General features: G+C 38.2%; 2 protein-coding genes across 4 annotated transcripts; one reads left to right on the top strand and one right to left on the bottom strand.

Moving 5' to 3' along the window:
• The first annotated feature begins 11,293 nt into the window (after window positions 1-11,293).
• Window positions 11,294-14,101, top strand: LOC18423680 (uncharacterized). Of its 2 annotated transcripts, none has more exons than XM_088873510.1 (3): window positions 11,294-11,783; window positions 11,931-12,116; window positions 12,414-14,101. In XM_088873510.1, exons 1-3 carry the CDS (start codon window positions 11,466-11,468, stop codon window positions 13,959-13,961), a joined length of 2,052 nt encoding a protein of 683 aa, XP_088729636.1. In that variant the 5' UTR covers window positions 11,294-11,465; the 3' UTR covers window positions 13,962-14,101. The 2 variants fall into 2 exon arrangements, with proteins under 2 accessions (XP_088729636.1, XP_006828341.3); XM_006828278.4 differs by having other exon boundaries at window positions 11,304-11,783; window positions 11,958-12,116.
• A 14,514-nt stretch (window positions 14,102-28,615) lies between these two features.
• Window positions 28,616-59,310, bottom strand: LOC18423679 (protein RETARDED ROOT GROWTH-LIKE). Of its 2 annotated transcripts, none has more exons than XM_006828277.4 (7): window positions 58,819-59,310; window positions 58,390-58,501; window positions 51,414-51,576; window positions 48,553-48,701; window positions 48,303-48,454; window positions 29,182-29,296; window positions 28,616-29,077 (listed from the first exon to the last, which is right to left on the bottom strand). In XM_006828277.4, exons 1-7 carry the CDS (start codon window positions 59,292-59,294, stop codon window positions 28,937-28,939), a joined length of 1,308 nt encoding a protein of 435 aa, XP_006828340.3. In that variant the 5' UTR covers window positions 59,295-59,310; the 3' UTR covers window positions 28,616-28,936. The 2 variants fall into 2 exon arrangements, with proteins under 2 accessions (XP_006828340.3, XP_088729637.1); XM_088873511.1 differs by having other exon boundaries at window positions 58,390-58,509.
• Window positions 59,311-72,089: the final 12,779 nt, after the last annotated feature.

Below are 72,089 nucleotides of genomic sequence, written 5' to 3' on the forward strand. Positions count from 1 at the left end.
TGGGAACAAAAAAATAAGATATCAAGTATATTTATGAAAATAATACTAATCTTCTTGGATTTTCTGATAGTGATTGAACATGCTCTATTGATGATCGAAAAAGCACTTTTGGCTATATGTTCTATCTAGGTACAAAGGTGATATCATGACAAAATCCAGTATTTCACAACCGATCGAAGCATATAGAAATACGACATCATTTCATCCAGGAGCTGACAAAAAAAAGATAAATCGAGCCAAAATTTATCAACACAAATGACCAGCTTGTAGACACCTTCACGAAGACAATTACAACAGATAAATTTATCCAGTTCAAAGATATCATGAGAGTGGAAAATTAAGGGGGGATGTTAAAAAATAATTTCCCCCTCTCTCTACCATCACCGCCTCTCTTCTCTCTCTCTAGAATATTCTCAAGATGGCGGTTAAATCTACCGCCCCTTTTTACTTGGTGGAAATGGGTAACTCATGTGGATCACTGTGAGCCTTATAGAATGGCGGTTCACAAGTCAATAGAGTTTGGGTGCCTTATTTTGGTAGCGTAAAAAAAAAAAAAAAACAAAGAGTGAAGAAAAGGTGTGCCAAAAGAGGTGTCAAATGTGAGTGTGGTCCTCAAGACTACACTATATCATTGTAACCTGTCATATATTTCAAATATAATAGTGAAATTTTTTGTGAGTGAATATTGCCTCCTTTCTCACCCCTATTATCCTTCTTTGCTATTTTTCGATCAAATTATTATATCAACACTTTTGTAAATTTCCAACACTAAAGCCCATCTAAAAAAAAAGAGAAAAAATCCTGTGAGACTTAGGATTCAATATACATCTTAACAACTCTCCAATTTGACTTGAATTGACCGTCTTTTTCACACGCTCCCCATGGGCGGTCATTATGGCAATACATTAATCAAATCCAAGGCTCCAAGCACAACTTAAGCTTCTATAATGAAACCGACTTTATTAGCATATTTTCTCTATTCATATTAGTGTCAATCTTTAATAGAAATGCATTACCCTTGGCTATAATATCATAGATAAAATGGTACCTAACATCAATATGCCTCGTCCTTACGTGATACACCGAGTTATTCTTCTTCTTCCTTTTTTGTTGGTAGATCAGTGGCGATTACATGCCCCTACCCATTTTGGACATAGCCATATTTTTTAATGCGTTAGTGAAAATGGAGGCCATGACCTTCAACTAGGGTACGGCAATATACCAGGCTCTTCAAGAGTGAGATATTACCTTAGGTTTTGGTTGTCACAACAGACAATAGTCCCATGCCAACGTGCCCTCTATGATAAATAACTTCTTTCATTACTTCGGTAATGGTCATGTATTATGCTTCAATCATAGACAAGGCAACTGTAGTTGTAGCATCAACCTTCAACTAATCAAAGTTCCTACAAGTACAAACAGAGCCTATAGTAAATCTAATGCAGTTCAAATCATCTACAAAATCAGCATCAATAAAACCAACAACTTTACTACCAAACGTGCAACTACTGTCAAACACCAAACCTACATCTAATGTACCGCTCAGGTAATGTAATATCTATTTCAACTCACACAAATGTTCCTTTCCTATATTAGCCATATACTTGCTAACAACGCTAATATCCTGAGTACGAGTACGAACTATTAAGTACATAAGATTTCAAACTACATCCACATAGAGAATTCAAGACATATATTCTTTTTTGGCATTTGTACTCAAAGATAATATGTTACCGACAATCTGAAATGTGCAACAAGAGGAGTACCTTTGGGTTTGAATTCTACATTTTGAATCTGGTAAGGACATTCTCAATGTACTCCTTTTGAGGTAGCCACAATTCGCCCAACTTTCTATCTCTGTGTATCTTCATATCCAAAATTTTCTTTGCTGAATCTAAATCTTTCATCTCAAATTCTCTGATAAGCGAAGTCTTCAATTTACTGATATCTGAATAATTCTTCATAGCAATAAACATATCATCCGCATAGATTAACAAATACATGAACAGATCATCAGTAAGGAGACCATTTTAGGTTGCACAATGGCTTCTTCAACTTCTAGATATGGTCATCTTTGCCTTTAATTATAAACCCTTTAAACTGAGTCATATAAATATGTTATTCCAACTCTCCATGCAAAAACACAATCTTTATTTCAAGTTTCTTGAATTCCAAATCAAACAATGTAACCATGGTTAGTAATACTTGAATAGGTGTGTTCTTCACAACCAAAAAGAAGATCTCATCATAGTCAACACCTTACCTCTGCACAAAGCCTTTTGCAAGCAATTGTACCTTAAACTGATCACCACCAAACAAATGGGATCTTTCTTTCTTCTTATAAAATTATTTATATTCAATGGCTATGGGCAACTTCATTAGATCCCAAGTAAGACTCTTCTGAAGAAACTTCATCTCTTCATTGATGCCACTGCTTTATCGATTACTGGCAATGCCTTGTATTACTTCTGTAAGTGAGTGGCTCTTAGCTTGTGGTCGCCAATGCATAATCCACCATGGATTGTTTTTAAATGTGATCACATCAATCAGTTGCATTACAAGTAGGACTATGCGATCCGGCAAGTATAAACCGATAAATTTTTTTTTTCCATTTCCTTATTTTACAACCCGGATCACTTACAAGTATCCAATTACAATATATAAACTAATAAAACCACAAAGAATGCCAATGACTCTCACTTTGTTGACATCAAAACAAAATCTCATTCAATACATAAATCTGAAAATTATATAACACTTTGAATGAATTCAAGAAATAAAACAATATCGCATATCTTGCCTGATGTTACACCCAAAGACTTCGCACACCCCACATCGGGTCTCCTCCACTAATAACACACGGGATCTCAGTCTAACCTCATCTCATAACTCGAGAAGCCTAGGCAAAGTCTCTTAAGAGCATAACATGGGATAAAGCTTTGACCAATGCTCAACATAAGTTCAAAAATCAAAACACATAGGCTTGGGGTGTGCCACCCGTGTGGCATGGGCATGCCCCATAGGGTTTCTAGCTCCTACAAAATCTAAAACCCTAACTAAAGAGAGAGAAATAAGGTATACCTGCTTTTAGTGCTTAGAGACGGAAGCCAATCCAAAACCAAAGAGTAGAGAATAGATCCCCCCATATGGAGTATTTATAAGATAGAGGCTAGGATTTTTGGGTTTAGGATTTTACAATTATTATGAGATTCAATATTGACATTTGATCATGGAGCCCTAGAGATTAAGAGATCTCAACTCTTCATGGTTTATATCAGCCATCATGATAAAAAGGAATGAGGTAGAGCCATTATCCCTCAATTTTCGTAACTTTATTCCCATCAAATAACTGTGTAGAAAAATTACTATGTTTTTACAAATCTAATTTTAGTCAATTTCTACATTTGCTTATTTGAAATCCAGCGAATCTATTTGATAGCACTTTCCTTATATTTTAAAAAAATTAGATGGCTTCCATCACAAGCCATATTATCAAAAAGGGAAGAAGAGGGAGGGAGCAGGGCATCCCACATATGGAGGACCATGTGGGCACTATCCCCCCATTTGTGGGCTTATATGTGGTTGGCTCAAAAGTCCCATTGGGCCTGCATAGTCTGAATTATATTTTAGAATAATACAAAAAATTATAAAACTATTAAATATTTTTTCTGATTAAAATAAATCTAGAAAATTGATTTTTCCTTATTTAAAAATCATTTTTCAAATAAAATGAAATATCCAAAGAGGTCTAAAAAATCATTTTAATTATTTAAAATATAATTAAATATATTTAAGAAGATTTTATAGGAATTGGATCCAAAGAGTTAAGAGTATAACAAATATATTGAGGACTTTATCCCTTCTAGAAACCACATCTTCTCAAAATAGTTCCCATAACCCACAACCCTTCGTAGGAGTTCATGACTGGATAATCAAAGTCAGTTAATAATGAAAGAGACACGATCTTAGCATATAGATTACAAGTCCCTCCCTGAGGATAAATCCAGTCCCCATTCTAGCATAATATCCTTCCCACATAGTATAGTGTTGTTGGGAGTCATTCCTTCGGCATATGTACACAACACACACCGTCATCCATAGGGCTGCCTCTCAGACGGCTATTTAGTGTATGTGTCGTTTGATAGTAATGATGAGGATTTTGGCACTTGTCCTCTTCGGTCAACCATCACATACATGAGTCATATCTAGTCCCTGGTTAATCGCCCCTGGGCATAACTTCGATCTCATCAAGGGATAACCCCACATCGAAACGCTTATAAGTTGTGCACAAATGCCCAGAATTACGGATTTTAGACATCAACTTGAATCATAGCCAGTCAAAACTTAGGTGCGTCAATGCATTTGCACTGCCTAATAGTCTAAACTGGATCACACTCCCACTAGAGCCAACATATCACTATAAATAATTTTAGTACATGCTCTCATAAAGCTGTTAAACCCCAACCTGAATCAGGTGCTATACAGCTTGAGGTGCATCGCATCACGCCACATATGAATATGAGTTGGGGTGATGCCTCCTCATATGTGGTGCATTACTCGCATAAGGATGCACATAGCGTAATGGGCTATGTGCCCACATGTGCATGTGGTAAAAAACGTTCGTCCGTGTGTGAGAAAAGGGTAATTCCCGGCCCACTTCCAGCATCATTAGGTGGTTTTTTGTGATAAAAAAAAAGTTATACTTCATTTTTTCTTGAATCTAAAGTTAAATATTATTTTGATTATCCATTGAGCTTATTTTGGGCATTGTTTTGAAGTTGTTTGGTAAAAGATTCACCAACTAATTGAGGGTTTCTAAATAGAAAACTAGGAATTGAAAATTCTTTCGATTATTTGGTGAATTTTTATTTCCTACTTTTGTTTTTTTGGGGGTAGTGTCTTCATCATTTCCAAGCCATAAGCATCTGGCCTAGAAATATGTGACACTAAAAAACCCAAAGGATTGAAATTGTGTTATTGTTTTTAGAGGAATATGTGCTGCAAATTTTCCCTGACAATGGTGACAATTACTTTGTAGCTGGGTATATTTCGACTTTTGAGAGGAGGCATTTATTTTGGACTCTTTGCATAGCTCACTACGTTGATCTCACACTTGAGGAAATAGGTAAGACGTCCAAAATTAGTGGGACACTTTTAAAAGCTAAGTTTGTCATTAGTTTAATCGATAGTCATACAATAGTCCTAAGTATGATGAGGGAGTTTACAAATAAGATAGAGATAGTGAGAGCAGAAGTGACTAGATTTGCCACATTATTACTCACTCTTCGTAACCCGTGCAAGCAAAAAGGTGCCCTAAGGATCATGTTCACTTCAAGGAAAACTAGAAGTAGCCAAAGTATAGAGATAGAAGAAAAGCTAAGCATATTGTCTTTAATACATATTTTTGGTACTAAGTGTACTCTGTAGTGGATGTTTCTTGCAATTTTTTGATTGGTAATGATGATGCAAAGCCCTCTATGGGCTACATATATAAGGTGATGCTTAGACGAAATAAGAGATCAAAGTGGTTTTGAAGAATGATGAAACCATATACAAAGCGTATACTTTTTTATAGGAGACGGGATTATTAGCGTCACAAGCCCCTCCAAGCAACTGGTTACTTTTTTAATCTATCTCTTCACCATAAACACCCATCCATTAAATCAGATTGTATAATAAATGTTGTGTTTTTAGATATGCTTGAGAGGTTGATCCCTAATCCTAGCTATCCAAGATGAGATTCCATGTCATGAGTTCATCAAATTCAAATGTGCACTGGGAAACTTTGGGGGAATCATCATGCGAAATGGGGATACTATGGAACCAGTAACTGAAACGACGAAAAGTATCTAACTTGTTTTGATTCACAATTTTACTTATATATGATTCCATTCTATAAATAATTAAATATGAAAAATAATATGCAGCTGCATGGTAGGCATTATACGGAAGTGAGACACAAAATCTTCAAAGCTCGCCATTCAAGAGTTGAGCCTCACATGTAGTTTATCTGGTAGCGAATGAAATTGAAGCACATATGGGGATGTAAATCCTTATTTCTTTGCTTTCAAATTTCTAAAATCTAAGAAGACTAGATTGCAGAAAATAACATTTCGTCGTTTTGCTTATTTTCTTTATTTTTGTCACAGTTCCACATCAAAAAAAGAAATAGGCTTGTGCAGAAGAAGTCGAATGATCTCGTTTATGCACGATATAATGAGCGTCTTAGAGAAAGGTACCTGAAGCGCATGGATGTTAACCCAATACAAAATGATATAGAGAACCAAGGGCACAAGTGAGTAGATTGCGGATTTGCAATTAGAGCATGTGTTCAAGGGTGAGGATGTATGATGTTGAGCATGCCATAGGGGCTGAAAACGAAAAAAGGCCTAATATTAAAACACAATGGAGAAAAGGTGAATCCAAAGTTATACATCAATTCCAAAGGTTGAGAAGGACGTTGACTCAAAGGAGACTGATGACAACGACGTACAAATGGAGGGGACCAATGATAGTGATGACGATGGCTCTACATCGTCGACTTCAGAAGTGCGAGATGCACATGCACAAGAAGAATCACCATATAACTTGTCTAATTGAGAATTGAGATTGAGATATACGAGTTGAAAGTTGATTATCTTTTATTTTTTCATGTCTTCATGGATTTTGGTGGTTGTACAAAATCTTTGGAGTTTGAATTTTAAAGTTTGGAATTTTGAATGTTTATGGGAAGTTTGGAATTTTGGACATGTTAGTTGAGATGGAATGGATTGTATGAGACGGAATGGATTGTATGTTATAATGTTGATTGTATGTTATAATGTTAATTGTATTAAAGATTAGCAACTACTTTGTATCTAGCAGGGGATTCAGAGTCTCAAACACTTAAATTGTTAGATATAATGAATAAAATAAAATATTATCACACAAATACCATCAAATTTTTATTATTCATTATTATATTTTTACGTTTTTATAATTCTTTAAATTTATTGATCGCATCAAAGGCGATGTGCCTGCATTAGGACTACATCGAGTAGCATTGCCACATCAACCCCCAACTACATCGGGTCCACTTCCTTCTATGGAGTAGGCTCAACGACCTCTGCGTAGTTAAAATTCTCATCAACTTTTTCTCGGGGATTTTCTAATACATATCTTAGAGTATTTTCCAGAGTTCTCAACTCTACCTTTACTGTATCACAATTGCTATGATTTTTCTTTTTATTACCCTTCTAAATGTGCTTCAACATAACATATTCCTAAAGCTTAACATCATAGCTAAAACTAAACTTAGGCAACTTAGGATATAGGCACCACAATATATATCTCGACTCCATCAACATAATCAAGGACAATGCACTTCTTTGATCTCAAACTTATTATCCTGACATAAGCAGGAGAATAAAAAATTCTTAAACGAAAATAATCAAGATTTTTTATCGATACATACCTCTTGACACTCTATTGCTATTAATAGTGACATGTTAATGAAGTACTATGTCATACTGACAAGCTCTAACTAGAAGTCCTTTACTAAACCAATATTACTCAAAATGTTGTGGGTCTTCTCTGGAAATGTCTTGTTCATGTGCTTAACAACTCCATTCTGTTGCAGTATCTTCATAATGGTGTACTGATGAATAATTTCTTTATTTTTGCAAAAATTCATGAACTTTGGTGAAGTTACTCTTCACCATTATAAGTCCTCAAGCACTTCACTTTCTTCTCAATTTATCTTGTGGCCTTAGCTTCCTAACACTTGAATGTGGTAAATACATTTTTCTTCTTCTTTTATGTGTAAAACCACAAATTCTTCGAAAAATCATCTATGAAGAGAACAAAAGTATACCTCATTTTGAGACAACTGACACAGGGCCCTATGCATCTAAATGAACATACTCAAGAATGTCTTTTGTGGAATGCACCAGCAGGTGCAATTTGCACACTACCATTTGTTATAGGCATAATTTTTACATAAGTCCAACTTGTTCTTCAACATGCCATTGCTCAACTAACGTTTACTCAGTTCCACTAGGCTTCAGTCATGTGGCCTTGCTAGATGCCACCACCATCACTGTACCACCAATGCCACTGCCGCCGCCACCGTTGCTTGCCTGCCACTACCACTATGCTACCACAATTCTTCTATTGCCTCTTAATACCACTCCAACAACACCACCACCACCACTCTACCAGCTCCGCCACAACCACCACCACTATCACATTGCCACCCCCACCACTATCACCCTTACGACCACCATTAAACCATCGCTTCCACCACCACTATCACACTACACAGTAAGAACTGATGATTCAAATTGTAACAAATGGCCATAGAAAAACGATGACAATTAACCAAATGGCCATTTGGTTAATTGTAAACCGGAAAAGACTATTTGGCAAGATTTTATCCCCAAGGTTAGGAAAATCATAACAAGTGCTTTAACCTCTCAAACAGGACACCCCTCTCACCTCGCATGGTCAACTCTGTTGGTCCAATACCTCTCTCTCTCTCTAACAAATATTATGGGCTTTTATTAATAGGATGCTTCAAAAGCATGATATTACAATGGAGTCAAAACATTTGGAACAAGAAGAAACGGGAGAGAATCTCTCTCTCTCTCTTACTCACGAGGGGTTGGTTTGAAGCTGCTATGAAGGACAGAGTTGGACAAATATGGATGATCTAGACTGCAGCTCCCTACTTAGAACAAGACAAAAATCAAATGAGGAATCTGGTTTAGGCATTGCATATGAGATCAAGCGGTAAAGTGTCCTGTTAATCTGGCTCAAAGTGCAAATAGTATTTTTTTTCATCCTAATAAAAGTAGTTGTGATGTTTTGTACTAATACCAACTATAGCCTGTCCATTGCATATTCACGTCACATGATGAACAATAACTTTTAAAAACTAATCATAAAGTGACATCTTTGGGAGTTCTTTATGTCCCTACAGCGTGTTACCTCTTCCAGACTTGCGTGGCAACCCTAAAATTCTCAACAAAGAGGAGAAAGGTGAAGAAATGATTTCAGATGAACCGGTTTCCGACTGACGTCGGGCCTGTGACGGGTCATCGGGCTCATCTCAACTTGCACGCTCAAAAGTCAAAACAGATATTGAGATCACGTATACTGTCTATTTTATATTTTATTCACTATATTTAACGTGTAATATTTTTCTTTCTATTATGGTGTGGGCTAGGGATGACCACGTCAAAGGCGTTGACACCAATTTCAATCAAATAAACTTTCAGGTTCCTCTCTCTCTCTGGGATGGGAACAGGTTCTTATACCGGTTTCATTCTAGTCGATTTGTCCCTGATCCGTACCCAACTTCTTAGGATAAGGTCCCTGCCTGACACAAACCTGATCCTGACCTCGGTAGGGTCCAAGTCATTTGAACCCAAACCCGATCCACAGGGTCCAGAACATGAATCCAAACCAAGATGCGGTTCAGGTCGACCTGCGGGGTTGGTGGCTCGTAACCCAATTGCCATCCCCTACTCTCTCTCCCCTTGGAGAATTATACTCTAAATGGATGGTTCAGATTTCCGAAGCAGCTATTCCATTTGAAATCAAAACACTAATCAACAGTTTATGCAATCAAGACCATTAATCCCTCAAGAGGAATCAGTCATCTACAGCATACGTCTGACATTGTCCAGGCCAGCATAACCAAGCCAGTTATTAATATGTAAAATATTTTCCTAGATACCATTGACCACTAGAAACCCTCTTGACTTTTCATTAGAAAAACAAGGTCTGAACCCTTCAAAATGGCTTGTAGGTATGAGACTAATAAACAAATGGGGGTGGTTTCTATAAGGTTGCAACGTTAAACAATCCAATTAAGGCATACCTCCAAATTTTATCATAACTTATAATTTTGGTGTAAAATATTCTTAAAATTATCTACAAATCTATTTTTGTATCTAATTATAAAATTTCAAACTCAAAAAATGGTTAAAATCAAATAGATCCATGAAAATCTTGAAAATGGATGGTTTCGATAAAGTGTTGCAAAATGCACTATTTCTAGTACTCAAAATATTTTCTTTTTTTATATTCATATATCTCGAGGTCGAGATTATCAATTAGAAAGTTTTTCTACATTAAAACAATATTTTCCAATACATTTTTTAGGTGCATCCATATTTCTACATTTGAAGGTTGCAACCTTATATAAACTTTTTCCTAAACAAATTAACGAAAATTGATAATCACTATTCACTATTTGTCAAAAACACCATTTACTTGCTTATTTTTAATTGATCCGTCTTCTCCGTACGCATAACATATAGGTCACCTGGACCAATTCCAATCCATTTGTACTATCCAATAGAAAAAGGGTTCTTGTTGTCATGTTAAAAGAACGAAAAATATAAAAATAGCCATTTAATTTTACGACCTGGTTAATATGCGGCCAAGCCCTATAGAAATGCGGGCCTCTTAATAAATCTATTTTTGAAATGGATTTTAAGACTTAAATTTTAAGGACATATAATCTTTAACATGGAGTTCATGAATATGAATAAATAAATAAATTTTAAAAATTAGAAATAATAATTCTAATAAGAAAACATTTGGACTGCTAGTTTCCATTGTTTTTAGATAGAACACCTACTTGCATACATCTTGAAGATGGACACTTTACACTTTTTGGACCGCATATGTAGAAATGCGGTCCAGTCCGCATGAAATAATTTCCCTTCATTTCAATACAAGTAATTTAATTTTAATACAAGGAGATTACAATTACTCATGTCCGTTAGATTTTAAATCACCTGGTTGAATGTCATTGACTAAACTCAAAGTTCAAAAAACAATATCACCCCAAGCTTTCCAATTTGACATCTAATAACAAGTACTAATTGTGTCATCCTGTAACAAAAATAAATGGCCTCAATATACAATCCCTTAAAATAAATATTTGTATCAAGTATTATATTTGAGTCAGGAGAGTGTACATCTCATAATTAGGGTGAACTTCTCATAATAAGATAATCCTTTTTAAGCGATTAATTACCTACAAGCTTAAAAAGCATGATCCATCTTCTCAAATAATTAATACAATCAATAGAAAATATGGAGTGAGAACAAGATATTCAGCAATTTTTCTGATTGATTATTTAAGAAGCAAAGAAGTGAATCTGAGGGAAGATGAGCTAGGTCAAAGCAATTTTTTATCATTAGAGTAACTACTTTCTAAATGCTGACATGGCTTTTTCTAATAAATGAAGTAAAATAAAAGAAGCGCTTAATAAAAGGAAACATTAACGTTTAAGTCAGAGATCAATTTGAACATATGCAAGAGTTGACTAGCACAAAAACCCACCATCATTCATCCGTGATATCCATTCTCCAATGTGAATTTCATCCTGCAAAGTGCAAGTAACTTGCTTATATGACAATTAGATAAGATTAGCTTCCTTAGGAAGAGATTGCAGAGGGGACCTTTGAGGATGGGAAAATGGAATATTTTGTCTGAACCCACAGAAACCAGAAGCTTCAACATCGGTCTCCACATCCATGTTTTGGAAGACCTATGCATAAACGACAATCAAGGCTATCAAAACTATAGTCTAATGGTTAGGATCAAATGGAGAGGTCCAAGGAAGCAATTCCGGAAAAGTTTCAACTCCCCAAAGGAATGTACCAGGATGCAACTCGTCAAACCAGATGGCACAGTTGAATGGAACGAGGGGTTCAACCATGTTTGCAAGATGATGATGGAAAAAATGGGAAGCTTCAGATCTTGGGATATCCAACTTGCGGTTCATGTAAGCTATAATCCACTGACATAATCCTTTTCCAAATTATAGATGTTTCTTGTTTTATTTTTTATGGGTTTTCTGAATGGCAAGAAGTTTATATCTCGTTATGGTCACAATTTCATCAACATGTGACAATCTTTTTAACTATACAAGGCATCTACCTTGGCCAAAAATTATCAGGGATCAGATCTGAACTCCAATGATAAAGCATCTAACTTGGCCAAAGTCATTTTGGATGTCGCCCAATTCATCCCTTCCAATAGTAACAGCTCAAAGAAGACAATCAGTATTCCGATCAAGTGCAATGTCAAAGATTCCACTATTGAGGCGGCACTCAAAGTAAGGCTTGCAAAACTCTAATCTCTATGTTTTATGTCTCGTGTCTTTCAGTTGAAAGTTGAACATCAAACAACTGAATCACTTCCAGAATCCATACCAAAGTATATAACTTCATGCATAATAACTACATATGAGTATAATTTGATGCCTTTATTTTTCAAGATCAGATATAGGATTTGACTGAAATTCCATCCAACATCCAAAAGTTTATAGTTTCCAGCCACGGACTCATTAGCATGCAACTCTTCATATGTAGGTCATGATTTCATTAATGATCTGTTCTGAGATTTTTCTCAGGTGAGCTTCAAGTTTCATGAGCTTGGAACCAACGACGAACCAACAAAATCGCCAGTTAGAGCTCAACTTTTACCCACGCTATCATGCATCGGATTTAATCCTCAACAAGTCCATAGACCTGAACATATTAAACCCAGTATAAAGAAGGTTAGCTCTCAAAAGATTCAGAGTCAGTCACTCAAGGGAAAGAATGCTATATCACATGTTGATGTTGACCCAAGCAATTATAGATACTCTCCCAACTCATCAAAAGACTCCTTCACATGTTCCTCATCTGAAGAGGAAAACCGAATTGTATACAAAAATTTACCAGAACTAAATTTTCTCGCAGAAACCTCTACATCTGAGAATGATGAGAAAAAAAGTCTAACACTAAGTCCTGTCCAAACTATCTCTGAAAAGACTACCAGACATCCCTCTCTGATAAGACTCACTTCTTGGAAAAAAGGGAAACTAAGTTTCAAGGTAAGTCACCCTAAAGGAACTCCACTACTAAACAAGGCGAGTCAAGAAGGTGGGGATGACATTCATGATGACCGACGTCACCAATTAAGCACATCCCATTTACCCATTCAGCCAAAAGAAGAGCTTGAACAAACCCAACATGGGTTTGAAGATGAAGATCACTTTGCAGTGGGAAGGTGGGAGAAGAAGAGATTCACTAGCAGAGATGGGAAGATGGAGCTATGTGCTCAAGTGTTCCTAGCTTCAATTGATCAGAGAAGTGAGGAAGCAGCTGGTGCAGGGGCTTGCTCAGTTCTTGTAGCTGTTATTGCTGATTGGTTGCACAAAAACCCCAAGAATCTGCCAATCAAATGCCAATTCGATACCTTGATACAAAAAGGCTCTTTGGAATGGAGAAAACTATGTGAGAACAAGAGTAACAAAGATGAATTCTCCGATCACCACTTTGATATCGAAACAGTACTGCAGGCAGGAGTGTCTAGGCTATCAATCCTCTCAGAGAGATCCTATGTAGGGTTTTTTATACCTGAAAATGTACCAGAATGTTGTGAATTCTTGCAAGCAGCCATGTCTTTTGACAGAATGTGGGAGGAACTCATAGCTTCCCCATCAGAAGAGGCAATTTACATAGTCAGCTGGAATGACCATTTCTTTGTTCTAAAGGTTGAAACTGAAGAAATATTTATTATAGATACACTAGGGGATAGGCTTTCTGAAGGATGCATACAGGCATATATTTTGAAGTTTGACAAAGAGACAGAGATACGCAGATCAAATATGGAGGATCAAATTGATTCAAAACAGAGGCCACAACAACATGGGGATGCTGATCATGGAATATCCGCTTCAGAGTTGCCTCCTGAATCCTCAGCAGAAGTCATACGTAAAGGAAAGTCCTCCTGCAAAGAATTTATCAAGGGATTCCTAGCAGCTCTTCAGCTAAGAGACTTAGAGCAAGATGTTGAGAGAGGCCATACGGGAAAAGCCTCTTTGCATCAAAGGTTACAAATTGAGTTCCACTATACTGTGATACAAGAAGAAACAGCCCAAACTGTAAAGGAGAACAAAATCTCAACATCCTAATGAGATCAACTGGATAGACTGATTCATTCACCTGTTCATGTCTATAAATATTCAAGATAATAGGATGATCAATTTTAAAATTGTGATCATCAACTGAAGGAATAATAGCTTTCAGTCTGGGCGAGAGAATAATAATTTTAGATTCAGCTTTATACATTTCTAAAAAAATAGAAAATACGGCTGAAACTTCACAAATAAACCAAAGTTTAGTTACTTCAAGTCTCAAATTTGAGGATGGCAGCATCAATATCCCTTTTACTTTTCAATTAAGATAAGAAAAAATTGACGAAGGACCAAAATTTATCACTGTTGGCTGATACAGGTGTTCGCTTTTGAAGTGGTGAGAGAAATTCTATTTGACGGAATTCCACTCTTGCACACAAAATGCTTAAAAATTCCTCCACAAAGGAAAACACAATAGGTGAATATATAGGCACCTCACACTTTAAACTAGCAGTCTATGCCTTTGTTCTTTTTTCTGTTTCAAGAAAGAGTATTATTGATGAGCATTATATATTGTTTATGCATAATAAGAATTGCATTGAAATTTGACAAATTTAACAATCCTAATTCATGTTCTAAATTCGAACTGAAAAAAAAATAAAAATAAAAATTCCAAAGAATTCATGTTTGTGCCTTGAGAAAAATAATAAGATCACATGACCAGAGAAATCATTAACAAAGTCATGAGTCATACAGGAGACACCATACCCTGAAATGAATTCAAGCTCACATGCAATCTCAAATAGCAGTTGCAATAGCTACTACATTTAGATCGATGCATTCTAGTTGAAGCAACATTTTCATTATTTTTTTTTGAACTGTTGAAGCAACATTTTCATTTTGTAAACACAATAAGATAGTTTAATTTTTAACACCAATACTCAGTCAATGATAATATAATAGGTAACTAACTTAGATTGCAAAGGCTGTGACAAAGAACTGTAGCAATCAGAGAAGAATCTTAACTCATTGACAAAGTAATATTCTGAATGAAAGGAGTGGCTATGTCGAACTCAAGGTATTAAATTCATAAATTTTTCCTTTTCTTTGATTCAATATACCTGAATTCCACTTACATAGGCTACGACATAGTGTTGCAGATCAAAATCAAAGCCCTAAATACAACTTAGGATCTTCAATTTTACTGCTAAAGAAAATAAAAAACATTCAGGAGCAATAAACAATCTTCCAATATAGTTTTGAGCACAATATATGTTCCTGAAAATTCACCAAAAAATATAAAATATGGCTAAAAAAAAAACAATTAAACCAACCAGCAAGACTTATTAGACAATGCCTAGAGTCACCCTAACAAGGCTTGATACACCCCACAGCCCATTTCCTAACCGATGGCGCACTTTTAATTCTTTTAAGTCTTGCTGGAATTTTTGAGATAGAGAAGCTTTACATGCAATACCTTTTAATCAATCGAGGGTTTTAGAGAGCTCAAATATTCTACTAGGGTTTGTAGAAACCCTATACGAAGAAATTTGGACTGAGGTTGAGAATTGATCTCTCTCTCTCTAGGTTGCATGAACCTCTCTTTTCTTCAAAAATCATTAAACCCTAGTCCTAGGGTTTCATGTGCCACCACCTATGTTCTTTTCATTTTTGGGTGTCTTAACAAGTAAGAGAAGGAGAGAAGGTGGTGTCACACCAAGAGAAGGAGAGAGAGAGTCATGTGCCAAAATATACGAGAAAAAGAGACTTCCTTTTTCTGGGGGGCGTGAGAGAGAAAAAATATTTAGCGTGACAAAGAGAGAGAGAGATATTGGTGTGAGGAGAGAGGCTTTTGTCATGATTTGAGAGAGATTCAAATAGGGTTTAAATCGATAAAAATCTATCCCCCACTTTGAATATGATTTCTTCTAGGTATGCCTTATCTTATTTTGCCCAGCTTGATCATTAGGATATTAGGAAATTTGCCGGGTGAGAGAGATTAAATCTGAGCCATCCATCCCTCAAGTCAATCAACATGATTCTGGGTGGAAATTAAGAACCTTATCCCCTTATAATTTGACTCAAGTTCAACTTCTATTTAAATCTGAATTACAACCACTTTTAGTATTATCTAGATTATCCAAAATCTATAGGAAGTCAAAGATAATCCTTTACTTTAAATCTCCCACTTGAATAGGGAACAGATCTATTTTAATTTTAAAAGATTCCCTAAATAACCAAACTTTTAACATAAAGTGGGGTGTGCCACCCTAGGAGCATTATATGAACCCCACAAGGCCACACTTCCTACTCATGGGTGGCACACACATATGGGGCTGGATCCTTGATCCCCACATGTGCCTTTCCAAGTTCTGAAAATTTTGAAAATACCATTTTTAATGAATTTACAAAATAAATAAATTTTTTAAAATTTTGGAAAATTTTATAAAATTATAAAATCATTTCTAATACTAAAATAATATATTTTAGAAGTGGATTGGTACTAATGGGCAAACATTAGCGACAATAAGGGAACTCCACTTGACCCATGAATTTTTCTCATCCAAACCAACAAAAACCCATGATCCACAATCTCAATGCAAGGGCTCATGATTGGCTTATCAAAATTAGACAATAAACAATGAAACCATGATCTTAGAATGTAAATTTTAGTTCCCCCTTAAAAAGCAAGTCTAGCATCTGTCACCACAGTGCAAATGAGGCTCTCTATGCACATGTGCACGTGTCCCTCTATAGGGCTGCTTCACAATAATGCGGTTGTCAAGTGTACATGTCATGCGGAAGTTTGTTGAGACTTTGGCCCTTGCTCTCACAGGCCAATAACCAAACACAGGAGAGCACACAGTTTCCCTGGCCTATAAACATTATCCTAGGCATTTCTCCAACCTCAACATCGAATGACCCACTGTAAACCCTTCTCGGTAGTGCCACATGCCCAAGGGTAAGCGTTTTAGAACATAAACCCTAGGCATTTCTCCGAGCTCAACAAGGAATGACCCACTGTAAACCCTTCTCGGTTGTGCCACATGCCCAGAGGTAAGGGTTTTCGAACATAAACAAGTCATAAACTGCCAAACCCATGGTCAGTCAATACACACACTCTCACTGAAGTGCATATTCCACTATAAAGCATTATACTTTTACAAGCTCCCAAGGCCTTTAAAGGTTACAAAACCCAACATCTCCCACTTGGGTTTTGAAGGTCGTACAATCACTCCCTCTCAGTCTCTCAAGCACATCCCAAGACACGTTTGGCAAGAACATTTGCCACTAATACTTTTGTCAAAGGATCTGCTAACGTAGCCTCTTTCGGGAGATAAACAATCTCAATCTCTCTTCAAATCGTGTTGCAAATGTGGTAGTATCATGGGCTTTATATGCCTCGATTTCTTGTCAAACCTCGGCCCTTTTGACACACAAATAGCGATTCTAACACACTGGCATTTCATTGGATCAAATCTGCGTTGATTCAGGAACTTCTTCTATCAGACTGCTTATTTAGCCACGAGATAACAGGCCACATACTCTGACTCCATAGTCGAGAGTGCAACAACATCATGCTTCTTTGAGCACCAAGAAACGGCTCCACCTGCAAGCATGAAGACATATCTGGATGTGGACTTCATCTCATCTGGATCGCCTTTATAGTCTACATCTGAATATCCTTGTATCTGTATAAACAAGCCTCCTCCATAAGTGAGTGTGTAATTAATTGTTCCCTTCAAATATCATAACACTCTTTTGATGGCCTTCTAGTGCTTCATAGCTAGATAACTCTGGAACCTGCTATTAGTGACCCAACTGTACTTATGCATGAAATTCTCTGCATGGCTTCCTTTTCTTCTGGAGTAGTGGGATACAATGACTACGCTTACCTTGGTCTTCTTATCAATGGGGGTTAATATGGCCAGCAATTGTCCATTTCAAATCTTTCAAGAATTTTCTTACTATGTCTCTTGAGATAATTGAATAATTCTCTCTTTTCTGTTTCGGGTAATTTTGATTCCCAAAACATATGATGCTTTTCCACGATCCTTCATGTCAAAGTGTTGTGACAAGAAAGCTTTTGTCTCTACGACACTCATCGAACTACTAGCAATTAACATGTTATCCACATAGAGAGATGAAAACAATGGGACATATATACAGTAATCATCCTGGTTAGCCACAAAACCAATGACAAGGTCTCCTACAACTCAATGTACCACTGCCTTGATGCTTGTATAAGGCCATAAAGGGACTTATTGAGTTTATATACTATTGATACTAGGTTTTCCTTTCTCTTTTCTATGAAGCCCTCTGGTTGTTTCATATAAATTTCTTCTTCTAGGTCGCCATTCAGAAATGTAATCTTAACATCCATCCAGTGGAGTTCAAAGTCAAAATGGGTTGCTATGGCTATTAGGATTCTAATGGAGGGAAATTTTGCTATAGGGGAGAAGGTCTCATGATCAATTCCTTCTTTCGAGGTAAACCTTTAGCAACTAATTTGGTTTTGTATTTCTCCAACTTCCCTTCCGAGTTCAACTTCTTCATGTAAATCCATTTGCAGCCTATTGGTTTTCTGTCAAGAGGTAGTTTTACTAATTCCCAAACATTGTTTTGTTTGATCGCGTTAAGTTCATCAATCATGGCTTCTTTCTATTGGGCCTTTTTATGACAAGTTATGGCCTCTTGGTAGGAACAGGTTTCATGCAGAGACTCTTCTTCAATTCTCTCATAATATTCTCTTAGATAGGTGAAGAACTCAGGTTTTCTTCTAATTTGGCTACTTCTCCTAAGATGAGGTGATTCAGGATCTATGACCTCACTCATGTCACTCTCTATCTCATACTTGGCTTGTTTCTGAGTGGCACGATCCTCACGGAACACTTCCTCAAGGAAATGGGCATCCCTACTCCGTACAGCCCTTGTGCCAGGATTATAGAAACATTATCCCTTACCATGTGGTGGCCATCCTATGAAGATGGACTTGACAGTCGTAGGATCTAATTTTGTCCTATTTTGATGGGGTATTAGGAAATGGACAGAGTAAGCCCATACTTTGAGATGATCAAGAGAGAGTATGACCTGTAAAAATCTCATGAGGAATAATATGAAAGCTTTTGAGGGTATTCGATTAAGGATATATTTAGCTGTCAAACAGCTTCTCCAAAAAAATCGAAAGAGAGTTTAGCATTGCTCCTCACCATTTCCATCAAGGTCCTATTCAGTCTCTCAGCTACCACATTTTCCTGAGTGTATGGCATAGTGTACTGACGTATAATACCATGTCAGTACAAAATTCTCCAAATAGTAGTGAAGAATATTCCCCACCCCTAGCAGATCTAAGGACTTTATTTTCTAATTTGTTTGGGTTTCTACCTCGGCTTTATACTCTTTGAAATGGTCTAGCGCTTCAAACTTTTCACTTAACAGATAGACATGGCCAAAATAAGAGTTATCATCAATAAAAGTAATAAAGTACCTCTCGCAGCTCTTAGTGGCCACATTCATAGGTCCACAAATATCACTATTGACAAATTCTAATATGTCAGTAGCTCTCTGAGCTTTTGCAAAGGATTTGTTGACCAACTTACCTTGAACACATGATTCACAAATTTTGGTAAAGCCCCCATTTACATTTTTTAATAAGCCTTTTCTCTTTAATCTCTTCATCCTTTTTGGGTTTATGTGCCCTAATCTCATGTGCCACATATATGCATCATCATTATTATCATTATAACAAGAGACATAAGAAATGGAAGTCTTTATTGCAATTGAAAGGAAACCATCTACAAGATGACTATTCATGACCAATTCATTCCCATATTTCATGTCCACCTCGGCCCATATTTCATTTCTTGACTCAAAAAAAAAAATTCTTAGACTACGCCAGTAAAATAGAGGCTCTAATACCAATCAAATGAAGGGCTATGAGGAACTCAAAGTATTAAATTCAAGAAAACTTCTTTTTTTTTATTCAATATATCTGAATTCCACTTACATGGGCCACTATTCACTGTTGTAGATCACAATTAACCCTAAATAATACCTAGGATCTTCACTTTTACTGCCAAAGCGAATAAAAATATCCAGGAGCAATAAACAATCTTCCACTATAGTTTTGAGTACAATATATGTTCCTAAAAATTCACAAAAAAATATAAATGACTCCAAAAAAAAAATTAAACCTATTGGAAAGACTTACTAAATGATGCCTGGAGTCAACCTCAAAGGGCTTGATACACCCACACCTGATTCCCTGACCGATGTCGCACTTCTAATCATTTAGGTCTTGCTAGAATTTCTGAGATAAGGAAGCTTTACAAGAATAATATCTAGGGTTTTAGAGAGCTTAAAAATTCTACTAGGGTTTGTAGAAACCCTATAGGAACAAATTAGGGTTGAAGTTGAGAATTGATCTCTCTTTAGGCTGCATGCCACCACCTATGTTCGTTTCTTTTTTGGGTGTCTTCATAAGTAAAAGAAGAAGAAAGGGTGGCGTGACACCAAGAGAAGGAGATAGAGAGTCATGTGCCAAAATATGGGGGAAAAAGAGACTTCTTTTTGGGGGAGGGTGCGTGAGAGAGAAAAAATATTTTGCACGACAGATAGGTAGAAATATTGGTGTGGGGAGAGAGGCTTTTGACATGATTTGAGGGAGATTCAAATAGAGTTTAAATCGAAAGAAATCTATCTCCCACTTTGAATAGGATTTCTTCTAGGTATGCCTTATCTTATTTTGCCCAGCTTGACCATTAAGATATTAGAAAATCTATGGGGTGAGAGAGATTAAATTTGAGTCATCCATCCCACTAATCAACCATCATGATTCTGGCTGGAAATCAGGAACCTTATCCCCTTATAATCTGACCCAAGTCCAACTTCTATTTAAATTTGAATTATAACGACTTTTAGTATTATCTAGATCTCCAAAATCTATAGGAAGTAAAGATAATCTTTTATTTTAAAGCTCCCTCTTGAATAAGAACAAATCTATTTTAATTTTAAAAGACTCCTTAACTAACCAAACGTTTAACTAAAAGTGGTATACAAAACAAATATGTGGAGCATGCTACTAGTGTTTTAAAATGCGGGATATGGTTGTATGCGTTGCAAGGGCCGATGTGGCAATGAGGCTCGATGCGGTCCGGATGCAGGTGAGTCGCTGCGATGCAGTTAATAAATATAAAAAATTCTAAAAAATATGAAAAAGTAGTAGCTATTGCAACTACGCTATTGCAATAACGTATTCTAAAAAATATGAAAATGTAGTAGCTATTGCAACTACGCTTTTGCAATAACATATTCTAAAAAATATGAAAATGTAGTAGCTATTGCAACTAAAAAATAAAAAAATTCTAAAACATCCAGAAAGAATGAAAGATAAAAAAAATAAAATAAAATAAAATAAATTCACAAATCTAGCAAAATAAATAAAGAAAATAAGATATTTGAGATGATGAAGAAAATACCCGGTCGGGCCAGTTGGCCCGACAAACCCGAGGCCTCGTCCGTATTAGGACCGGCCTTGACCGTGTCGTGCGTCCTCTTTGTCCCTCTCTTCAAGTCTTGACCAAGCCCTGGCTTGGTTGGATGGAGTGACTAAAGCTAGGGCTTTTCAGGTCTCGCGATCTCATTTTCTCTAGGCAACCTCTCTCTCTCTCTTCTTTTTTTTAAGGCTCTTTGTCTCTCTAGATTTCCTAGCCTCTTACTTCCAACTTCTCTCTGTTCTAACCTACACGTCCCACCCCAAAGATTTTCTCTCCCTCTCAAGTGGTACGATAGTTTATTTTTCTTATAGGCCTAATGAGGATGTAGAATGGAAACTATGGGATTTTCTAAGTGTAGAATAGATAATTACTAAAAACTGGGGATTTGCTAGGTGTGGAATGACTAACTACTAAAAGCTGGGGATTTGCTAGGTGTGGAATGGATACCTACTAAAACTATGGAATTTACTAAGTGTGGATTATAGGATGGGACCATGGACTAAGTTTATTCATTAACTCCAAAAGTATCAGCTGTCGGAGATTCTATATCCACTATCTCCTGATAGAAACTAGCAACGTTTCTTTTTTTTTGACAAGGTTACATAGGAATGGATCTTGAGACGTAGTGCTAAGAAAACCCAGCTGCTACTGCCATGACCCAAGCCTGATTCCTCTGATAGAAACTAGAAACTCGAACCTAGCTTCACAAAATATTCAACAACCATAAGCATAAATTTGCAACTACAAACTTTAAAGTTAGAAAATACAAACTAAAAATCTATGAAGACTAAAGAGTTCAAAAGCCAAGCTCAATCAATACAATCATCATCATTTCTCAAGTCTCAAGAGTGAGATTCTAAATTTCAAAACCTAGTTAGAGAAGTTATCTTGCGAGCCTTCATGTGCATCATCATCACTATCATTCTCGGCGGCCTCCAAATATTCTTCTTCCTCGGTTTCCTCTGAGTCAACCTCCTCCTCGACCTTTAGAGCTGATGTGCGACTAAACCCAACTCTACTCCTTTGTGCTCTAGTGTTAGGCCGTTCTTCTTCATTAGCCTTTGTGGCGAGCTCAACATCCAGGAAAGTAAGATCCTCACCCTCATAAACATGCTCTAGTCGTGGATCCATGGTCTACTCACTTGTGCAATCACCATCAGATTCATACAATTCAATAGGCTTAGGATCCATGCACTTTTGATGCCTCTCCCTAAACCGCTCATTATACCGCACATAAACCAAATCATTCAACTTCTGCTCCAACCTATTTCTTTTTTCGGTATGGAGTTGTGATAGAAGAAAACAAGGAAACAAGCAAAAGTAACATATGTTATTTTCTTGTTTCTACTTTTACACTTCTTAGATAAGCTAGATTTTAGAAAATTGAAATTTGAAATTGAAATCCAAGAAATAAGGATTACAAACTTACATGGTCAAACGCACACCAATTGCTACATGTTAGACTCAACAATCGAAGAGCGAGACGTTGTAGATTTATTGTCTCGATTCCATACAATGCCCACCATGAGCTGTATAAATATTTTAAATAAACATTTTATTATTTGTATAAATGGAACTATACATAAACAAGTAAAAAATTGTAAAGCAAACAAAATAGAAAGTAGAAGGGTATTTTTAGCCTTTACAAGGATCTGTAGTGTCCATGTTTCGAGTAGCAATCTCTCTCCCAAAATTTCCTAAGGCGGACTTGAACTTAATCCATTCATTGCTTTGGATCTCATCTTGGATATGTTTGTCAAGGACCAACCTCTCAAGCACATCTAAGAAGACACCATTTATTCCACAATCAGGCTTAATGGATGAGTGCTTGTAGTGAAGAGATGGATTAGAAAGTAATCGGCTGAATGGAGGTGCCTGTGAAGCTAGTTATCCCATCGCTTATCCATAATTCCAGGTATAGCCTTGCATCTATTTTCATCATCCTTTAAAGCCTTTTTTAACTCGCCTCTTGCCCTAGTCATTGCCTCATGTACCTAACCCATGGCAAGCTCCACATCACCATCAAAGTCGAAGCCCTCTTACTAAAGGGCCAGCAACCTCCAATGCAAGATACATTTGATTCCAAAAAGATGCATTCAAAATAATTTATTTAGCCTTTCTCCCATCCCGATGCTTTGACCACTTACTTTGACCTATTGCTCTGACGCAAACATGCTCTTCAAGGCATTTTTTTGCTTGCATAGGCTTTGAAGAGTGAGAAACGATGTGGCAAATCTAGCGATACCTGGTCTCACTAATTCTCTTTTCTTTGTAAAAGTCCTCATCATGCTAAGGACTATGGTGTGATTATAAATAAATCCAACAACATACATAGCTTTTGAAATCACCTCACTAAATAAAGATATTGTAGTCATTTCCTTAAGCATGAGATTAATACAATGAGCGGTGCAAGGAGTCCAAAACATATGCGTTCTCTTCAAAGTTAAAAAATGCCCAGCTGGATCGTAATTGGTACCATTGTCAATGACAATTTGTACCACGTGTTTCTCTCCAACAAACTCTACAATCTCATCCATCAAGCGACATAAGTATGGAGCATCATGTGACTTGTCGGATGCATCAACAGATTTAAAAAAAATGACATGTTGGACAGTTAACCAAAAAATTAACGAATGACCTTGATTTCCCATCGGACCATCCATCACACATATTAGTGGCCCCATACTTCTACCCTTCTCTTTGAGAAATGAAAATTTTGTTAACGTCAAATACAACATCCTTCAATAAGGGTTCCCGAATCTCATGTAGTGAAGGAGGATTAAGTCCTGGGCCAAATTGCTCAATTGCCTGGACCATACATGCAAAACTATCGAGGGTTATAATACCAAAAGGAATGTCGGCCATATAAAACCACTGTGCAATGTACTTACAGACCGACTTCCTCTCTTCTTTCTTGTATCAATTTTCAATTGTAGTTTGTTTTGTTTTTTACTTCCTCTCCTAAACCACAATTTCGAGGTTAAGGGTAAAAAAAAGCATCCATTAGCCCCTTAGAGAGAGGGGTTTTTTTTTCAATACTACAATAAATCTTTGTAACCCTCTCTCTTGATATTGGAGACCATTTGCCTCATTGCAACTTCTTATATATCCTCCTCCTCCTCATCATCATCAGATAATTGCATTTCATCAATTAATTCCTTTTTTTTTATTTTTTCTTCTCTTTTTCTTTTTTCAAGTTTTTCATTTTTTCTTCTCTTTTTCTTTTTTCAAGCTATCCATATATTCTCTAATCTCCTTTTTAATCTCTCCAGTAGCTTGTGGGCATGCTCTTATATTCTTAGAAATACTGGCTAAGTGTTCTTTTTGCCGAATACCCCCCATATAAGTATTGCCACAAAGCATACAAATCACACAATTAGCCGACCCCAATTAATTGTGAAAAGGTTATGATGATGATTATTATACAAATCACACAATTTCGATCTTTCGGATTTTAAGTTTGGCATATTTCCAAGCCGGATCCTTATTACTAAAAGATTGAGAAGAAGACATTGCCCAAAAAAAAAGTATTACTGTAGTAGGAAAGAAAAGTTACTGGTTACGTGAAGCAAGTATCGATCTCTTCACGGCCCTTGAAACCCTTGAAACTTCACCTTAACTTCCTCAAATCAACACCCAAAAGATACAAATCAAAATCCAAGCATCAACCAATACAACAATTCAAGAACTTCACAAAATAAAATTTCCACTGATATTGTTTTTTTATTCAATCGATCCAAAAAAGCCACAGATGTAGCTGCAAAATGTTGTTTGGGGGGTTTAATACCCCCGAAACCATTTTCCCCCTTTTTTGGAATGTCCAAAATACCCTATTTTTCACAAAAATGGTGAACCACATGGGAATTATGAGGGACGCGGCCGCATATGCGAGCACATCTCTCCATAGCACATATGCGGTCTGTTGCGATGTCTTTCCCAGTGCATAACACCTAATGCGACCGCATTTTAAAATCATGCGTGCGACAGGACCATTATGTGAGCCCACAAGGCCACACTTCCCATTCATGGGTGGCACACACATACGGGAGCTGGATCCTTAGTCCTAACATGTGCCCTTCCAGGTTCTGAAAATTCAAAAATACCCTTTTTAATGAAAATTTATAGCCAAAATAAATTTTTAAAATTCTGAAAAATTTTATAAAAATTATAAAAAACATTTCTAATATCCAAACAAAATATTTTAGAAGCGGACCGGTACCAATAGGTTAAAATTAGCGACAATAAGGGCACTTCACTTGACCCAAGAACCATGATCTACTACTATTTTTTTATCCAACCCAACAAAAACCCATGACCCATAGTCTCAATGGAAGGGCTCATGATTGGCTTGTCAAAGTTGGACAATAAACAGTGGAACCATGATTTTGAAATGGGGATTTCAGTTCCCCCTCTAAGAGCAAGTCTAGTACTTGTCACCACAGTGCAAATGAGGCTCTCTTTATGCCCATGTACATGTGTCACTCTGTAGGGCTGCTTGCCAATAATGTTGTTGTCATGTTACATGCCATGCGGAAACTTGTTGACTCTTTGGCCCTTGCTCTGACAGGCCAACAACTAGAACTTACAGGGCTTGCAGGCATCAATCATGGACGTGATGAAGTTTTGGTTGTCCATTATGATGTTGAGTACAACCTTTTTCACAATTGTGCTCCGCAGGATGAGTCGAGTTAAGAAGAATATAATCAGAGGTATGGATGCCACTCAAGATTCAGAGATCTAAAAATAAATATTCCTGATTTTGAAGGAAATTCGCAGCCCAATGACTTTATAAACTAGTTAAACATGGAAGAGAGAAACTTTGATTACAAGGATGTGCCAGCGAATAAAAAGGTCAAGATGATTGCCATTAAATTGAAAAAAAGTTCTTTAATATGGTGGGAATAGCTAAAAGCAAGGCGAGAAAGAATGGCGAAATTAAAATTGTGTCGTGGAAGAAGATAAAGGAAAAATATCTCCCTGAAAATTATTTATATTAAGGCACCAAGGAGATAGGAATGTGGATGAACACACATGAGTTTCACCTTTTAACTGCCTGTAGTGATATGATTGAGCTAAGGAGCAATCCATTGCTAGGTATGTGAATGGACTGCACCAATCAATTCAAATGTGGTAGTTTTGTAATGCTATTGGACCCTTGATGAGGTCTATAAACTTGCAAAGAGGTTAAAATTCAGCAGAAACCACCCTCGAACAGGTGGGGTGTGGTGAGAGTGATGGGGAAACAGGGCAGCAGCCCGTGGTGCTGTTTTTGGAAGAAAAGGCAACATGACAGGTGCTGATTCGACATCTCGCACAGCTGGAATGACCAGCCAGCAAGATGCCCTGGACCAAAAAGGGGTTGTTTTGGGAGGTGGGTCACCCAAAGGGGTGCCGGTAGCAACATCAAATGCTATAGGTGTTCGGGGATCGGGCATGTCTCATTACAATGTCCAGATCGCATCCAGATCGCAAGTTCATTGACCTTTCTGAGGAGTTTTATGATGAAAACAGCAAACATTCTTTTGAAGGTGATCCCATCTACAATGAGCTGGTTGATGAAGAGGACCTAGAAGTAGCCTATAGTGATCATTGGGAGGCATTGGTGATTTCGCGCAGCATAATTACACCCCGGGTAGTAGACGATGCAGATTAGTTAAACTCGAAGAATTTAGCATCAATTTGCTTCCAAAATCAGCAAGGCAGTGATTGGAACTCTCCATCAGTCTTTGATGAGTGTTCAAATGAAGAAAGTAGTGATCCAATTTTTGATAAAGAACCAAGTGAAAAAAAAGAAAGGTGACAATGATTGAGATGAAGATGAAGAAATTTTAGAAGGGGAAGTTGCTAATTTGGTTAGTGAACTAGGAGTTCGAGATGATCATCTTGAAGATGCTCCCTTGGATTGTTCTAGAGATGTACCAAGGCAATTGCAGCAAGGTGTAGTAACTGTACTGATGCAATTTCAGCTAGTTAATGTGACTGAACCGGGGTTACATATCAATGTTATTCCATCGACATATAATGACCCTTTCCTCAAGGGGTACTCAAAAGTGTTTATGGATATATCAACTGATCACAAGGACTCAATCTCAGTGCACAACCATTGTATTTTAACTAATACAATAACCCACAAGCCCCATGATCGTCTTTACAATATCATGTTGAAGAAGGTTGCAAGGCTGATACAAATTTCATCTTAGCACGCTTCAAAACTCAAAGACGAGCTTTCTCCACCCAAAGACAATGATGGAGCACAAAGCTATTCTTATTTTTAATATTTGTTTAATTTCAAAGATTTACCTTTTCATTTTAGTCTTAGGGTTTAGTTTTTAGGTTCTTAAGTTCTTTTTAGGGTGTTCAGAATTTTGTATACTTTTTAGGATTTTAGAAGATGATTAAAAAGTGATTCGAATACTCATGGAATTACTTGTTTTATCAGGGATAAAAGTGTCCTTACGAGTTTTTTTAAGTGAAAGGACTTATGAGGTATTTTTATAATGTTTTAATTTAAGTGGGGGCAATTATGGTCTTTTTTTATTATGATATAATAAAAGGGCTTGGGATGTTAGGGTTTCTAACGCTTCTGAAGTGTGAACAGTAGAAAAAACTGTGAATAGTGCCAGCAAGCCCTATCTAAGGTTTTGGGATCACTCTTTTGTCAAGGAAACCCAAATTCACTCAAATCTGTTCTAATGGTTATTAAACTGTTTTTGGCCTCTTTTCTCTATTTTCCTTCATCAGAAAGTGAGCAGCAGAAATCTGTCCATCAATTTCCTTGTATGTTTAATAAGTACCAACGTTTAGGAATAGAAGTTGGATAAGGTGTTGACAACAGCAGCTCCATATCCTAGGGTTAATTTCATAATCTGATTAAAATACCACTGCTTCAAATTTTAATTTCATCTAGTTCATTGATTATTCCACACAGTGCATCTCATAGAAGCTCTACTGGCTAAATGCTCAAAATAATTGCTATTCCAAATCATGAAATTGTAAACAATTGCAAAGAAACTACTTTAATGAGCCCTCCCGGTCTGACTTCCTAGAAAATGGAAAACAGAACATATCCAATTTAGCTGATAACAAGAATATAACATGGATCAAATTAATAAGTCAGAAACAGAATATAATGTGAGCTGATTAGATCAAAGTTTCTTGCTTTATAATTGAACAGAGTAAATGAAAATTAGACATGATCAACAAAATACAACCAAGTCACTCAAACCTCATTTAATAGTATTCCATTGAGAAGGTCAAGAAGGCTCGTTTACATCTTTGAATAGAAAACAGCAACTATGTTATTAGTAAAGCAGCAATCTTACATTTGCTCAATTACAAGCATGACAAGCTGCATAATGACACAAGAATATATACAGGAGAAGAGCGGCCAATGCCCGATTCAGTACATCCTATGGAATATCAAGTGCGACAATAGATCATTTTAAAAATGCCGACAGAGATATACATTTCCAAAAGAATGAAGACTCATGAGGCAAAACTTTTGGATGAGCTTCTGTATTTACTCTTCAAATACTGTTATGAGGGACTTATGGCTGACTCCCGGATAATATTGTACAAGGAGATTAGAATCTCAACACTTATCAATAGAATGATGACCCACTCCAAGAAATCAGACTTCCTGTTTTGAAGAATTTCCTGTAGAAAGCGAATATTGTGCTGCAGTGACAGACAACATTTCAGTGAAAGAGCATGTATATAATTCAGTCACTACAGACAGATTTTATTAAAATTACAAGAAATATCCAAGAAGCAATAGGTACCTCAACAAATTTCAGTTTAAAATCAAGGCTTCCAAATCTTTGTGTCAGTTCATACTCATCTCGTAGATACTCCCATATCTGAGCGTAGTTTGCATTTTTCCAAGCTATATCAGATCTGAAAAAGCAATACAAAAAGGAAATCAATGTCACATGAAAAGTACGTTCATTAGTTAATTCATACAATGAGGAATTAAATTCTGGTAGAAAGTCATAAAGACGCATCATAAAACAAATCACATGCCGCACTGAAGTAAATTTATTACAATGAATTCTTCTATTAAGCAAATCCCAAAACAAATAAGATAATAAACCATTGAAGAGAATAAGCATAAACATCCTATCACTCGTCAGTTTGTGACTATATAGCTCTTCAATGATAATGCAATTGAAAACTTTCAAATAGATGGCCCAAAGAAATTCATATCCACTAGATGAGTGCATAATGATGAATATTTAAAGTCCTTCACCAGAAAAGGTGAAAAAGAACATCTCAACCAATATCAAATTTTTCTTTTAACTTATAAGCAAACACTATAACAAGGTGAATGTCATCTTGATAGATAATAGTGACGATATACGATTATCAGGTAAAAAATAAAAAACATTCTCAAACTCCATACACTACCTCTCATGAAATGGACAAGAAATGCCAGAAAATTGCATTAAGCATGCCACTTCTTCATGCAACTTAAAACACAAAATCTCATTCCTAATCCCAAGCCAATTTTCATGTGGCAATTATTGGAGCGAAAAAAATTTGTTTTCATGTGCCTCATAAGGTGCACATGATTGCAGACAAAATTACCCAATAGATAAGACAAGGGTGATGCCAAAAAATATAACCACAAATGAAAAAGAGTTATAGGAATGACTTGGACCATAGTTACTTGAATCTCCCACCAAAGGTCACCTTTCTTATTCGGAACCCCGATATAATGAATATTCACAGAACTCGTTTCAGAGAAGTCTAGAATCTTGATTCCTTAACTTAGGAATCTCGATTTCAACACTTGAATCCCTTTCCAGCATTTACTGATTCTCGATCCCGTAATTGGTGAATCTCAATTCTACACTTGTTGAAACCGGTTTCCACATATAAGGATACTCAATTCAATTATTTTCGAATCCAAATTCTTAAACAACAAGTACAGCGTGTAGATGCAAGAAACGACAAACTAATAAAACATTGAATCGTGCTTCCACCCTCATAGAACCATGATCTATTTTTCTTTTTTGGAATTAAAATACCTCAAAATCAAATACTAATATTCTAGGTGCATAAATATGTGACTTATAAATTGGCTGCAATATTTATAGATTTTTATTTGAGTTATTTGTAAATTGGAAGTAGAGACGATTATCCTTCACACTTCATCTATGTTCCGAACAATAGTCCAATGAATGCATTGCCAAACTTTTTGTTCCACAAATTAACATTCCAATGCAAAAATCTAGAGTTGAGTTCTTAACAAGTTTCGTTCCAATGTCTTTTGCAGGTAACAATGGCAAGCATAACTTCCTTTGCATGCCCTTGGAGTATTAAAATAAGATAACTTTCTGTTGCAACATTAAAAATTAAAATACTCCACACCTTCATCCATGGTATCAAAGGCACATACCCCTTAAGATGAGTCAAAACTCGAAATCCAAACTGCCAATAATCTCGATTCCAATCTAGGTCGAATCTCGATTCCATATTAGTCGATTCTGAATAGGTCGGAAACTCGGTGCCATAGAGCTAGGAATCTTGATTCTATCCATGCAAGGTTATCAATTCCATTTCGGTTGAATCTCGATGCCAATAAAATAGGAATCTCGTTTCCCACAATTTCCTCTTGTACGGACGTCGATTCCAAAAAACATGAATCTTTTAGCCGACCGCGATTCCTTGATTCCCATTCCTAAAATGATTTGGAATGAAAGAGGAAAGGAGTTGCATATGGTCAAACTCACCAAATAATTAATCCACGAATTGAAAACTGTTCCATTCATATAACAAAGTGACCACATTTTCCAGGGCACAGATTACATCATTAGCTTCTCTAAAAACAAGAATGATAACCAAGAAATTAAGTAGTTGCATATGGTCAAACTCAGCAAAAGGCCTAGTGACCCTCCACAAATTTGCAGCCACATCCTATCCCATAGGACAATATTACGGGCATCTCCTTCTAGGTATAAGGGTGCCAGCTCCAATATTGACATGGAGGCAATGCACAAGTGTCTTACAAGAATGCCAACTGCAATGCCTCATGCTAGTAACTCTTTTTGGTATAATCAACATATAGCGAGGGTTTTCTAGTCATTTTTAATCATCCTTTTCTGTTTTATAATTTTAACCATTGTAATTTTATTTCCATCCACTTGTAATAATCTAAAAATATATATCATGTGAAGCAACAATCCCTCTCATTCTTGTCACTCAATATGGTGTTGGAGTTAATCTACTCCTACGCATGGGCGAGTCAACTTGGGACTTGCCGTTGAGTCAAGACAAGTTTACATCAACTGTTAAGACTGGTCATCTTATTCAAAACCTGCTGAGGCTTACTGAGCCCATTAGCATAGGGAATATGGTGTGTCCCAATCAAAATTTGTCTTTTCAAATCTTCCTCCAAATAACTAATCTTATAACATATCACAAAGAGATAACGCATACAAGAGAAAACAGGAGAAAAAAAAAAAGCAAAGAAGTGGATGGTGATTAGAAAAATCCTTACATCTGCATGCTTACAGTTCTGCTAACATGAACTATTATGAACCCTAGGCAAGGTATTTCTTTGGGCATGAAAGAAGAGTACTTTTTGTCAGCAAAGAACTTTTGCCATTTTATCTAATGTTATCGAGGCTTTGAAAACACGTTTGATCATTTCCAATGTCATCCCAAACTGTCAGGAAGAAGTGGATTTTTCTGCATATTTACGCTTCATCAGGAACCAAATACTTGGGGCTTTCCGGCCACAAAGATTCACACAGTTGACATGTTAAATGCACTGTTTGCCATTTTGTATATGGGCCAAATCAATGTTTAAAAAAACGCCGAGTCGAACCGGACTCGCCCGGTTCGACTCGGGAATCGCCATGGACGGATCGAATCGGCGAAAAAAACGAGAATCGTCCGGTTCTCTCTAGAAACGGACGGTTTTGCACAGTGACTCGCCGATTCACTGTACGGAATCGACGAGTCCCGTACGGTTTTTTTTTTTATTTTATTTTTTTATTTTTTTTTTTTTTTGTAATCCATGATAGATTTTTTTGTAATACTTGATCGATTTTTTTGTAATCCATGATTGAATTGTTTTTTTTTTTTTTTGTAATCCATGATCGAATTTTTTGTAATCCATGATCGAAATGTTTGTTTTTTTTTTTTGTAATCCATGATCGAATTTTTTGTTTTTTTTTTTTTTTTGTAACCCATGATAGAATTTTTTGTAATCCATGATCAAATGTTTTGTAATCCATGATCGAAATGTTTGTTTTTTTTTTGTAATCCATGATCGAAATGTTTTTTTTTTTTTTTGTAATCCATGATCGAATTTTTTGTTTTTTGTTTTTTTTGTAACCCATGATAGAGTTTTTTGTAATCCATGATTGAATTTTTTGTAATCCATGATCGAATTGTTTTTTTCTTTTTTTGTAATCCACGATCGAATTTTTTGTTTTTTTTTGTTTGTTTTATTTTGTAATCCATGATCGAATTTTATGTAATCCATGATCGAATTTTACGTAATCCATGATCGAATTTTTTGTAATGCATGATCAAATTTTATGTAATCCATGATCGAATTTTTTGAAATCCATGATTGAATTTTTTTAAAATTTGTGATTTTTTTTTTATAATCCATGATCGAATTTTTTTTTGTAATCCATGATAGAATTTTTTGAAAATTTGTGATTTTTTTTTTTTAATCCATGATCGATTATTGTGAAAATTTGTTTTTTTTTTTTTTTTAATCCTTATTATTCAAAGAGAAAATGAGAGAGATGATGATTCTGAGGCCACCCTATTCCAGCCATATTATTCACATATCGAGTCCCAACAGCAACAGTGTAGGGATGAGCACAACAGTGCAGGTGAGCATGAAGGATGGACAATCTTCGGGGATTTTAGATTGGGAACACAACAAAACATTAACACTCAGGGATTTGGGAATAGTCAGACGCCTGCTAATATCGATGATTCGTTTTTAGATCGAATCAATTAATTGTTAAACGAATTCAATCAATGGCACCAACGTGACCAAGAAGAACAATAACGTCGTCTATCATTTTATTTTTAGATCATATGTTACTAATTTTATGCTTTATTGTAGTCCATGTATGTTGATATACTTATTCCATGATAATTCTATGTTTATCCTTTTGTGTGATGTAAATTAATGGCGGTTCATGCAGGGAAAGAACATATCAATATTCGCATATTCATTCAAAAACATGAAAATTCTTAATGGAGTACACTCATTTCTTATTGAATTCCTAAAAAACAATATTTATAATGAATTTTAATAATTTTTTCGGATTTTTTTTAAGCTTTATTCTGACCGATTCACCCGATTCCCGATCCGAATCGCCGATTCGCCGATCCGGATCGGTTTTTTGGGAGCCCGATCCGGGTCACCGATCCATTTTTTAAACCATTGGGCCAAATTATAGCTCCATCTATAAAGTGGTGTTCGTGCCCTTTTAACGGAGGGCAAAACTATTCTTATTTTTAATTTGAATTCAATTTCAAGAGTAAGGATCAAAGGATCTTGGTAAAGGATAATGAGGTTAACGAAAGGTGGAGAGTTTATTTTCAAAAATTATTAAATGACAAACACAATGGGAACATAGTGGTACAACGAACTGTTGGTACAATAGAAGGCGGAGGTCATAGATTCATTCATAGGATTAGGATGTCGGAAGTGAAAGAAGCTTTGAAAGGATGAAAATATGAAAGGCTTTAGAACCAGATGGTATCTCGATAGAGGTTTGGAAGTGCACGACGGCGATTCGCATTGATTAGCTGATGATGTTGTTCAACAAGGTATTGAAAACAAAGAAAATGCCAGACGAATGGAGGAAAAATATTGTGGTACTTATTTATAAGAACAAAGGAGACATACAGAATCATGGGAACAATCGAGGGATCAAGCTGATGAGTCATACTATGAAGCTCTGGGAGAGAGTGATTGAGCAACGACTAAGGCATGAAACGAGTGTATTAGAAAACCAATTTGGTTTTATGCCAGAAAGGTCAACAATTTAGGCTATTTTTCTACTTAAGAAATTGATTTAGAAGTTTAGGACGAAGAGAAAGACCTCCACATGGTCTTTATTGATCTAGAGAAAACCTATGATAGAGTATCTTGAGATTTGATTTGGCGGGTGTTGAAAAAGAAGGAGTCTTCAGACATTACATCGACTTGGTGAGAGATATATACGATGGAGCGCTAATTAGTGTACGAACAACTAGTGAAGACACAAGTGAGTTTTCAGTGACAATAAGTCTACATCAAGGGTCAGTATTGAGCCCGTACCTCTTTGTCTTAGTTATGGACGACCAAACTAGGCACCTACAGGATGAGGTACATTGGTGCATGTTGTTTGTAGATAACATAGTTTTGATCGATGAGACCCAAAACAGCGTCAACACAAAGTTAGAACTTTGGAGGGATACTCTAGAATCCAAAGGTTTTAAAATTAGCCGGACTAAGACGGAATATATGGAATGCACATTTAGTAATAACAGGAGTAGAGAGGAGGAAGTACTTAACATCGACGGCTAGGAAGTACAAAAAGGACCACACTTTCGATATCTTGGATCAGTAACCCACGAAAATAGAGAGATTAAGGAAGATGTTGAACACAGAATTAAAGTTGGGTCGGTGAAGTGGAGATGTGCGACTGGAATTTTATGTGATCGTCGCATATCAATGAAGCTGAAGGGCAAGTTCTATAAGACAGTTGTCAGACCAGCTTTGCTCTATGAGGCGGGATGTTGGGAGGACAAAAAACAATATATCCATAGAATGAGTGTAGTGAAGACGAGGATGTTGAGATGGATGAGTGGCAAGACAAGAAGGGATAAAATTCGAAATGAATCCAATCGAAAAAATTTAGGTGTGGCACCAATAGGCGATAAGATGACAGAGAGTAGACTTAGGTGGGCTAGCCATGTATGATGCCGACCAAGTACAACACCTGTTAGGAGGTGTGAGTAGCACAAGTGGAAGGATTGAAAAGGGCAAGAGGTAGGCCCAAAAAGAGGTGGTTGGAAGTAAACCGCAAAGATATGAGGACTTATGGCCGTACTGAGGGTATGGTATTTAATAGAGCATAATGGAGAACCAAGATTCATTTAGCCAACCCTACTTAATTGGGAAAAAGCTATGATGATGATGATTGAGATTATCTAGGATATTATTTTGCAGGTGTTAGGCAAAGACTCACCAACTAATCGAGGGTTTTCAAGGGCCGAGTAGAAAACTAGAAATTGACATTTCTTTTGATGATTAGGTAAGTTTTCATTTCTTAAACTTTTTTCTAGGGCAATGTCTTGATGATCTTCAAGCAATAACCATCCGGCTTGGAAATATGCGACTCAAAAACCGAAAGGATAGAAATTGTGTTATTTGTACTCTATGTGGCGTGTATTTACCGGCAAAAAGAACACCTAGCCAGTATTAGTGGGAATGTTTGTGCATGCCCACAAGCAATTGATGAAATTAAAAGGTAGATCAATGAAAATACATGGATAGCCTTAAAAAAAGAAAAACAAAAAAGAAATGGGATAAAAAGAAATGTTGGACGAAATTCAATTACTTGATGATGATGAAGACATCCAAGGGGTGATTTCAAAAGCTAGGTTCGTCATTGGTTTTATCTGTAGCCAAATCATAGTCCTAAGCATGATGAGGGAGTTTACTACGAAGAGAGAGATAGTGGGGCCCAGAGTGACTAGATTTGCCATGGTTCTCACTCTTCAAAGCCTATGCAAGCAAAAAGGTGCCCTAAGGACTATGTTCACTTCAAATAAGTAAAACAGTTTGTTAATAGTTAAAGCAAAGAGATGGGAGAACTGCTGAGTACATTGTGGTTAATACATCTTTTTGGAACCAAATGTATGATGCATTGGATGCTTCTGGTCCTTTAGTAGAAGTTCTTCAATTGGTTGATGGAGATGCAAAGCCCGCAATGGGCTATATACATGACGAAAGATGAGATCAAAATGGTTCTGAAGAATGATAAAACCAAATACAAGCCTATACTTCACATTGTTAATAAGAGATGGGATAACCAGCTTTAACAGGCCCTCCATGCAGATGTTTACTATTTGAATCCATCTCTTCACTATAAGCACCCATCCATTCAGTCAGATTGTACAATAAAGTATGGGCTATTAGAGATGCTTGAGAGGTTGGTCCCTAACCAAGCTATCCATGATGAGGTCCAACGTCCAAAGTCATGATTTCATCAAGTTCTAGTTTACATTGTCAAACTTTTGGGATTTGAAATAAGGATACTACACAACCAAGTACCAAAAAGGTAAAAGTATTTTCTTTTTCTTTTTTTTTACAATTTTACTTGTATAAGTCCACTGGATAAATAATTAAATATCCAAATTAATATGCAGTTGCATAGTGGGCATCATATGCACTGTTCGAAAATTCGACGCCTAGGTAGGTGCCCTAAGCATCCTTGCTCATAGGAGCCCGCATAGGAGGCCAAGGGAAAAAAAGTATTGTTTTCCCCATTAGAAAGGGGGGAAGAGGTTTTTTAAGGGGGCAATCTAGCCCCCAAAACCCCCCAAAAAAGAATAAGCCCCCTTAATAAACTTATTAAGAGACTTACAGGTTTTGGGATTATATCACTAATTTTTTGCTACTCTAGTGGAAACTAATGACTTATTCGGAACAATTAATGGTTAATTTGAGGAATGGAGTTGTGATTTCTGTTGATTATTTCAGAAAGATGGCTTCTTTATTTTTTAAAAGTGATTTTGAAATGGTTGTGGATGATAAAAAGGACCAGTCTCGATGATATGCTAAATGTGCAAGGGACCCTCACAAATTAGGGTTAGTCATATGTTTTGGTTAGATGGGAGACTAATTATAAGAAAATCAAGAACTTTGGCTGCAGCCCACAAAAAATTATAAGCAATTTGGCAACAGATCAATGCAATATATGATTTCATATTACGCAACAAAGAATTTGTCTGAAAAAGTAAAAAAAAATATTGTGTATACCCCTTCATTTATGTATTTGAAGTTATTGGGATATTGTTGTTTTAAATAGATTATAGCACAAAAAGAAAAAAGAATGTCTATGATTGAAATAAATAGACTACAGCCAAGGTGTAACAGATGTTTGCAACATCCCCCCCCCCCCCCCCCCCACACCCAAATCAAGTGGATGATCCCGAGGCGAGGGCACAAGTGAGTAGATTGTGGATCCGCAATGAGAGTGTGTTTGAGGGCGAGGATCTTACTTGGTATGATGTTGAGGAAGCCACAGTGGCCGGAGAAGAAGTAAGACCTAACACTAGAACACAAAGGAGAAAAGGTGGGTCCAGTCGCCCATCAGTTCTAGAGGTCGAGGATGAGGAGGCCGACTCAGAGTAGACTGAGGAAGACGAAGTATACACATAAGGGGGAGATGATACTGATGATGATACCCCTACATTCTCAGTTTCAGATGTGAGAGATACACATAAACAAGAAGAATCACCCTTGGTTTGTCTGATTGAGAGTTGAGATTGAGACTTGGGAGTTGATAATCTTTTGTTTTCTTATGCCTTCATGATAAACTGTCGATGGTTGTATGAATCTCTAGAATTTGAACTTTAAAGTTTGGAAGTTTGGACGTTTATGTGAAGTTTGGAATTTTGGACATGCTAATTGAGATGGAATAGATTGCTTTGTTTTACATGTTATAATGTTAATTATATTAAAGATTAGCAACAAACTCTTTTACTCTTTATTATGAATCTTTAGAGTTTGAACTTTAAAGTTTGGAAATTTGGACGTTTATGTGAAGTTTGGAAATTTTTACATGCTAACTGAGATGGAATAGATTGCTTTGTTTTACATGTTATAATGTTAATTATATTAAAGATTAGCAACAAACTCTTCTACTCTTTATCAGGCTATCAGGGGACTCAGAGTCTAAGACAGCTAATATATTGGAGATAATGGATAAAATTAAAATACCTACTATCAAATAAATCAAATCTATGTTTCTTAGGCATTAATATATTTTTCTAATTTTTTAGAATTTTTAAAATTTATTGACCGCGTTGGAGATGATACACCTACATCGGGACCGCATTGAGCCGCATCGGGTCTTGCTTTAACAACACTGAAGTGAGATCTGCCCGAGGTCTAACTGCAGGAGCCTAGGATCGCCAGGACTGCCACCAACTTGGGAGATCCAAATAACTATGGTTTGAATCCTAAACCAAGGCAAAGGAAGCTCAGTCTTTCTGGCCCAAGCCTGTTCCGAAATATCTTCCTTTGGTTCAATAAATCAGTATAATTAGGGGACTTTTAGGTTTCTAACCCAAAACCCCCTCCCCAATTAGAAATTGCTTTAGTACATTAGCATTCCATAGAATATTGAGTTTTCCCAGTTTGTCAATAAGAAGAGATTCCATGCACATATTATAACTATACATAGTCTTTCAGAAGGAGAAAGGTGCTGCCTACGTGGCCAGAAGTCCTGGCTACCTTTGTGGAAGCTTTATGAACGAGGCACCCCAGAAACAGCTATAGGGGCCAGTGTGCTTAGGGGGTTAGGATGCATGGCCCACCTTGCAAGATTGAGCCAAAGCACTAGGTACCCTCCAAGCTGCGCCTTAGCCAACTAGGCAAGCACCTAGAGTGCCACTAGTCCTAGGAGTTCCACTGGTCCTAGGCACCCGCCTAGGCCTAGGCGAAGCACCTAGGACCTTGACCTACCTCAAGGCATCAAGGCAAACCGCCTTCTTAAACACTGACAAGTGACAAACATAGTTGCAGGATTCTAACCCAAAAATAGAAGTTTATACATTATATAAGAGTACATTTGGCTGTAAATGAAAATCAATCACATTCTTCTTTAAATGTATATGGGCAAAAATAAATAATAAATAATAAAAATAAAGTGGAAGCCCACTGTACCATGTTCTCATGCCTCTGCCTCCTTCCCTCCCCGCTTTCAGCTGGAACCACATCTACGACTCGTATCCCAAAACCCATCTTCTCCAACCCCACCACGTGAATCATCCTCCTCCCCTTTTAACCTCCCAACAGAGTAGCAGGTTTGTGGCTCAGGAGACCACTAAGCCTAGCCAAAAGGCTTCTTTTGCTCAGGTCACCTCTGCGACCAAACCTACCCCTGCCTCCCCTCTGAAACCCCTTTTGCCCTCTCGGGACCTCCCTCGCTCCTCCTGCTCTCCTTTCCTTTCCTTCTACTTGTCCTCTTCTCCCGGGGAGACTGCATCTAATCGCTCTAAACTGTCTGCTGCTTCAATTGTGTCTTTCTCTCCTCGTCGTGACGACTTCAGAGGAATCGAGAGATGGGCTTGTAGATCCCTAAAGGAATCGAACCTACCCTGTAGACGCCTCTCAAATGGCGATTACTTGTTCTCCTTACCATCCCCCGCCAGAGCTCAACTTGCCTTACAGGATGCCTCCAACCTTTCTTTGAAAGGAGCCCACGCTTATCTTAGGGCTTGGTCTCCAGTTGAAGGCTCCTTCTGCAAACAAAGGGTCTGGCTCACCCTTCATCACATCCCCCTTCACGCGTGGTCACCTGAGTTTTCCGGCGGATTGGGAAAGCTTGTGGTTCTTTGATCTCCATTCACTGGATCTCCATGGAAACCTTACCGTTGGGATCCATTCGACTGCTCCTGGAAGTCCTAAGCACGAGCCGCATCCCTCAGTCGGTTGGATTGAAGTTGACAATCTGTATTACCGCGTCCCTATTTCGTGGTCCTCAGCCTCGCCTCCCTCCTCAAGATTCTTTCAACAAGCCGATCTTGCTTCTCCACCAGTTTCCTTACCGGAAAACCATGACCAGGCTTGGACTATGGTACTCAAGAAGAAACGGCAATGGTAGCGACCCTGTAGACGACCCCCCGACCCGGCCCAATCCAATTCAGCTGGCCCTCCACTCTCCAGCAAGAATCTCTCCTTCTGGCGTCCTCGGGCTCCACGCTCCTCCCCTTCTACTCTAACCATGGGTCAGTGGTGTGACCTGAGACCCAGTGATTTAGTTAGGATTAGGTCACCCTCAGCTACAACCCGTGATTACATCGTTGTCCCATCGACCAGATAAAGAAGTGCTCGAGGACACCTCTCCTTCTCTTCTACCTTCGGGCCTTGCCAACCGACCCGGCCCATTGAACGTCTTATCCCCGCTCTCCTCTCTCACCGACCTATCTCCCTTCTCTCTCTCATCATTACCTCCCTGCCCCCCCTCGTCTCCCCCGTCCACATGTCCCCTCGAGCCCCTCGTTGTACCCCTCCCTTCGTTTGAAAAGGCAGAAGGCCCTCATCCCGTGCAGCAAACGCCTCCTCCCTCCTGCAGGCACGTCTCCCCTCCGTCGCCCTCGCTGTCCTCTTCTCCCTTGCAGCAGGGACACCATCCCTGACGATGCCGGGGGCATCAATACCATCGCCGCCTGGTCCATCTTTTGCGCCTCCTTCTCTGGCTCTCTCTGATCCTGCTCTGGCCCTCTCGGTTCCCCAGCTGTTGGCATGCTGCTCTCCACCCACCACAACCATTCCCCTTCCATCCTCTGGTGCTTCTGAGCTTCCCTCTCGGCTGCACCCTCCCCCCTTGAGGGTGGCTCCCCCCCCCTTGAGGGTGGCTCCCCCCCTCTCTCTAACTCGTTGCCTTTCCTCGATACCCATGTTGTTACCCCTTCGTACTGCTCTTTGTTTTCCTCTTCCCCCTCTGATACCATGTCTTCCTGTACCCCTCCCTTCCTCCACCCGCAGGTTGACCCCTCCCCTGTGCCCCACACCTCTTTTCTGAAGGCCGCTCTCCTTTCCCCACCCTCCCCTTTTTCTCTCACCTTCTTCCCTATCAACCTAGGTGACTTATCCATGTCTTCGGAAGATAATCACTCCAACAGGTTCTTTCACAAGGATCTTATCCCTCTAGGAATTGTTGTAGCTCACTCTTTGAACCACTCCCCCCCTGACCCAGCGCATGTGTCTTCCCTATTAGCCCTTCATCTTTCCTTTACCCCTCACCTCGTTCATATCCACAGGGTTAACACCATCCATGTTTCCTGGCCCCCCCTCTCCCTTGCTTTTTTCAGGCTTCTCTGCCATACAAACGCACCACTACCTTACTTATCTAACCTTTGTCCCTTCCTTCTCTCTCTCTTACCTTCCCCAAGCTTTCTTACCCCCTTCAGTATACCCCACCACTCCATCTCCCCTGGCCAGTCAAGCCTATTCCCTCATTGTCCCTCAGCCAGCAGGCCCTCAGCCAGACCCTTCTCTGCCTTCTCCCACCCCTCTTACTACTCCCTCTCTCCCTATTTCCTCCCTCCCACACTCTGACGACTTGTCGTCTCTTCCCCCTGACCTCTACCCCTCCAGCCCCTCTCCCCCTGTGGCTGTAGCAGAGATGGAGCTTCCGGTGCTTGCAACGTCTTCAGTCTCTCCCTCCCAAGCTCTTTTAGAAGCCAAGGAGGTCAACAGGGATGTCCAATACGAAGGGGTTGACTCAACTTTGGTAGCATCAGATTCAGAGTTCACCGATATTTCATCGACCCCCATCTCTCCCTTCCAGGTATCCGATGAAGCCGAGGAGGTCGACAGGGATGGGAAATTGCATTGACAGAAGAATGAGAGAGATGTACAGGATCATGGATTTCAAGCATGATGGACTAGAAAGACTGGCACACAGGTTTATCACAACTAACGTAGAAAGTAGATTACAGGTGAGATATAAAGGCCAACGAGAACTCTATAATCTATTCTCCTCCTTGCCTTTTGAAGGAGAGCCCCTTGCTAGCTCTTCCGGCCCCCTCTCCATGGTTTGGCCAAGGAGGTCTCCTAGACTGGCCTCCGTCCCCTCTTCTTCATCACCTAAGCTATGAAGTTCCTCGTTTGGAAAATAAGAGGGCTAGGACAATCCTCCAAGAAGAGTGTTGTTAAAGATCTCACTTCAAAACTCTGCCCTTCTATTCTCGACCTCCTTGAAACCAAACTCCCTGAACCTAATCTTCAACTCGTCCGTCAAGTTTGGGTGAGAAGATCTAGTCAGTGGGTGTCCCTACCTGCTATCGGGGCTTCAGGAGGAATTTGGATAGTCCACGATATCTCTGATTTCACCCTTAACTCGTACTTCATAGGGCTTTACTCTATAACTATACTCCTTTTCAGTATCTCGGACGGGACCCCTTTTAAATTTACGACAGTCAATGGCCCAACCTCTTCTTCCCTCAGGAGTAGACTTTCGTCCGAACTGGGACATGTAGCCACCCTGCCACACCCCATTTGGTGCTTGGGAGGGGATTTCAATGTCACCCGTTGGCCCCATGAGAGAAATTCCTCAAACTCGATTTCTCCCGATATGTGGGATTTCTCTGACTTCATCAACCGGACGGAGCTCGTAGACATTCCCCTCCAGGGAAGTCGTTTCACTTGGTCTAACCACGCTTCCAACCCTACTCTCTCAAAATTAGATAGGTTCCTCCTGTCCCTGGAGTGGGAGGACCATTTTCTTAGATAGTCATCTCTAGCCCTTCCAAAATCCACCTCGGACCATTGCCCCATTTTACTCGACACAGCTACCGCTCTAAGAGGTCCCAGGCCCTTCAGACTTGAACTCCACTGGCTCCTAGAAAAGGACTTTCATACCCTCCTTCATACCTGGTGGAACTCCTCTGCCTCTCAGGTCTCGGGCAGGGCAGGGTATATCATCCAGACCAAACTTCAAATCCTTAAAACCTCGATCAAATATTGGAGTCTTTCCATCCCTGGCAATTTTTCCCAACTCAAGTCCTCACTGTTGAATTCCATCCAAGAGTTTGATCGGCTGGAGGAGACTAGGCCTTTGGAACCCATTGAGATAGACCTCCGTTCTAAGTCTAAACTTGAGTACCTTTCAACTCTCACAAAAGAAGACATCTACTGGTTTCAGAGATCTAGAATCACTTGGTTGAAAGCAGGTGATCAGAATACTGCCTTTTTACATAACATTGCAAATTGTCGCAGGAGAGACAATTCAATTTCGATGATTAAGGTCAATAACAGACACCTCACTCAACCTGCTTAGATAGAGCAGGCAATTTTAGAGTTCTTCCAGACTCTTTACTCTGCCCCTTTGAGCCGTAGACCGAGAATGTCTTCCCTTGATTTTTTTACCCTCTCATAAGAAAAGGTTGTTTAGCTCGAGCAACAGTTCAGAGAGGAAGAAATTTTTTTAGCTCTCAATGCTCTAGCCAAGACAAGGCACGGGGCCCTAATGGATTCCCGATTGCTCCTTTCAAGGAGTCCTGGGACACCTTTCGTCCTGAATTCCTTAAATTCTTCGAGGAATTCTTCCAAAGGGGCACTCTGCACAAAGCCATTAATGCAACCTTCATAGCTCTAGTTCCCAAGAAAGAAGGTGCTGAGGAAATCGAAGATTTCAGCCCCATTAGTCTCCTGAATTCCTCGTACAAGATCCTAGCTACAGTCCTAGCCTCCAGACTCCAACAGGCCCTTCCCTCAGTTATCTCTTCAACATAATCTGCATTTCTCAAAGATAGACAGATTCTTCATGGGGCCTTAGTAGCTAATGAGTGTATCCACTCGAGGCACCTAGCTAAGAAACCATGCCTTATTTTCAAAATTGATTGGGAAAAGGCTTTTGACCATGCGGACTAGTCAATTATTGACGAGACGATGGCTAGAATGGGGTTCCGATATAAATGGAGAATGTGGATGCGTGGTTGCTACTCACATCCACATTTCTCAATTTTTATCAACAGAACCCCTAAGGGTTTTTTCCCTTCTTCTAGGGGTCTCCGCCTAGGAGACCCACTTTCCCCTTTCCTCTTTCCTATCGCGGCGGAGGTCTTCAGTCGCTCAATCTCCCGGCTCTACGAGACTGGTTTGTTGTCGAGCTTCAAGAGTAGTTCACTAGGACCAATGGTGTCTCATCTGCAATATGCAGACGACACCTTGGTGTTTATTGATGCCTCCTGCAACGAAGTTGGAACCCTCAAACTCTTCCTTAGGTGCTTCCAATCAGCGACTGGGTTCAAAGTCAACTTCGAAAAATTAAAAATGTTGGGTGTAGCCCTTTCATCAGCAGAGGTCAAGTCCTTCATGTGGGAATGTAAAGTAGAAGACTTACCGACTTCTTATCTATGCCTACCTTTGGGATTGGGTAAACCCAAAAAAAGACAATGGTCACAGGTCCTAGACAAAGTAGACAGGCGTCTAGCTGGGTGGAAGGGTAGATTTCTCTCTTTGGCATGTAGAAAGACTTTGATCAATGCTATCATTGCCAACTCCCCGGTCTACCTCATGTCCCTATTCCACATGCCAGCCCAAGTTGCCAATCGACTTGACTAGATCATCTGTAATTTTCTTTGGTCGAGCCAGGCGGATAATACAAAGTTCCATCTTGTAGCATGGAATAACATTTGCCTACCCAAGCAGCAAGGAGGACTTGGCATCCGTATTCTTCGAAGACATAACCAGGCACTCCTAGGGAAATGGTGGTGGCGTCTAGCCACCCAGCCGAACTCCCTTTGGGCTCAAATTCTACGGAAAAAGTATCACATCCCAGATGGTGCCTGGCTGCCCTCTAGAAGTCACTGGCACAATGCTTCAGGGGCCTGGAGATCTTTAGTTTCGGCCCTTTCACAGTTCAGAAAGTTCATTAGATAACATCCTAGAGAGGGCTATAGAGTGAGATTCGGGTCTAACTTGTGGTTAGAACCCTCCACTTTGAAAGAGTTGTTCCCTACCCTCTACTCTCTGGCTCTAAACAAAGATTCTTCAGTTGCAGAGGAGATGGTCCTAACAGGGGGTCGGAGAGTATGGAACCCTTCCTTCCGTAGGAATCTTACTGATGAGGAATTTAACCATTTTCAGTCTCTCTCAACCTCTCTTCACTCCCACTTTCTAGCGCCTCAAGGAAGTGATGCTATCTTCTGGAGGCTAGCTCCATCTGGCATTTTAGCTCCATCTGGCATTTTTTCGGTAGCTTCTTTCTACAAAGGATTAATCCTACCTCCTACTCTTCCGGCTAACCCAACTGCTATCGAATCCAAAGTTTGGGCCACCATTGCTCCTCCAAAAGTCCAAACCTTCAACTGGCCAGCCTGCTCCCATAGAGCACTCACCGTGGACCAACTTCAAAGGAGAGGAATCCCACTTCCCAACAGATGTGCTCTATGCTTATGTGAGGAGGAATCGAACCAACATTTGTTTATTTTCTGTGACTTTACTTTCGATCTTTGGGGTAAAGTATTGCAACTTTTTGGCATTCAATGGGTTACTCCCCCCTTCGGTCCAGGCCTTTATCTCTTACGATTGGGCAAAGGCAGGAAGATTGCTATGGAAGGCAACAGTTGCAGCAACCATATGGTTCATTTGGTTGGAAACGAATCTTAGAATCTTCCAAGGCGTTAAGCTACACACAACAGCTCTCTTCCACAAGATTATCTCGTTGCTTACTTTTTGGGTCTCCAATCACAAGGTTTTCTCGGGCATCCCTAGGTATTTTGTCCTCACCCAATGGACCAATCTTCTTCACCACCAACCGAGAGTGGCGACCAAAAATCAAACCTGGCAACCACCGCCCCAAGGAAGCATCAAACTGAATTTCGATGGGTGCTCCTTAAGGAACCCTGGCTCGGCAAGGGTCGAGGGGGTCTTTCAAGATCACCAAAGCAATGTCCTTTTAACCTTCTCAGAGATATAGGTATAAAGGACTCCAATCATGCCGAAGCTCTAGCCCTAATAACTGGCTTAAAACTCTTTGATCCTTCTTGGGGCCTTATTCTGCTAGTAGAAGGGGCTTCCTATAATGTTATCTCCTGGGCAAGGAGAACGAGCTCTCCACCATGGTACATAGCCTCATTGTTTGATGAAATTGACCATATATGCAAGGATATGGACGTCTCCTAGAGGCATATTTGGAGAATGTCCAATGACTTTGCTGACATATTGGCGAAAGAGGGTGCTAGAAGCCAGGGCCAAGGACCAACGCTACCCGGGTCCGACTCCTTTTTTGCTCAGGACAAAGGTCTCTCAACTTAGTATGGCTCGCTTTTTTGGTTTTTTCCACTCAATGTATTTTTGCAAAAGCTTACTGCATATCGTTGTAATTGGGTGGCCTTATAAGCCCTCTTTGTATATGGTAGGCTAGCAATTTTTATCGAGTCACCCTTCTCTAGGGTGATCTCCTACCTCTTTGTAACTTTCGACAGCAATACAATGTTAACATTTATCAAAAAAATAATAATTATCTGTAGTTGAGGAAATAGATCTGTGCTTGAGGGTTGTTTGTCTGCCATTTGACTCTCAATGAAAAATTGGCAAAATTCACTAAAATTTTGAGTAGTGAAATTTACTGAAATTAAAAAAAAAAAACAACCCTCTCTCTCTCTCTCTCTCTCTGACACCAAAAAAAACTCAGCCTCTCCCACCTTCATCTCTCTCTCTCTACAACCTCCCCCTCCATTAAAACTGCACCTCTCTCTAAAATCCTATCTCTCTTATCTCTCTCTCAAACTCCCCTCTCATGTTCCTACGACCTCCCCTATGCTGCACTCTGCGCACAGCCAACTGCATCCAATCAATCAACTCCATCCATGAGGCTCTACTAAAGCCAAAACACAGGAAAGCTATGACACAAGGAAACAATCACTCTGCTTTTGCAATCGCTTTCCCTCGGCTACTATACTCTGCCAACTAAACAATTAGGCAGCCAAATGAGCAAAACCAGTCACGATAAGGTTCTTTCCAGGTGGTAGTTTGGTGATGATGGGCGCTTTCTTTTGGGATTTTGAGTAGTTGGGGTTGTTGCTTTGCTCCAAGAATGTATGGTGGCAGGGTAGTGATCGGTTCAAGTTATTATGTCTTCCATCCATTCAAAAAAGCAAACCAGTCAAGATGGAGGTTCACTGAAGGTACGCAAATTGAAGTAAAGCCAGTTATGATGGAGGGTTCACTAACGGGACCCAATATGAAGCAAAGCCAATCAAGATGTAAAGTTCACTGAAGGGACCCAAATTGCTTTCCCTCACTGCAGCAAAAACAGCGAAAGGATTCACTGAAGGGACCCAAGTTGCTTTCCCTCGCTGAAGCAACACCAGCCAAAGGATCCGAATTGAAAATGTCAATCTCTTCAAACACCCAAGTTGAACCCCCAAATTAGTAACATATAGTTTATAAATAGCCAAACTTCAAACCCTCACATCCAACAATGGCTAATTCCATGAACCCTAATCTGAGAGCAATCCGCAGATCTTGTTGCCTGGCTGAGATTGCAGTTCCGTGAGAGACGCGAGATGAAAGCCCTAATTCCAGAGGTAGAAAGAGGAAGAAAGAAATAATGGAGATTTTGTGGGCCTTAGAGACAGAAGAGAGGCAGAAGAGAGAGATGGGGGCCCTAATTGTAGAAACAGAGAGAAAGGAATGGTGAGATGAGAGATAGCTTTTGAGCGGAAGGGGTAGAGGGAGAGTGAGTGACAGCGGTTGGGTCCATCATGGGCTTTTCTGGAGAGAGAGTGAGTGAATGACAGCTTTTGGGTCCATCATGGGCTTTTGTAGAGAGAGTTGGGGACGAATAGAGGGAGGGAGTGAGAGAGAGAGAGACAGAAGCAATTTGGGGATGAAAAAACGAAGAGGTCATACCCTCTTTTCCTTTCATCCGTGATTTCGCCCTCAAACCATGGATAGGATTTTATTTGTCATGGGCATCCACATGTGCTCTATACGATAAATTACCTTTATATTTGTCATCCATCGTTTGCAGTGGAATCTAAACATGCCCTAAAGTTGTTCACATTTACATTTTCTGAGCTTAGCAGATATAATAAGCCCAAAAAATAATAGTAGTAATAATAATCAGTAAACCATAACGTCATGTTATAAGTCAAAATATGAATAGTAGAGATCTATTCCAACATACATTACCTCTCAAAGAGTCCCAGTTTGAGAATTACATCAGCTAGATTAGTATTGGCCTTCCCCACTAGTTGAAAAAGTTTCTTCCTCTGCATGGTGAAAGTTCCTGTTTTCTCCATGCCTCGATTAATATCTGTGAATTCTGCAACCATCCCATCCACCTAAGAAAGAAAAATTAAATGTTAAAATGATTATGGTACTATTAGGCTCATCAAGTGTTGTAAAACTTCTGAATTTGTAAAAATGTGTCCGAAATCACCTGACGAACATAGTAATCAAGTGCAATGCTTTGGCCAAGAACACTACCGATTGTGCGAATTCCATCAATATTGAGATTTTTTAGCATTATGTAATCAAGCCCTCCTTGCATCCATGTCTCCAGAGTTGGCTTCTCTACAACGGCATAATCTATCACAGCAATCATGTGCGACAAATCCTTTATTAAAGTATATAAGAGAACCATAAATTATGGCTCTCAAATCCACGTTCATAAAGACAAACGAGAAGAAAAGAAATATTGTGAGAATGACATTGATGCCTTTTAATTTCTTTCCCTTTACCTGATTGAAGAACAACTGTTAAAAATGATGAAAAGCTTCAAGCAGAGGAGTCTTCGAAAAGTTTTAGCTACATGTCTTCACTATCTGTAATTTCAGAGTCAGATCTTATGTCTTTCTTGCTAGATCATTAGCCATTATAACCCCAGCATTTGAATTGACTCTCAATGCTTTAAAAAGCGGACCACCCAGCACTTAGGTGGTCCAAAAGGCCTGGACGCCTCGCCCAGGCCTAGGTGCCCAAATTAGGCCTGGGTGGCCGCCTAGGGCTTGTGCCCTGCCCAGGGTGGAAATGCCCCTCGTTGAGGGCATTTTTTGTTTTTTTTTTCTAATACTAAAGGGGGAAAATCGTGGGTTTTAGGTTGATTTGAAACCTAAACCCCATTAGAGCCTATTTTATAAAGAGAAAAACCCCCAAAAAAACTAGTTTTTGGTGATTTCTATAGGATCGATGGGTTTCTCAAAGTTACAAGAAATTGATCTAAGCATCACCCATTATATTAGATTTTGTGGACTATCAGACTATAGTCTCATGGAGTATGGAGGAGTGCGTGTTATGTGGACTGTGTACTCTACATTTGATGTGCCCTAAATCCCTAACGCTTATGTGTTATGCAGTTACACTTATACTATTAGACAATAGACACATTTTTCTTTCTACTGAACCGCCTAGGTTCTGAACGCCCGCCTAAGCACTGGGCAGCCTGGACCCCCCCAGCCGCCTAGGCACCGCCTAGTAGTTTTTTGAAACATTGTTGACTCCGAAATTAGATTGATACAATTAAGCAACTTTTTTGGATATTCAAGCAAAGGAAAAAAGCTAATCATTAATTCAGTAAAATGAAAGAGTAAAAGTAGATATTTCATGACCAGTAAACAATGGACAGAATGATTTTAATGAAGAACAGTTAAACAAGAAAATTTCATATTTTCTTAAAGTCCCATATTATAGCATCCCAAAGAATAATAAGCATCCCAAAGAAGAATAAGCAAAGCAAAGATTAGCATTAACAACCATCGTAACCAAACAAAAAGGCTGCTTCACCAGAAAAGTTGCCCTTGGCAACTGATAAAACTAGAAAGAATTGAAAACAAAACAAACTGATGAAATACTCCCATAAACGCCAGATGAACTTGGCGAGTTACCATTTCTATTGAATTTTTACTATATTCCTAGCAAAGTCAACTTTCTACTTAGCACTATGTAATTTCAGTGCCTTCTTAAATCTCGCCTGAGTTTACAAGCAAATTGAGTTTCCATAGGAGTCCCAAACAAGATTATAAAAATAGCATCTCCATCTTTCTTTTCTTAATTTGATTACTAAGAAAAATTTATCATGACAGTACAACGAACCAAAAGAGTGATAGTTTGACCACCAATAAAATGGATCTAGAAACCTGATAGGATGTCTTTTTCAGGCAGCAGCACGACTCTTAGAAGCAAAAATGTTTGATTCCAGTTTGTCTTGTGAAATGATACTTTGTTACACCTGTAAGACTAATGAGAAAATGGATTGATGCATCAATGAACTAAGTATGAAAATGGAGTCATCAGACTGGTCTATGGAAAGTACGTGACAGTTGCCATGGAAAATTTTGGAAAAACTCAAGGGTGTTGGTGGGCTATGATGTGACATCTAGCAAATCTTGCCACAAGTTGAGAGAACGACTCACAAGTTATTAATGCATAGAACATAATAAAACATGAAGAAGATTTGAAAACAAAGACAGTGGAGCAATGCTGATGAGAATAATGCAGAACATCAAATGGATCAGTTCATAAATTTGAATGAAATCTTTCTACCTACAATATAACTGCATCAAATACTAGAAAAGAAAGAAATTCTACTATTTCAAAAGGTTGATTAGCCTCTTCCCTGTCCACCATGTAGGCTTCCCTGATCTCCACTTCAAGAGATAGTTATCTGGAGGTCTAAAAATCAAGTACATCGCTAGGTAGCAGAATTGATCGCCACAAAGCATACCATGTTATCAAGGCTATAATAAAATATGGGCTTAACCATGATGATACATCAAGCTTAGTTCTCAAAGCTACCATTATAAGGACTATCCTAAAGGTTTCTCATTCAAATTGGTTTCCCTTTTCCTATTTATGTAAGGTCTCTAAAGAAATATACAGGTCTTATTCTCAAGGTTCTCAGCATCCAAATCATTCAAACCATGGTTTGCAAGCTTCAAAAAGCTCTCTATAGGCCCGAGCAGGTACCTTGGACCTGGTACATGATTAAAAAAACAAGGCAACTCATTGAAAAGGATCTTCCAAATTTGATAAAGTATTCATGACAACTAACGATCAAAGAAATCCCTATGAGAAACAACTGTCCCTCGGAAGTGGAAAGAATTCACCAGAGTCAAGATGAGGGCTGCTAAGATCTGTTTATCCTTAGCTCCCATGCATATGACACTGTGGTCAAATGGAGTATTCATCCATTATGTTTTAGAAGGAAATATCCCAAATATAATAAATTTCAATAGGTGATTCCTTAGGGTCTGCGACAACCAAAACATATCAATAACAGAAGACTGTAAAATAAAAATATACCATCCTTCCTCATCTCCGGGAGAATTCCAGAAGCATGCTTCTTAACAATTTCAAGATATCCGTCAACTTCATGATCAGCAACATTGAATAAGACAATGGAACCATAATGGAAAACTACCATATAGCAGTAGCTGCTCCCATTATCGATGCTGGCCTCCAAACCCTAAGACAAATATAATCATATAATCTGAATATTGATCATAATACCTAAACCAACAAGTAAATTTCTTCTACACGAAAAGACTCTTTTTTATCAACTTTTGCATGATTAAAATAATTCTGAAAAGCAAAAGAAATACAAACATACGGAAATAGTTTAGGGCTATCATGAACAAAAACCAGCAATTGCATAAAAAAACCTTGATTACAAGGAAGGCCCATACAGTTCAGCTCTCAGAAGAGAATATATTTTACAACAAAAATGGAACCTGCAAACATTCCTAACCATGCCATCCAATAAAAACATCTAGTAAAAGAACAGGGGGACCTTACTAGATCTCCTGTCAAGAAGTCAGAACATTCTTATGAGTCCGTTGAGTCACATAGTTATACTGATGACATATATCGGTTTATGAGAAGGATCTAAGATAGAATAGCTGATAGGAGAAGGCCAAAAATTGGGAGAAGCAATAAATAATTTTATAAAATCAACTTGGTGGTTGACACTTCCAATTGTTTTCACTTTTATCTAACACTTACCTGCAACCAATGATCGAAAAGTCATACACCTGGCTGCCAAGAGGGCCAGAAAAAACAAAATGCATAATAGCGGCCTAGGTAGCTATGTTCCTAGGCAGCGTCTAGATAATCTTGGACAAGGGCAGAAAAAGGAAACCCAGTTTTAGGAAAAGGTCATTAATCTCAAACCAAATGGACACCATTTGGGGATTTCTCTTTAATTTTCGATATGGGCATATGGCATTTGTGACTTTCACTGCATAGATTTTTTTTCTTTTCTTTAATAAGAGGGGACAATATATTAAGTAGTGAATTATGTTTTGCACTTTTGTTGCATTGTTGGGTTACAATATTGATTCCATACTAAACTTTGAGATTTTATTCATCCTTGGACAACTTGCTTTTTGAGAATTACTAAATACATTGTGCTTGAGTAAGCTTTACTTGCACGAATACTTATAAATGCTTGTTTTGTAAATGTCCTCCTTTTATTCGATTAGTTTGGTACAAGTTTAGTGCCTCACATCAAAAAATCCAGCTAATTGGGTATTTCCATATTTGTCTAATGAACTTATCTAGTTTCTTTATTGAATAATTGAAATTGATTTCTTGTATTGTATAGACCTAGACTTAAATTGGGTTACCTCATTTAATACTTCGATTTTGCATTTTTTCAGGTAAATTGATTAGGTGATACTATGGGTCGTGACAAATTGACAATGCCGTCAACTGGTTCATGTAGGCAAGTTGATCTAGGTTTGAAATATGGTTATTGTCCAAATCCAAATGACCAGAATGGGGTGGAGTGCAAATTATGTAAGAAGCCTCACAATGCCGGTATTAATAGATTAAAGAGACATTTGACCGGCATTAGAAGGGATGTGACTCCCTTCACTCAAGTGCCACATGAGATTAGGAGAGCGATGTTAGAGCACTTGCAGGGGTCAAAAAGAAGAAACAGGAGGCAATGAAAAAACTGATAGGGCTTGGGCAAAGGAGACCTCAAGCGGGGCCAATAGATTCTTACTTCCCACCCACCCTAATCCTTAAATTGCAGTGAGAGAAAGGGGGCAGACAACTACAGAGAGACACTTAAAGAAAGAAGATAGGGATAAGGTCTCTCTATTTGTAGCTAAATAGTTCTATCAAGAAGGCAGTCCATTTAATGCCGCTAACATGAGAGCTTCCTAAACATGTTGGAAGCAGTGAGTCAACTCAGGCTAGGGTATAAGGCCCCATCAGCTTATGAGCTCAATGAGCCACTGCTTAGAAAAAAGGAGGTGGAACTTACAAATAATTTTTTGAAGAACCATAGGGACGTGGGGATGAATAGCACCACTATGATTGATGAATGGACTAATAAGATAGATGTACGTATTATGAACTTGATCGTGAATTATCCATTAGCAACAATTTCTTCAGATCCATAGAGGCATCTAATAAGGTCCATGATTCGAGTTTTTTTTTTTTTTTTTTAAGTTAGTGGATTAGTGTATGGAAGAAGGGGGGGGATAACGTGGTCCAAGTAGACTGATATGGTTATAGGCCCCCTATGGCAGAGGGCTATGCGTCGCAATGCATAGACCCCAGGTTTGAGGCTATCAGGAGGGTAAAGGTGGTGATGACGATGTTGAAAAAAAAGATCTAAGTTTAATCTTGAGTTCTTAACTTCTAAAAATACTTATATTAATATGATGCCCATTCTCAATTGGCTAGGTCTTAACCATAATGGGGAAGTAAACAAATAACAGTATTGGTGAGGCCTGGGCTACTAGATTTGCCACCACCTATTTGTCTTTGTTATCCATATTGGAACAAAAAGAAAGGCATAGGGCCATGTTTGTTTCAGAAGATTGGACCAAAAGCGAGGACAAATGGGAAAGTAATGGTTAGTATTGTTTTCAACTCTCGTTTTTGGAATAGGGTTCAATCTGCCATAAGTGCTTTTGGCACATCGGTGAAGGTATTGTGGTTGGTGTATAGTGAGAAGGAAGGGGTAATTAATCACATTAATAAAGCAATGGAAGTTGCCAAAAATGAAATCAAGAAAATTTTGGCAATGATAAAAACCATAGTGGTTGGAAATACCTAGGAAACCCGAATTGTTTTAGGATTCAGAATCGTGGAATTGTGGCTAGCTAGAAGGTTCCTATATTCAGAATTGACGTCCGTGCAATAGGAATCGCGGGGAGTGAGATTCCTATCTTTTGGGAATCAAGAATTGACCAAAATGGAATTGAGATTCCGCCACATATGGAATCAAGATACTAACCTCCTTGAAATTGATGCACCATGGGAGGTTATCGACACTAACTCGGCCTTTGTTACACGCATCTTCAAAGAGACCTTGTGCAAGGGTGATGCTGCCGAAATGTCGCCGACCAAGTCTTGAGAGGGGGCAGCTCAAGGTTCATACACGAGCATGACAAGAGGGCTTGACTCCAAGTCCAAATTACCCTTCCTTAAAATTCTATCCCAAAATACCATTAGGAATTCCTAACTCCAAGAATCAAAAACTCCAAAAATCAAGGGAAAACGTGAACTACAGACTTCCGAACCGAAATATTCATGAGCTCATCCTCAAGAATTAGGAGGGTACACGGTCCTCTCGTGAGTGGTCGGCTTCTTTAGTCATCTGAGATTCCGCCTCATTCTAGACTGATAGCATGACAAAGTCTCAGCGAGAGGGCTTCCTCGGGTACCAAATGCCGGTGGTCTAAGGGGGTCCAAGTTCTGCCAGATCCGGGAGCGTCCCCCCCCCTCCCCCCTTTTTGTATTTGTTTCTCATAACAATAAAGTTGTCAGTTTTTGTCGTGTGCCTATGTTCTACATCCGCTTTACCTTGGGCATAATCCAATCAAAAGAGCACACACACGCACGGGATTCGAACCATACAATGCAATGCTGGCAATGCGACCGCATATGAAGGTGATGTGCCACATATGCGGGCACATCACATTTTCCACATAAAACAAAGCTTCACATAAAACACTTGGAGTATGTATTCTTCTTTCTTTTTTCTTATTATATGGATCTGTGAGAGAGAGAAGAACTCACATTGACCACTTGGAGTCTGCCAACGTTTTTCTTTATGTAGAAAGAGAGAGAGCATATGGCACCATAAGGTCCCATAGGTGGCTAGGTGGTCCCCCCAAGTACGTATCTTAATATGAAACCAAATAAGACCCCTCAGTTTGAAAAGCCCCCCGGGCCGCCCAAGCTAGTGAATTTTTTTGTTCACTAGATGTGATGTCATGTTTTGAGTCTTGTTGGTTTATGTATTTTGAGGTTTGTTGCCAATTTTTGCTTTTTTTGGTTTATGTATTTATTTCTGGTTAATGTATTTTTCTGGTTTATTTATTTCGTACATAAAGTGGTTGAGCAACAACTACAGCATGAAAAGAGTGGATCAGAAAACCAACTCGGTTTTATGCCAAGAAGATCAACAATTGAGGCTATCTTCCAACTTAAGCAACTGATTGAGAAGTCTAGGGATAAGGCAAAAGACCCCTATATGGCCTTTATTGATCTAGAAAAATCTTATGAAAGAGTACCTCGAGATTTAATTTGGTAGTTATTGGAAAAGACAAGAGTCCTCAAATACTATATCAACTTGGTGAGAGATATGTACAAGGAAGCACTAGCTAGAGTGCAAACAACTAGTGGAGAGACGAGTGAATTTTTCGTGACAGTAGGTCTACATCAGGGGTCTACATTGAGCCCATATCTCTTTGTCTTAGTTATGGACGACTTAACTAGGCACCTACAAGATGAGGTACCATGGTGTATGTTGTTCATGGACGACATAGTTTTGATTGATGAGATCCGTAGGGGTGTCAACACAAAATTAGAACTTAGAAAGGATGCTCAAGAATCTAAAGGTTTTAAAATTAGGGAGACTAAAACAGAGTATATGGAATACAAGTTTAGTAATAAGTTTAGTAATAATAGGAGTAGAGTCGAGAACGCAGTTAAGATTGACTACCAAGAATATCAAAAAGAGCAGCACTTTCGATATCTTGGGTCGACAATCTAGGAAAATTGAGAGATTGAAGAAGATGTCGCATAGAATTAGAGCTAGGTGGGCAAAGTGGAGATGTGAAACCTAAGTTTTACATGATTATCGCATACCAATGAAGTTGAAGGGTAAGTTATGTAGGACAATTGTGAGACCGTCTTTGCTTTATGGGGACGGAATGTTGGGCGTTCAATAAACAACATACCCATTGGATGAGTGTAGTTAAGATGAGGATGTTAAATGGATGAGTGGCAAGACAAGAAGGGATAGAATTTAAAATGAATACAATCGGGATAACTTAAGTCTGGCCCCAATAAGCAATAAGATGAGAGAAAGTAGACTTAGGTGGGCTGGCCATGTGCAGCACATGCCCAGTACGGCACCTGTTAGGAGGTGCAAGTTGGTTCAAGTGGAAGACTCAAAAAGGATAAGGGGTAGGCACAAGAGGACATGGTTGGAAATAGTGAGAAAAGATATGGGAACCTATGGCCACACTGAGAGTATGGCCCTTGATAGAGAAAAATGGCGTATCAGGATTCGTGTAACCGACCCCAAATAGTTGGAAAAAGACACTGTTGATGATAATGATATTCATGTATCTTGTATATGCATATGTGTGTATGTATCTATATATTTGTCAAAAGGTTCATTTGGGAGGTTTTGGGATCCAATCCAAGCCCCAACAAACACACCCTAGAGGGCCTAAACGCCTTAATTATGATTGGGCTGCCTAGGTTTCTATGTGCCCATCCAACCTCATAGGTCCTACATCCGAATTTTTTGAACATTAACAACCACACACTCAGCGGTGCTCCCAAGTAGCATCCCCACGAATATTTGTCGGCGATTCCTCATGTAAACGGCCTATTTTCCAACTCATCTCCTAGAGATGTTCTAGGCATTCCCAACAATTAAGGAATAAAAATACAAGATGTAATCATTTGAAACCATGAGATCAACATTTCAGCCTCATTCAGCAACTTCTTCATTTATTACTAGGAGGAGTTCTAGGGTTGATCTCCATAACTTCTTGGTTTTAAAGGCGGGGATTATGTTTACAACAGTTGGCAAAACATTTGGTCTGTCCATTTCCTGCTATTAAAATAACGTCATTTATACCCACCGTTGTTGGTTCTAAAGAATTATTTATGTTTACCACGTTACCAAAACATATCACTCATATTAGTAGATTATCTGTTCCTCAAAAAAGTACATATTTAATTTTATGGCATTGCTTTCACTTTTCATTTAATGATTGCAGCTAAGAACGATAGGGAGATTAACATCTTCCAGACTGATTCTAGTAGTAAATACATGTCGCAAGGACTTAATAATTTTCTTCAATATTGAGGGATGATTCACATATGATCTAATCGACTGACATCAAGGAAAAATGGCACAGATAAGTAGAAAAATATCATATAACATCATGTAAAGGAGATTATCAGCTCACTTTGATCACCCCTCTATTTATCATAACCTTTAAGGCTTTGGACAAAACAAGTTGTAACTTTTGTATGTAATTAACAAGATGCATAAACCCTTGCTCCACACATTCATGGTTGTACAAATGCTCCACTAGACATCAACAATAGCACTCGTTAGGAAGCATTTTCTTTTAATTAATTCTGACTTTTCCGGAGCTACCTATTGTAGCCTCCTCTCAGTATGTCAAACAGTAAAAGGATTAGCATAAAGGATCCAGCATCACATAACCACCCATCCCCAGCCATGTTACATCTCTAGAAAGCGCCTGTATATAAATATTACTTGATTGAATGTTTATAGCATCTCAATATTTCTCAGGGACTCTTCCCAATTTTTCTTACGAGACAACGGCCCAGGACTCTCAGCAACATGAAAGCAGTACATCAAAATACCGGACATCTATGGGAGATCTATAGATCCCAAACTTTATAGTAATTTGGCCAATCACAGAGTCCAAAAACTTGTGCATGACCAACGTAACAGGAAGAATCAGAATCGCTAATAACAGTAACTTCACTTCAACAAACAGTAAGTACGGACTTTCATCAGTTGTTGTGCCATTGTTTAACCAATCCATTCAATCTAGGAATTGGTCAATGGCATACCACATTTGACATAAAACATTGCAAGAAATGTACCCAAGCATTTTAACAGAAAAATATTAACCAATCAAAAAAAAAAAAAAAAAAAAGTTCAGGAGAAACAAAAAAAGAAAAAAAAAATAGAGCGCTAACAAAACAAAGGAGGGAGAAATTTAGAAGGCCCAATACTGTAAAGGAATAAGAAACTTACAGTGGGGTCAGAATTGAAATTAGAGTATCTCAGAACAATGTAATTTGTCGCTCTTGAACTTGGGGGTATCACATTGAAAGCATTCTCCGTCTGCAAGCTCCTCAGATCAATGCTGCATCTCTTACAACAAACGTTTCATCAGAAACCATTTCCAATTCAATCCTCTAAAAGGAAACATAAAACCATTCAGTTTTCCCAATATCCATCTTAATTATTTTATAATTCATTTTCAATTCCTTGCAGGAATCGGAAAAGTTAAAGAAAAATAAAATAACATAAAATAAAAATCTTTTCAATTCTTCTCAAACATTCTTTCACAAGTTGTTTTTAGATCCTTCAAAAGCTTGAAATAACCAGAAACCCCACAATTCTCCGACGAGCACTTTCAATTCTTTCACAAAATTAAGCTAACAAGGAGACAGAGCACACCTGGTACAGAGAAAATAGGCCTTGACAGGAATGAAACGGCTCTGTTTCTCTTGCTGAACCTCGAGCAAGTGCTCATGATAAACATCCAGACCATCAGAGCTCGAATTCGGGTCTTTCCATTCCAACTCGTGTGAGCTTGATGACACAGAAGAAAGAGAACGAAAGTCTCGAGCTCCATTCTTGAGAGACAAGAGAAGGACATTCAATCGGCAATGAGGAGTTGCAGAATAAATGAAGCTCCTAGTGAGGTATGAGATTTTCGGTTTGCAAAGGGGAGCTGGGGAAGGAAGGCGAGGGCCTGAAAACCTTAACTTTGCAGAGGAGGAGAGCATAACCCTAGACTGATAGTAAATGCAGCGGGCTCTCCACATTTCAAAGAGTAACACTGAGACCATGCGTCGGCCCGGTATGGCAAGAGAGAGAGCGAGAATTAAATTACATGACATGGCGGAAAGGAGTGAATCCATAGACTCCATACGCTACGATTTCATTTGTATGGTTCGGGAGGCGCACGAAAAAGTATGCGAAAGAATGGAACAGTTTTAATTTAAAAGCTCGTATCCTATGCTCCTTCGGGAGCATAGTTTACTTCTAGAAAAAAGTACAAAAGACCCTGTGACTACATTTTTCCATGCAACTTAACCCAACCAAAGTTTTTCTCTCTTCTTTCCCCAAAGTACATTTTACAAAATACCTCCAACCAAAACTTAACAAAAAAAACCTAAATTACTCTTCCTTACTTTTTACCTTGTTGAAACTACCTTCCCTTATTTTTACCTTACCGACACATCACTTTTCTATCCCATCAAAATAGGAGCTCTAGTACCCACACCTCTCCCTCCTCCAAAATAGGGACTCCAGCATTGTGTAAATGTGGTTCTGGAATAGAGTTCCGGTACTATGTAAAGTGCAGTCCGGCAATAGGGCTCTAGCATTGTGTAAAGTGCGGTCCGACAGTAGGGCTCCGATATTATGTACAGTGAGGTCCGACACACATCGACATTATGTAAAGTGAGGTCCGACAATTTCAAAGGGCGATCCGATAGTAAATGTTACTGGATTCCAGGACTCCAACACTATGTAAAAGAAGGTCCGGCAGTACTCAATTTTGGTGCGGTAGTTGTCTTAAGGCGATCCGGCACTTGTGCACTCCAATAATGTTTCGGTGCGGTAGTTGTCTTAAGGTTATCCGGCACTTGTGCACTCCAATAATGTTTCAGTGCGGTAGTTGTCTACTCGGGTCCAAAAGTCAACCTCAAATGTGGCCAAATTGATTTTTGTGTACGGCAAGGGCATTTAAATCTAAAAATTGAATTTTTTTTCTTTTGGGGTATTTACATAGAAAGTTTGTTTTGGAGAAAAAGTAAAAAAAAAAGTTGGGTTGAGGGTAAGTTGTATAGAAAGTGTGATCTTATGGTTTTTTGTAAGTTTACCTTACTTCTATTCCCTCTTGACTTAAGGAAGGATTTTTTTCGATCTAAAATTTTTAGGGTGCCATTTGATTAGAGCCTAGGCTCTAAACAATCAAACTAGAGCCTACTTTCAAATATTGTCCAAAAATGTGGTTTCAATATTAAAAATCTTTGTGACAACCTTAAAATATATTTTTATTTTTATTTATAAAGTTTAAAACTTCAAAAATAGTGTAGATGACAAATCTATGAAAACTTGAAAATCTTGAAAATTAATGGTCCAAAAATGCATTACAAAATATATTATTTTCAAAACTTGAAATCCATTTTTTTCTCATGTACATACATCTTGATGTTGAGATGATCAATTTGAGGATATTTGGCCATCAAAATAACCCTTTCTAATGAAATTTTTGAAGTAGGCTCTAATTTGATTGTTTAGAGCCTCAGCTCTGCATAAACTTTTCCCAAATTTTTATAACCACTTTATATCCAAGATTTTTCTCCTCAAAAAATTTAAAATTTGAGTTTTCTAATGCTTAAGATCTCACCTTTTAAAAGTTGGACAGTTATTAATGGTAGGCGGTTTGTTTGAGGGAGTAAATGGACGGTATACTCCCAAAGGAGTAGAATATCTTTTGGCTTAGTTCAAATGGGAATATTAGAGGGAAATTAAATATGGAAATTTGTCTCATGCAGGCTAGACTGCATTTCTACATATGTTGTCCAAAGTGTAAAGCATCCATTTTAAAGATGGATGCAAGTAGATGGTCTATCTAAAAACAATGGAAACTAAGGGTCCAAATGTTTTTTAATAAAATTATTATTTCTAATTTTTAAAATTTATTTATTTTTTCATATTCATGATATCCATATTAGAGATTACGTGTCCTTAAAAATTCAATCCAAAAATTCATCTAAAAATTAAGAGGTGCTGCATTTCTACATGTGCGGGCTTGTCCCGCATGCTAACCGCATCCATTAAAGATTGGACACTGTTTCTATGAGTCTACAGAGTCACATATAGAAATGCATGCTCCTTAATGAGTTATTTTTGAAATAGAATTTGATCCCAAAATTTAAAGAATATGTAATCTTTAACATGGAGATTATTAATCAGTAAAAATAAATAAATTTAAAACATTTAAAATAATATTTTTAGAGAAAATATGCGAATAGTTGATTTTAATTTTTTTTGGAGGACTATTATTTACGAGACCCAATTTTGGTGGATGGTGTAGATCTCCAACCACACATAGTAATAAGTGCCGGCTTGGACGAACCAAACAATGTTCCTAAAAGATTTCCATAGGAGTTAAGGTTCTTGGTGAGTTAGGCGTTGATTTGATATTCTTACAAAGATTAAACACTTGGTAGCTATGCTCGATGTTCCTGATACAGTCCACTTTAGGTTGTTAAGATATGAATATCTCGGTTCATATTGATATACATCATTATGGATGTAGGGATATATATCTCTTGATAAGGGTAGGTATCTAGAAGATAGAGACTAAGTTACTTAGTCATCAAGTTATCATATCATAATTATCTCCTCTAATTGTGTGATTGTCCTCTATATATAAAGCTACTTATTGATGTAAACATTCATCCAAAATAGTAAAGATGTAACCAGTTGGGCTTTGGATCCGTAGACGTAAGGCTTCGGCATGAACCATGTAAATGTTGTGTGCTCTCTTCTTCTCTCTTCATTCTCCTCTCCATTCAATTTCTGTGCATGTATACTACCATGAATTCTAACATGGTATCATAGCTATTCTTTCCTTCCTCGGAGGTAGACGTCCCATTCCTTCCTTCCGTGGAGGCCGCTGTCAGATCTCCCTCTTTTTAGAAAGAGAGGGGTAGATGGCAGACGCCAATATGGTCTCTTTTGTCACCTTTTGAAATACCTAGGGCTTCGATTTGTCACCTCTTTTATTGCAAAAAAAGGCACCAGCGGCTAAGGCAGGAAACGACCAACAACAGACTGAAATAGGAGTCTCGTCGTAACACATACCTGTCTACCATTGGGAAGCAAGCCATGGGCATTTATGTGACCAATTACCAGCTTCGAATGGATACTTTGGCGTATGTTCTTTACTATCCTCGGAAGCCCCTCGTTAATGTTATAACACATGTAATGGAACACCTGCACTTTAGGTAGCTGCTTGCTGGAATTAATGCAATTGTTGTAATTTCATGTTATTTAGGATGCAACCAAGAAGATTCTGTTATTAATGAATCGGTCTTCAATATATCAAGGATTTTTCCAATCATTACTTTTCAGTTCATACAGAGATGAAGAGAAGAAGTTCTTGCTCCCAGTTGGGTTGTTAGAGAGAAGAAAAATAAAAGCCCGTCCCTCCTTGTATTGGTGCTATGTAGAGAGCGAGAGAGAGAGAGAGAGAGAGAGAGAGAGAGAGAGAGAGAGAGAGAGAGAGAGAGATCTTGAACAAGGGAAGAGATAAAAAAAAAAAAAAGTGGTATTTTTTTTAAGATGTGGGCTATTGTCTAGAAGCCCAATTTCATTAGTATTTTTTTTTTATATGATTGTACTCAAAAGAAAAAAAAAATTTGTATTTTGCAAGTTGGGTGTTTCTTCTCATCCACACCCAACTTGAGGGGGAGAGTAAAAGAGATATGGAGATGAGATGAGTAGAAATGAAGTCAACATCTCTAAAAGATAATAGAGATGAAGTCAACATCTCTAATGTAACCGCTATGTGGACAAAAAAATTCAGATTCTGGATCAGTTCAACTACTATACAAAAGAAAGTTATGGTTGATGATCAAGAGTTTTGTTTCTAAATGAGGAGATGAAGATGATCGAATTTCTCGATCCTGGTTGATGATCAAGAGTTATGTCTCTAGATGAGGAGATAAAGATAATCGAATTTCTCGATCCTAGTTGATGATCAAGTTTTTCATTACTTGATCATGTTTGATGATGAAGTTTTTCGTTATTCCATCTTGTGTGATGACCATTTTCTTTTAGAGAGAAAAAGCTTCTAGAAAGAAAAGAAGCCTTTGAGAGAGAAGATCTTCAGAGAATAAGACCCTAAAGAGATTAAGTTTCTAGAAGAAAGTAGAGAGCCCAAGAAAGGTTCTTTCTTGGAAGACCTTAGAGAGAGTCTCTAAAAGAAAGTCGAGAGTCCAAGAAATGTTGTTTCTTGGAAGAACCTAGAGAGAGAAAGTCTCTAGAGAAACTAGAGAGCCCAAGAAAGATTGTTTCTTGAAAGATAAAGTAGAGAGCCCAAGAAAGGTTGTTTCTTGGAAGACGATGATAACCTATAAAATTTATCATGGATTTGATTACTACTCATTTTTTTTGCAACTTAGTATTGTTCAAACTCCAGCTGCTTTGAGGGGGAGTGTTAGGATATTGATATCTCGGTTCATATTGATATATATCATTAAGGATGTATAGATATATATATCTTGATAAGGGTAGGTATCTTGAAGATGGAGACCAAGTTACTTGGTCATCAAGTTATCATATCATAATTATCTCCTCTAATTTGTGTGATTGTCTTCTATATATGAAAGTACTTATTGACGTACACATTTATCTAAAATAGTGAAGATGTAGCTAATTAGGCTTTGGATCCGTGGATATAAGGCTTCGGCCTGAATCACGTAAATATTGTATTAGCTCTTCTTCTCTCTCCATGCTCCTCTCCATTCAATTTTTGTACATGTATACTACCACAAATTCTAACATTGGTCCTATGGACTGTCACAAATATAGTTTAGCACCTTTGTGGCCTGATAGTGCCAGCATGCAACTCCATGTGGGTTTACTAGGAGTCTCTGTGACTGAAGAAATGGCCATAGATTTGGGTTGCTGACTTCTAGGGAGCAGCCATTTTCATTTGGGTTCTTCTCCTGTGCTTTTACAGCCAGGAGAAACATAGAAGAGGTGCCTTTACATACATGCATATATAGAGAGTCCTTTACTCACTGGTGGTGGAGCTCAAATATTTGAATCTAGGGTTTTGTTAGGCTACTCATGGAGTATATGCATAATGTGTTCAACATTTTTGGACACTTGATACATTTATTTTAGGGAAAATTACAAAAAGCCTCAAGAACACACTTTCTATGTAACTTAACCCCAACCTAACTTTTTCTCTCGCTTTTTCCCCAAAAACAAACTTTCTATGCAAATACCTCCCAAGGGAAAAAGTTCAATTTTTTTAGACAGAAATACCCTTCTTGTATACAAAAATCATTTCGGACAGATTTGATATTGACTTTTGGACCCTAATAGCACATTGCTTGTGCGCACCATCACATTGCTGGAGCACACAAGTGCCGGACCGCCCTTTTGCAATTGCCAGACCGCCCTTTGCAACTGTTGGAACGCACTTTACACAGTGTCGGAGCCCTACTGTTGGATTATACTTTACACAGTGCCGGAGCCTTACTGTTGATCGAACTTTACATAGTGCTAGAGCGCTACTGCTTGACCGCACTTACACGGTGCCGTAACCGCCTATTTTGGTGGGACAGAGGAGAGAGAGGCGTCGATAAGGTAAAAGTACGGGAGGATAGTTTAGGTAGTTTTTGATTTTTTATTTGGTTGAGGGGTTTTTGCATAGAAAGTATATTTTGAGGAAAAAAGTGAGAGAAAAAATTGGGTAGGGGATAAGTTGCATAGAAAGTGTAGTTTTGGGGGTTTTTTTAAATTTTCTCTTTATTCTATAATGAAGTAACTTTTTGCCTGGGGGTATTTTAAATAATTAATTAAGGGTAAAATACAAATTCTCAATACAATAGTGGACAATGACATCATCGATATGTGACATCACAGAACATTAAATATTTTTTAACCACTACTAGAATAACATTAGTTTCTTATAGAAATATCCATTTTATCCATCCTAGTGACCATAAATGTCTTTGCTTGAAAAGTTTTGTATTACAAATTAAGAGTATTTAAGCGTCAAAAAATGTTGAGCACATTAAACATATACTCCTTGTGTTGAAGTGGTCTAATAAAACCCTTAAAAATCTATAGAAACTAATAGGGAGAGAGAGATTACTAATTCAAATGAGAACACTGATTACTTAAGCAATAGAAAGCAAGAGAAAGAAGGAGGGACGGATGAGAGCATGAGAGAGAGAGAGTTGGGGCAGAGAAAGAAAGTGACAGGTTGGGCGACCGAGAGAAAGGGGTGGGAAAATATGTTTTGGAAAAATCTTATGTGGGGATGCAATAGAGATATTTTTCTTTTTATATAAAAGGATAATATGTAATTCACAGTTCTTCAAAATAAAAAAATAAAAGGAAAATGTTCAAATAAGGCCTTGATCTTACGAGAGAAAAAAATGCGCAACTTAAAGTTTACCAAAAATTGTAGTTTTAGAGTCCAAAAACATTCAAATTGATCATCTCGATCTTGATCATTATGGATATAAGAAAAAATCATGATTTCAAGCCCTAAAAATAGTACATATAGTAACATGTTATCTAGACTGTCCATTTTCAAGTATCCACAAATCCATGAGATATGTACCATAAAAATTTCATAACATAATAGAAATATATTTTAAAGTCATCATAGAGGTTTCGCATGTTAAAAAAGTTTTTTGGATGAAGTTTTGAGGTGAGCTTCTTCTTTTTTTAATATGAACCTAGGTGTTATAGAACTCACATCCATTAAAAATTATCTCACTTTTAGTTCTAGCTGGCTCATTAAATAATAGTGCATTTGTAATCACCAAAAGACGATGGATACTTGTCGGAACTGGACGGTTCTCAAAAGACCAAAGCCGGTTCTTTCATAGAGCTAGTTGGTTTTGTCAAGGAAAATGTCATTTGGCCTTAATAGACTGTCAATTCCCACCTTATTTATTTTATTATCTTTACTTCTTTTAAATTTCTTGAATTGAAAATTTTTATTAGAGTAGCCCACTCCTCTCTATGCAATTGGGTAGCCACAAATCCACGTATGTTTGGGTGGCCTACTACCTATGAGCCTCTTTTATATGCCCAGCCTCCCTAATAAACTTTCAAATGTCCTACATTTGGGACTAATAAAATGAGTGTTTTCCCACATTAAAGACATATGAAGCGGCAAAAGAAAAACTCAATTTTTTTTTTTTTTTTGACAAAGGTTACTATTTTTATTGAGTACTAAAAAAATGAAATTACATCATTAGAGATAACAAAAGAAGGTAAAGAAGTACCACCCTTAGCCAAAGCATCAGCCATAGAGTTTGTTCCACGATGGATATGAGAAAAGGAAACCAACATGAAAGACACTAAATCCATAATCTGCAACCATAAAGGCCGCAATTCCCATGGGACACGTTGTTCCTTGTTACACCACCTAATTGCATTCAGAGAGTTCCCTTCAATCCATTAGCTGTTACCATATTTCCTATCAATGAAAATCTTTAACCCATTAAGTAGTGCACTAAGTTCAGCATAATTAGCAGTTGCACAACCTATGGGACCAGCATAAGAGAAAAGGATGTTCCAAAACAGTCACGCAGGACTCCACCTACTCCGGCAAATGAGCTACCATTGAAGTTGAGTTTCATGTTACTAGTAGGAGGCGCATGCCAGATATGTCTCGATCTACTTTTAAAATAACCAAGACGACAAAGATTATGTAGGTTAGCGATAACATCTACCTTAGAGATACCCCATCCCTCTTTAGCACTAATAGCCACGACCAGATTGATAGCTTAATAGAATGAAGTAGCATGTTAAAGGGAATAAAAATCCCATCAAAGATCCTTCTATTTCTTTCTTTCCACACCTCCTAAAGTATGACGCCTTTAGCTATCCTCCAAATAATTTTACCCACCTTAGGCCAATGAGGAAGTGTAAATTGAGAGACTCTCCCCTCCACAGATTGGGGAATGACCAAATTAATACAAAAAACATCAAACCGCCCATACCACAATCTCACCGTAAATGGGCAAGGAATAAACGGATGCGCACCAGTCTCACCATCAGCTTTACATAATAAACACACATTCGGTAAAACTTTTCCCCTTTTTATCAAGTTATCAATGGTCAAAACATTGTTGATTGGAGCCAGCTAGACAAAAACTTGAACTTTGTGGGGTATCGGCCATTTCCATACTTGAGCAATTTGCGAACATAACCATCTCCAGCGATCATGAAAAAGTAGATTGCAACATGATTTAACAGTAAACACCCCATCACTCTCAATCTCCCAAACCATGTCATCCTCTGTTGTTTGCGAAACATGGATTTTATCCAGCAATTCCATAAGTGCACACCATCGAGAAAGTAGTAAATTGTTCAATCGTTTATAGATGCCAAAGGAATATTCCAAGAAATATTTTGGCCCCTTCTTTCAACCGCTTCACTAACTTTTAAATTAGGCCTCAAGACAATCCAAAACAATTCTGGGAAAACCGACTTTGAAGGATACGACCCTGCCCACTTATGATGCCAAAAAAGATTTGAGTACCACAACCTACAATCCACCTGAAAATAACTTGAGATCATCAGCTTACAATGTACAATAGACCTCCAAATCTATGATGTATCCCTGCCTCTATTACCCCCAAGCCATTCATTGAATCTATCCACACTATACTTGATTATAGAACTTGATACCACAGCTGATCCTTTAAATGATGACTGTGCCACCACTTTTTGCACATCAAGACTTGATTAACCAAATTAATCTTCTGTATTCCCAAACCGCCTTCTTTCTTTGGGGTACATACTCTATCTCATCTAAGTAAATAGAATTTTTTTCTCTCATTATTTGAACCCCAAAGGAAATCCTGCATCATTTTTTCAATTTTTTTTGCTATCGAATGAAGGTATATTAATCAAAGACATCTGATATACCAGAAGATTGGCCAGACATGATTTCAATAAAGTCACCCTTCCACCAATGATAGTTACTTATATTTCCAGAGATCCAGCTTTAGTTGGATTCTTTCCATCACTTTGTCCCAGACATCAATGAAAAGTCTCAAGTCCGAAATAGGTAGGCCAAGATAGGTAATAGGAAAAGAGACCACTTTACAACCCATCATATTAGCTAAATTAACAACTAATTCCACATCACAATTAATGCCCACTGTAGAAGTTTTGGTGACGTTTACTTTAAAGCCAAGTGTGACTTCATGAATTTCGAAAAATCTGATGATATTTCTGACTTAAAGGGATCAACATCACATAAAATTAGAGTATCGTTTGCATATTGCAAATGAGAGATTACAATATCAGAGTCTGCAATTTTGAAACCCTCAAACAGACCCACTCTCTCCACCCTGCTTAACATTAAACTAAAACATTCAATAAATAGTAAATAAGAAAGGAGAAAGCAGATCCCATTGTCAAAGACCTAGAAGCCTTGAAAAACCCAATCGGGCTGCCCTTAAAAACACCGAGAAATGAGTAGAGGAAAGGCAATTGTAGATCCAACTCCTCCATCGATCCCCGAAACCTATAACTTTCATAATTTCTAACAAAATCCCTCATTCAACTTGATCATATGCCTTTTCCATTTCTAGCTTCATTAAGATGCCCGGCTTCCTACTCAAGACTCTACAATGGACTCATTTCTTGTGCTACAAGCACACTGTCTGTAATTTGGCGAATATGGATAAAAGCAGATTGGATATTAGAAATAAGGAAGGGAAGGACAATTTTTAATCTTTCAGCCATAACTTTTGTAATAATTTTATAGAGACTTGTGAGTAAACTTATCGGTCTAATGTCAAACAAATCAAAAATCACATATTTCTAGGGAATTAGGGCAAAACAGATAGAATTCACCCCTTTAAAAATATCCTCTCTGATAAAGAAACTCATAACAAACTCCATAAGTTCACCTTTCACCAAATTCCAAAATTTATGGAAGAATGTTAAAGAGAAACCATCAGGCCCTATTGCTTTATCTCTAGAAAGTGCAAACACAACCTTATACACCTCCTCCAAAGGAACCTCTTTTTCTAACGTATTCCTCATCTCCATGGGCAGAACTTTAAATGGGACTCTGACAAAAGACAGTGAAAACTTAACCTCTTTGGTAAAAACCTTCTTAAAATGACTAATAACAACTGCCTCTTCAATAGCAGAATCATCATCTGAGTTAATCTCAAGGATAGACAATCCAAAAAGATCATTTTGCCTCCTTTTAACGCTGGTACTTGCATGAAAGTATTTAGTATTGAGGTCTCCTTCTTTTAGCCATTTTGATCTAGATCTTTGTTTCCAATAAATTACCTCAGATCGACGTAATTCCTCCAACTCTTCAATTTTTAGACATCAGGCCACAACAGATTGCTCCAAAAGCACACCAGTCGATTGAGTATTAAAATCTATCATCTCAATTTCAGATAGAACTCCATCAATTTTGGCTTTAATATCAAACTTATTATCTCTTTTCCAAGCAACCAATTTGTGTTTGATATTCAAAAGCTTTCTATCCAATTGGAAGTCCAAATTACCATCCACAACAGTATTTACCCAGGCTCCACTAATCAATTCAACTACATCTTTCTCCTCCAACCATCCCATATCTAGTCTAAAAGGTTTCAGACCATCTTCTAGCAGACCAGTGTTCAGCAACATAAGGCAATGATTCGAGGAAATTCTGGGCAGAGCCTTGACAGAAGCTAAGGGGAATTCCTCCATCCACTCCATTGATATAAAAAATCTATCAAGTTTGGACATTGATAGGTTAGTGATACTATTATTAGACCACGTAAACTTAATACCAATAACAGGAGGATCCAAGAAGGAATTAGTCTCAATAAACCTATTAAACGTTCTCATCGAAGTATTAATTGGTGTACCAGCTAAACATTCATCCAACCATCGTATCAGGTTAAAGTCTCGTCCAACCACCATAGGATAAGAACAAGACTGAATCATAGAGTTAAGATCATTAAGAGAACATTCTTTAAGAGCAAAAACAATGGGTCCATAGACATTCAAAAAGTCCCAAGAAAAACTCACCTTTGGACTATTGAAACCCAAAAGCAAAAAACCATTCCTTTTAATAACTTCAAAGTTTAGCAGAACCAACAGGTCTTAAAGGACCCATAACTCCCCCGATTCACCATTAGCATAAATACCACAAAAACCATCAACATTAGTTCCCCAAATCTCTTGAGTCCTAGACATATTGGGACTGGGGAGCTTTGTTTCTTGCAAAATCAAAACAACTGGTCTATACTTAGAGACCATCAATTTAACATCTTTTTTCCTACTAGGATGACCTAAACCCTTAATATTTCATGACCTAGTCCATCAGGACCATAACCAAAATACATCCCCGCTAGCATCAGTGCCTCATTGAGCTCATCATCTCCGGGGGAAGAAGTTGAGGAAGTGTCCACATCCACCATTGTCAGGCCGCATGTGGCAATTGCAGTCGCTATCGAACGACCTTTAGGAATACCACGAGCTTGGAGTTTCACTGAAGTGCGAACTCCCTTCATAACAGTCTTGCACTTTTTGCCAGCTGCAGGCCCTTTAGCAGGAGTCTTGGCGAGTGAACGTGACTCAACTACTAAAGAGCCCTTTTCAGTTTTTTTCCCTCTTACCATATCCTGTTCAACAGGCTATCTAGTCCTCCTACGCTCCCTGATTTTGACATCACCATACTTAGAGGAACATCATCCATACTCATATCATCCATCATTTTTCCTACTAACGGTGGCTCATTCAGAGGCATCTCCTCAATCACCGGTCCAAACATACGTGAACGGGTAACCTCCTCCTGCAGTAGGACATCCACGGGCACTGCCTCAAGGGACTCTGATAGGATCAAATCCAAAGTAGGATTAACTTCCGCAGTGTCAGCAACAACTTCATTAGCAAGGAGCAGAGGAATTTGAGGACCATCATCATCTTCAACAACCATAATAGCTAAAGGGTCAACCAAGAGAGGATCGAATATGTTCCTGGATTTCTTTGCTGAACCCTTAGTAGCAGCAAGACGAAAGAGAAGGGGATGCATCTTAGATTTCCACGCGAAAAACATTAGCAGGCTTGGCAACCTCTGATGGAAGCACAACACGGACAACTTGTTCTTAGCTTGAAAAAGAAGCAAGAAGAGAAGAACCAACAAGGTTGTAACTCAGAGGTGCAACTTCTGAATTTTTGTAATTCAAAGTTTAAAAGTTACTGCCACGTTGATAGTATGGGATTTAGTACAAAGGTACAACTTTATGTAAATTTTGGATAGTATGGGCTATCCCAACTTAGCAGAAACAAGAACAAAAACTTTGGATAGCATGGGCTATCCCAACTTAGCAGAAATAAGAACAAAATACACATGCAAGATTGGATGGAGATTGCATACATTTTTACATGTCCAATCTCAGGTCATGTGGGGAAAATTTATCATCTACTTCAAAAATAAGGAAAAGGCTATTTTGCTTCATTTTAACTAGCTACTCTAGGACAAGAGTAGATCAAGTTAAAATGAATCAAAAGAAATTTTTTTTAAAAAAACTAACAAAGCTTGCAGTGAATAAGTAAGTTCCACGGAAAAAAAAGGAAAAAAAATTCAGAAAATAAAATGCTTTGATCCTTAGACCTATGCAACATCACTAAAAAATTCAAGGCATGATCAAGTAAGCTCCGAAAAATGAAAACACATTCTATAAATATCATATAATTCATGAAAGTAGACCCAGAAGATTAGACGTTGAATTATGAAGTCTAAAAAATAGACATATGATTAACAGCGGAAAGTACTCGATATTTTGGTAATAACGAAAACTAAAATGGATATTTATATAATTTTCTTTATAAAATAAGGAAAACAAAAAAATATTATAAATGTAATTGAGTTCCAAACAAAAATTTTAAGCACGTCAAATAATACTTTTTCAGTGAACTAGTAA

This window comes from Amborella trichopoda, chromosome 8, assembly GCF_054954075.1.
Source record: "Amborella trichopoda isolate Santa Cruz 75 chromosome 8, AtrichopodaSantaCruz75HAP2 v2.0, whole genome shotgun sequence".
Taxonomy (NCBI): domain Eukaryota; kingdom Viridiplantae; phylum Streptophyta; class Magnoliopsida; order Amborellales; family Amborellaceae; genus Amborella; species Amborella trichopoda.

Coding starts and splice junctions, on each gene's coding strand:
- LOC18423680 (XM_088873510.1), top strand. CDS start 11,466: ATGGGAAAATGGAATATTTTGTCTGAACCCACAGAAACCAGAAGCTTC. Junction 11,784..11,930: donor ATATCCAACTTGCGGTTCAT/GTAAGCTATAAT, acceptor TAACTATACAAG/GCATCTACCTTGGCCAAAAA. Junction 12,117..12,413: donor CTATTGAGGCGGCACTCAAA/GTAAGGCTTGCA, acceptor GATTTTTCTCAG/GTGAGCTTCAAGTTTCATGA.
- LOC18423679 (XM_006828277.4), bottom strand. CDS start 59,294: ATGGAGTCTATGGATTCACTCCTTTCCGCCATGTCATGTAATTTAATT. Junction 48,702..51,413: donor CCCGGAGATGAGGAAGGATG/GTATATTTTTAT, acceptor TTGCTGTGATAG/ATTATGCCGTTGTAGAGAAG. Junction 48,455..48,552: donor TTGATTACTATGTTCGTCAG/GTGATTTCGGAC, acceptor TTTCTTTCTTAG/GTGGATGGGATGGTTGCAGA.